This window comes from Sinocyclocheilus grahami, unplaced genomic scaffold (genome assembly GCF_001515645.1).
Source record: "Sinocyclocheilus grahami isolate Dianchi unplaced genomic scaffold, SAMN03320097.WGS_v1.1 scaffold1146.1, whole genome shotgun sequence".
Lineage (NCBI taxonomy): Eukaryota > Metazoa > Chordata > Actinopteri > Cypriniformes > Cyprinidae > Sinocyclocheilus > Sinocyclocheilus grahami.
The window spans coordinates 101,087-170,396 of NW_015506325.1; the positions used below are offsets into that span (position 1 = coordinate 101,087).

A 69,310-nucleotide genomic window follows, 5' to 3' on the forward strand; every position below is an offset into this window, starting at 1 on the left:
TTTTTGTATCCTGCTGTGAACAACTGTGTTAGCAAATGTGTTTAGCACCTATTGTGAAGCTATTGAAATATTAAACCTGTTTACATAAACTCTTCACACACTGTTGACTTCATTTCAATCCCTAGAGGAGTAGAGGTAGAAAACCTGGTATTGCTATTTCAATACTCCTTAAACCTCCTTTGTTTTGTAGACTATACACCGATCCATTCCTCTTTATTCTTTGAAAAGTGAAAAATGGTCTGAATGCAGCAAATGAATGAGTGGAATGAATGTCAAGCAGCTGCTGCGGGTGATGAGGTTTTGGTTACATTGTGGGTTATTTCTTTTGTAAAAGTTGCAATCATCCATGGAAGACAAGATGTTTTGTGGAATGTTCTTTGCAGTTTGTGGCATTAAATCTATAGTGTTTGTCTCTTGCACTGGCTATTTAGATGAAGATACGGGCCTGTAACAACAAGTTTACAAAGGAAAAATGTACGTCAGAGCCTCAGTAGATGTTCTCAGAAATAAAGGAACTACCTGAAGCTAGAAGTGGTTCCCAACCCTGTTCCTGGATACCCCCCAAGCAGGACATGCTTTGGGTGTTTCCTTTATCTGACACGCATATTTAAGGTCTCAAAGTACTAATGAGCAGATGACTTGAATCAAGTGTATTTGATTAGTGATTCATCCAATATGTGCTATTGGAAGGCCTCCAGAAATATGGGAGGGAACCACTGCTATGGAAAAAGGTGGAATACACAAGAGCATAGAATAAATTCATTATTTTTGGATTACCAAATCACATGCTATACCAAATGAATATGTGTTATTTAGCATATCAAGTACAGTATTTCAAAAAAAAAAAAAAAAAAAAATATATTATTTATTATGCTATTAATAAACAGCATAAAGAATGTCAAATAGATATAAAAACATAATTCTTAAGTAAATAAAAGAATGACAAAGAAAATACATAAATAATAAATAGCAGTAAACAAATAAATAAACTAAAATAAAATATTGAAAGGATAAATAAAAGAAAGAAGGAAGGAAGGAAGGGAAGTCAACTGAATTTAAAAATCAAATGATAAACCAATAGATTTACTGTTTAAAATGAAAGTAGAAATAATATTGTTTATTGTTAAAACTTTTTTTGTCAAATGATAATTTGATACATCCACTAATAATCTTTTTATTTCTAATGGTTAATTATTAATATGTTGTATTATATTGCATTTATTATATTTTCTATATATAATACAGAATATGGATAGATAGCAATTAATATATTACATGAAGTATATATATATATATATATGTGTGTGTGTGTGTTTGTGTGTACATGTGTAAATAAATTAATACATTATGAAGAAATAAATAACAAAATAAATATATTAATGCCTCATAATGTTAATGTGGCCCTACAAAGATGCAACATGGTTTGGTACTTTAATGCAATATGTTTTTACCCTCTAGTTGTTTCCATTGACAGCTTCTTCTGTTGTTACTTCTGTTGTTATTTTATTCAAAACATTAAGTTCATATGAAACAGATAAGTATTTTTAAAGTATATTATAGTCGCTAGCCATGTCAAGTCAGGTTTATTTGTACAGTGCTTTTCACGATACAAATCATTGCAAAGCAACTTTACAGCAAATTAAGTTTTAAATAGCAGAGGATGTCTCTGTCTCTCCACCAAGCTCTGCTGTTGAGCAAGTGGCCCAAAGTAATAACAGGGCATGTACATGCTGAACATGCTGTTCTTGTTTGCTGAACATGGAGCTTTAGGCCCCGTCCACACGGAGACACGTTTAGCTGTATATGCATACATTTTGTATTGTATAGGCGTTTCGTCCACACGGATCCGGCATTTTGGGAGAGTGAAACCGATAGTTTTTGAAATTGGGTCCCAGAGTGGATAAATCTGAAAACGCCGCCCTTGTGTTTTCATGTGGACAGCGAATCCGTATATTTTCTGAAACTATAACGTCATCAGCCCACGTCTCGCCCCTAGTGAGACACCGCTATGTCACGTAACAGCAACAAAAACATGAACAAACACTGAACCATTGTCTTTTTATTAACTAACATTAACACAGATTAATAAATGTATTGTTCCATGTTCGTTTGTATACCGTGCGCAAGGTTTATGCGCATAGTCCAAGCCTTCTTCTCCGTTTTTAGTGTATCTCTGTGGCAGAATTACAGCGCCACATACTGGTCTGGCATGTATACTACATAGTTTTGTGTCAGTTTTGTGTTTTCGTGTGGACGCAGATATTTCTTGAGACGAGGGGGGAAAAAAGATCAGATAGGGAAAGCTCTGGCTTCGTGTGGACGTAGCCTTAGACTGAAGGTGAAGTATGTAATTATAGCGGCAAATAGAATTGCAAAAATGACTATTTGTTTTATGTTTTTATCTGCGCTTGTGCAGAGAACAAGTCAGTCCTGCCCCAAACTCATGTTACTTTTTTATATATTTTTATTTTAAATCCAATTTACTATTCCCAGCGACTAACTGCGATTACTTAATCTTTGATTTGAGACTAACTTTAGACTATTCTAACTGTACACTGAAAAGGTTGTTGTGGTTGATTTAATAGTTTACATTAGACGCTAATATAAGACTAGACTAACTTTATACTCATAAATATAATTGTTGTGGTTGGTTTTAAATGTAACTTCAACATTATCTTGAGACTAAACTAACTTCAGAGTAGCATAACTTTACATTTAGGAAAAAAAGTGTTGTGGTTGATTTTACTAGTTTACATTAGATTTGACTTTGAGACTAGACTAACTTTAGACTAATTTAATATTTCACTCATGGAATGATTTGTTGTGGTTTGTTTAAAAAAAATCTAATTTCAACATTATCTTGAGATTAGACCAACTTTAGACTAACTCATAACTTTACACATAAGGGAAATTGTTGTGGTTGATTTTAAAAATTTAACCTCTACATTATCTTAAGGCTAGACTCATTTTAGAGTAGCGTAACTTTACATGGAGAGTTGTGCTTGATTTTACTAGTTTACATTAGATGCTACTTTGAAACTAGTCTAACTTTAGACTAGCTTAATATTTCACTCATTAGGAGAGCTGTTGTGGTTGTTTAAAATATACGTTTAAACATTATCTTAAGACTAGACTAACTTTAGACTACACTATATTTAGACTAGCTTAACTTTTCACCCATAAAGAGAACTGTGGGTCATTTAAAAATTGAGTGTCTACATTATCTTGTGACTAGACTAACTTTAGAGTAGCATAACATTACACTGAAAGAGAAAGTTGTAGTTGATTTTATAGTTTACAATAAATGCTAATTTGAGACTAGATTTTAGACTAACTTTAGACTAGATTAACATGTCACTCAGAGAATTGTGATTGATTTAAAAAGTTTAATTTCTACATTATCTTGAGACTGGACTAACTAGATTAAACTAGCAACATTTTTCACTCATAAAGATCATTTTTGTGGTTGATTTTAAGTTCACCTTCGACATAGTTATCTTAAGACTAGACTAACCTAAGAGTAGTGTAATTTTACATTAAAATATATATTTGTGGTTGATTTTACTAGTTTATATTAGATGGTACTTTGAAACTAGACTAACTATAGACTAGCTTAATATTTCACTCTCATTAGGAGAGCAGTTGTGGTTGATTAAAATACTTTTAAACATTATCTTGAGACGGTTACGTAATTATCAGCACACATTACCTTATTGTCATGAATCAAGAATGAACTGAACAAGCACATGTGAACTTGTGTCCACGATTTAACATGCTCCGGTTTGTTTTGACACCCACTACAAATGGGCTTAGCTTTTTTTGCTTTGTTTGTGTGGCAACAGGCATGCTGAGGGTAAATTTCCACAGCTGATAAGGCACATTACACGTGTTGACCATGCCTCTGCCGGGTGTCGGCGGTGCGACCTTGTCTTACCTAATGAGGAGATCCTCTCAGGGAGATTACAGGACGCTAGACATGATTCACCACTCCTGTCACCACCAATACTCTAATTCACCTTTGAAATAGGTTTACTAACAGTCACAAGCATAGTGTGAGCATGTTTCTGTGAGAAGAGCTTAAATGAATCATGTGAACCAACAAACATCAATGCAAAAGTAATTACATTCACATGACTCCAAACTATCAATTTTATTTACAGCTACATACCACACTTTTCTCATACTAGCATGTCTTCCTGAATTACAATCTAAGATTTTCAGCTGTAAAATATGTTTTTTTATTTTATCTCTGCTTCTGTTGATAACCTAATAGTGTGTACAGACTTTGACCACCTCCTCCCTATACTGGCCCACTGACACATAAATGTCAGCTTAGCAGATATGATCCATGAAGACTCTTTGAACCTTATGAATGACAGGCTGAGACGCTAAGGTGGAGGCAGGGTAAGGGTGAAGGCTCTGGCCTGCTAACACAAAGGTTGCAGGTCCAATTCCAAGGGAGATAGCAATCCTGCCTTCATCTATGTGCCCTTGAGGAAGGTTACTCGAAACCAGGTTGGTCTAGGTTTCTGTATGTACTGTTCTCAATGGTCAGCATACAAGACAACAAGCTTTATTATTTTACATGTTTTTTATTTAATATAAATTTAAACTACAATGCATAAACTATAATACTATACTATAATATAGCTATACTTTAATCCCCATTGACTTTCATTATGTGGGAAAGAGCAGCATGAACATTCTGCTAAACATCTCATTTTGTGTTCCACAGAAAAAAGTGAGTCATGTGGATTTGGAACAGCTTGAGAGTTAATGCGGACATTTTTTTGTATCTTTTAGTATAATTTTAATCAAATTCAAAGCAGTGTTTACACTTTTACTGAACCCAGTGATGATAGTATTTGCGTTAATGGTGATAAAACAATTTATGCCCTGGTTTCATAATGGTCAGCATACAAGACAACAAGCTTTATTATTTTACATGTTTTTTATTTAATATAAATTTAAACTATAATGCATAAACTATAATACTATACTATAATATAGCTATACTATACTATACTACACTATAACTATAATACAGAGAGAGAGAGAGAGAGCGATAATGATATCAGAGAGAAGACACCTGCAGACCTTCATGACTGTTTGTGAAGGTCAATAAGCCTATTAAATCTTTATATTGACAGCAAAATTAGTTCAGGACAGGTTACACAGTGTCACATGGTGCAACTCTCTAAATGATTAATTAATAATTTATGATATTTGTAAACACAGTAAAAACATTTTGAAATTCATTAAAATGTTATACTCACTTTTTCAGGGTGTAAAGAAAATGTGCTATTACTTATTATTCGATGGTTACACCAGATGGCATTTTTAATTGAAGTTAACTGAAGTTTTCATGAAAGTGTTATAAATGCTTTTTTTTTCAAAACCATATGAAACAGTTTAAACTGTTTTTATTGTTTGATTTATCGTGGACACTCTTATTACTTCTTTGATCACCTTTAATCCCCACTGACTTTCATTATGTGGGAAAGAGCAGCATGAACATTCTGCTAAACATCTCATTTTGTGTTCCACAGAAAAAAGTGAGTCATGTGGATTTGGAACAGCTTGAGAGTTAATGCGGACATTTTTTTGTATCTTTTAGTATAATTTTAATCAAATTCAAAGCAGTGTTTAGACTTTTACTGAACCCAGTGATGATAGTATTTGCGTTAATGGTGATAAAACAATTTATGCCCTGGTTTCAAGGCCTCTGCATCCAACACCCAGTTCTGGAATCTGAAACTAACATTCCTTCCTGTTTTGGCCGCAGCCACTGCCTAAACTCTTTTCTTTCTATTAGAGGTTTTGACTTTAGGCCCAGCACTTGCCTGCTCTTGCACAATACAAAACCAAAACGCTGCCTGCCAAAACCAATAGCTTGCCTCCCGCTGATAAGACAATTAGCACGTCTCTCGCTGCAGACTCCACAAAGGTTTTTCTAGGAAACCTGAAGGAGATATTGAAGAGCTCTCATGCTGAAATGTGCCGGGCTCTTTTACTTCTATTATTCATGGCATGGCAAGATCACTTTGAATTACAAGGAAAAATAGTCCAATATATGGTGCCTGGAATTATAACTGTTATTTTTTTTTTTAAACTCTGCTTCAATAACAACCATGTCTTTCTGTTCTGTATAAAGTGAATGAGACGGATCAAATGACCCATCCAAACCTCTGGGGAGTAATGAGGGTTTTCTTCGTTTCCCAGGATTCAGAGCAGACAGGCCCGAAGCGTCCAGCCTGTTTGAAGTGCTCATACCTAAACTGTCCCCTTTAATAAGTCAGAGGACAACCTGGGAAAAACAGTATCCTATTAACCGCAATCTTGCACACATTCAGAGAAACGGTGGTAAACTGTTGCAGTCATTATGTCCGAGAGACTGAACAAGAACAGCAAAACACCATCAAAGAGCCTTAATGAAGAGCAGGAAATTCCACAGGCACACACTTGCTAAACGCAAGCAAATTTGTTCTTAATCTCAGCTGGAAATAAAGATATGGTTCAATTGTTTAATTGATAAATTATTTGCATTTTATGTTCATAAACAATGCATAATGTTTCTGATTATTAGCTAAGGAAATGTACAACTTTTATTGTTGATGAAGAATCTTTCATAAAAAGTCTTCATAAAAGTCTTCTAACGAGTCTAATCTTAAAATGATTAAAAGTTTGGGCTTTCAGACAATTCAAATCCTTTAATGACATGATATGCCAATTAATTTATCACAGTTAACTGATTGTGTTCAGTGAAAAATAACTAAACGTTAAGATATGTTGTCATTATTACTATCAATTATTTTTTAAATGATTAAAATTTTTAACTCTGCTTCAATAACAACCATGTCTTTCTGTTCTGTATAAAGTTAATGAGATGGATCAAATGACCCATCCAAACCTCTGGGGAGTAATGAGGGTTTTCTTCGTTTCCCAGGATTCAGAGCAGACAGGCCCGAAGCGTCCAGCCTGTTTGAAGTGCTCATACCTAAACTGTCCCCTTTAATAAGTCAGAGGACAACCTGGGAAAAACAGTATCCTATTAACCGCAATCTTGCACACATTCAGAGAACGGAGCCGATAAGAACACACTTAAATAACTCAGCAAGGGCCCTTATCTGAGGGAAGTGCAAACAAAATAGGTCACATGATAGCGGCGATATGAAAAGGGAAAGGTTTTTACAGATTCTGCTTTTGCTAATGAAGCGAAAGACCAATTTTTGTGCTTGTGATTTAAAAAAAATCTAAAACTCAAAGTATATTGTGGCCTAAACTTTAAGTTGTCCATTGGTTTGGCTCAGGTTTAACAACAGAAGGGGGTCAATAAGGAAATTACAGACGCTAGTTAATAACATTTATCAGTACAGATTACAGATGTGGGTTAGTGGTGCTTTGACTTGAACATGTAATCTTGAGGTAATTGTGGGATTTATTTTTTTTTAAAGCAAACAAGCCATTTTTGACTTACTGCTGATTGCCAGTCTGAAACTTGGACTGGCTTTGAATTGTGCAGTGAAGTGCAGACATCTTTGAGTGTCTGTGTTTCAGGCTTCTTGCACGGTTTATTTGAATTGTTTGCCTTTCGTCCCAACTCTTATTTGGGTCCTACCAAACCACAGACTATAGATTTTGTTCACTTAAAAAAATTTAAATTCTGCCATCATTTTCTCACCCTCATGTTGTTACAAACCTGTATGACCTTCGAGGAACGCAAAGAGAGAAACAAAAAAAATCAAGAAGGTCCAATTATTAAATATCATCACTGTAATGTAATTTCCTGTTTGATTTTATTGTTGTTGTTGTTTTTTGTTTTTGTTTTTTTGTATGTTGGTTGCACCACATGACTTCGATTTGGCCCACAAAAATCTATAAGAAAAATGTATAAGTGCATCATTTTTGTTTAGTGCTTAATATTTATGAATGTATGTTGTTTGTTTGTTTGTACCACATGACTGATTTGGCCCACAAAAATCTCTAGAAGGAAACTTGATGCATTAAGAGCCTGGAGGTGAAAACGTTTTGAATTTGAAGATCAAGGTAAATTGAACCTATTCTAGGCAAAATAAGAAAAATGTACACATCTTTGTTTTGTTCAAACATTTTCACCTCCAGGCTCTTAATGCATCAAGTTTCCTTCTGGAGCATCAGTGAGCGTTTGAACCTTTTGTAATAGTTGTGTTTGAGTCTCTCAGTTGTCCTCAGTGTGAAAAGATGGATCGCCAACATCATACAGTCATTGTGGGAAAGGGTTCAAATCAGTTAATCAGTTTAGTCAGTACTAAAAAAAACAACAAAAAAAGATTCATTTTGTATGATCCCTCTTATTTTGGTAGAATAATTACAATTTTGCAAATACTTCAAAGTGTAAAATTTTGACCACAGCTGTATGTATGTATGTATGTATTTAGCTGCACAACATGAGTTTGATTTGGCCAACAAAAATCTTTGAAATATTAATAATTACTGAATACATTTTGTCAGTGGTGTTTGTTTGTTTGTTTGTTTGTACACTGCATGACTTTGGTTTGGCTCTTAAAACATTAATAAGTTAATACAATGTGTTAATGTATTCTGTTTATTAATATGTAGTTAAATATTTATTTATTTGTTTGCTTGTTTATTATTTATTTATTTATTTTGCACCACAAGATTTTGATTTGGCCAACAAAAATCTTTGAAATCTTAATAAGTGAATCAAATATACTGCTTATTAATATTTATTTGTTTGTTTGTTTGAAATAATTATAAAACATTATGCCAATCTACTTTGGTTTCAGAATTTCATATTGCTATAGGACATTTGCATCACCTTGACATTTGTGAGATTTTGCCCCTCAAAAATGATTTTAAAACGGTGTGTGTGTGTGTGTGTGTGTGTGTGTGTGTTCACTACTCACTACTGTGTGTGCACTTGGATGGGTGAAATGCAGAGCACAAATTCAGAGTATGGGACACCATACATGTCACGTCACTAACACTAAGAAAATGTTTTTTTTTTTTTTTTTTTATTAAATAAATAATTAAATAAATAATACGCAAATTTCAATGGTTACTTTATGGGAGTTTTTGGCTTCAGATGATGCAGAAAAATGCATTGAGACATAAATTTAATAAGAATTGTAATAAATAGACTCAAGGAAACCTTTACTTGACAGAAATGTAAGAAGGCCATGATTGGTCCTACAAAAACAGGCCTCCAGATCCCGTTCTACAGAGCAGAGAAGAACAAGAGCATGTTTTATTTCTCAAATACTCTCCCACAGGGAAGAGAAGCTGCGCCAAGTCTAATAATTTCATTTTATGGTAGGCATGCATGCAAAGTTTAATTTCATGCTGACGAGAAATAAAGGCACTATTTTGGGCCCTTGCATTTATTGGCCCTAAAATATTGCCTGTCCACAAGGTAGTTTTACCAAGAAGAACATTTAAATTTAGCATCAAAGGAAAACCAACAACCTGGAAATTCCATTCAGCTATCAACAGGTTCTGAATGTGAGGCCGCTTGCCAAGCGAGTTGGACTGCGGTACGAGGCTGCGGAGCCAGCATCTGTCAGCAGAAGTGTTAGCCTTCTCCAGTTCATATGCTCCGTCCACAATAATGCCTGGAATGTATTATGCGAAAACCACTGGCAGTGCTGTTCCAAAAAACAACTATTTGATTGTACAAATGTTGACTCTAGGCAAAAGTCCGTCTAGAATAATGGACGCTCCAAGAGGAATTGATGCAAATTGTTCAAGTTTTGTATGAAAGATCAGGCCCTTACACGAAAGAAAAGCCTGCAATTAGCAGCAAATGAAAACAGGCTTATGAATACACTGCTGTCGAAATAACTTTTAAATGCGATCTTTTGTTCTTTTATAGTGTTGTTGGACTAAAAATAACACACTAAAAATAACAATTTGTGTCTTAAGAGCGGTGTAAACCGAACCCATGAAAATGTCTTGGTTCCTACATATTTTTTTTTTGTATTGCATTGTTATGTATGTATGTGTGTATGTATTATTGTTATTATTATTATTATTAAATTAGAAAATACCAAAAAAAAAAAAAAAAACATTTTCATTAGTGGTCTCCAACTTTTGGACCCTACTGTATAATTATATAAATTTATTATTTCCAAGCATTAGTTCCTGATGTTCCTTGGTAATTTGCCCAATTGAGTAATAGTTAAAATCCTTATCCATTAATCAAGAAAAACTACATGAAATTAACTGGCCAACATGTGCAAGAGTCAAAACAGTCAAAACAGGCCGCAGGTCGTACATGCATGAATGCTCTATGCTTTCAGTTGGAGAAAACCATCATTACAGTTGCATTTGATTATATGTGCAGTAATTTACTCAATTATAAGGACTAGTGCAGTATTATATTACTGTATGTAGTGCTATCTGACCAACAGCTTAGGATGTCTTTATTTTTAACACCATTTTCAGTCTTTTAAATGATGTCATATAAATTCTTTAATCCTGATTGGGAAGACAATTTTGCATCCTTTTATTTTTAAATGAGAATAATCTACAATAAAAACAAGTGTTGCTGCAGAATTGTTAGGAAAACAGGATGAACGCATCCCATTATAAAGCAAATTATCTGTCTCTGAGATACAAATTCATTTGAGGTGAGCTTGTAAACTGTGGTAGAACATTTTCATATGGGTTAAAATTCAATTGTCAATGCAAACTCTGTCGTTTGTAAACCTCACTCCAGTACTGACTTCATAGAGGCTTTGATTTGGTCCCTTTAGTACATTTTCTGTTTCTAGGTTCTTCTAAGGTCACAATCCTATTTTAGAAAGCTCAAACATACCTTTTCAAAGGACTTTCAAACCCTAAACATACCATGGTGATCCATAGGTGTTTATACACGTTTCATTTGGCCATTCTACTGTGATTTTAGGAGAAAACAATACGTCAAAAGACAAACATATGCTCATTTTAAGAGTTTAAAACCATAATGCATCATGCAGTGAAACACATGCTTGTTATTGCACTGGTTTACCTGCCTCTTGGAGAAGTACTAGATTGGCAAATGGATTTGGCCACAGGGAGTTGGGCTGCTATAGTAACCATGATAGATTGGCGCCTCAAGTGCATCATTACGCAGTAGGCAGTGATGGGTACATGTCCTAACAGAATCCTTCAGTTCACACCTACAACACACTCACTTCTGCAGATTGATTTCCACAAAAAAAAAATCTATAGGACTTTATTGGAGGAGTGATTCAATGCATATTTAGAGACCAAAATATCATAGCCCTGTTGAATAAAAAACAAAACAAAACAAAACAAAAAAAACCGCTAAACCGAGCCTAGCTGGTTTTAGCTGGTCTTCCAGCCTGGTCATATATGCAGACTGGTTTTAGAGGGGTTTTGATCACTTTTTAGCTGGTCAGGCTGGGAGACCAGCTGATCAACCAGCAAAACCAACTTGACCAGCTCAGCCAAGCTGGAAGACCAGCTAAAACCAGCCAGGGGGACTTGGTGGTGGTCTTATTTTTGACTTGGCTGCTAGATAATTGTTTACTAGCCCCATCCAGAACATGCTAGAAACATCCAGAACACATTAGCAACCACATAGCAACTCGCGTGCAATATCTTAGCATCATAGCATTGAGTTTTGCACAGGCAAGCACTACTTACATTGGAAAATGTAAATAAAAAAAAGTTTAAATTGTCCAGAAACCTAATTGAAATGTGTAAGAACACATAAAGTCTCCTTGCAATGTAATGTGTTGCTGTAAATTATGAGGCAATATAAAGATGCTATAAGCCATTTCAGCCATTTTGCTAACATCTGCCATTTTGTCAACAACGCCCAAAAGTCTGTCAACAAGCAAAGAGTTTAAGATTTAGCTGGTTATCACAGTAGATCCATCTACACATTATGGACATAAAACACCTTTTTGTTCAGTGGCATGAATGCTAATGCTAACGGCTTAGCTTTCAATTGATATTATAGACCTTTCAATTAACTTTCAATTAACAGAGAGTGTTTCTAGTTGGCTACACAATTTGTTTTGTCGGTTACGACAGTCACTGTGTCAGATTATGCGATTTTGACTCATAAAATCTTGTCGTGAACAAGAAACATGTCAGACTATATGATGCTACCCGACCATTCATCGCATGCCATCATTAACAACGTGCGTGCTGTCATCAATAACGTGAGACAAGACAGAATGTGCTATGAGCGTAAACAAACAATGGCTAGCAAACAAGCGTGTCTTGTCAGAAAAGCCCAAAAAAGAAAGAAAACCTGACAATGGACACAAATCTGGATGGCATGAAGAGGATGGTATGGACTGTCAAAGAGAACTGAAGTAAAATAGTTTTTATTTGACCTTTTTTCACCATGTCGCGGTAGTCCCTCATCATAAATGCAGGAGTATTGTTGCCGTAGCTCCACGAACATTTTCCTCCATTGTAAAATTTCACCTAGCAGGACCGATACACATCTCCCTTTCTTTTCGGCATGTTTAAAAGCTTGTACAAAGGCGCTTCTGTGCTCCTATTGGCCAGTGTCATAGCTGTGATGGAACTTGTCGTGTACGACGGGAAAAAAATTAAACATGCTAGTCTTTCTGTGTTGACGTCGTGAAGCATCGCAGAGGTGTCGTGCACTATGACACACTACACGAGATGAAACGATGGAATCTTGCGTCCCGACGCCCATTGTCGTGCCCCACGACACCCCACGTCAAGCAGATCGTGGCAAAATCGGGCTAAAATCGTGTAGTCTGAACGGGGCTTACCAAAGTTTTATGAGTGGTATTAACACAAAATCACTTAATCTTTAAATTCACTGAAACAAGTTTTAGCATGCTAATCTCCCTCTGCTTAGGTGTAAGAAGACAAATATATGATTAGGGGAAAGTGGGCTTAGCTTAGCAAGCTAATACTTCGAAGAGGGGATGTTAACAGACCTTGCAATGCAGGTCTAATACATTCTTTAACCCCTTATTCTGTAAAATATGCCTAAAAAAAGCCATACCCGAAGTAAATTTCATGCTGTTCTTGAACCATTTGGAGCATATGCATGTTTTGGTCTCTTTTGAAAGGTGACACTCTTGAGTTTTATTTTTATTTTTTGTAAACAGATACCTGCAGATGACTATAGCTGGGAGCTATTAGCTGGAAAACACAATGGGATCACAGCATGACGCCTTGTTGGCGTTCTGACAAAGACACTGATTGTACCTGCTGTGCTGATTGTATCTTGAAATGGTTTGCATCACTTGAATCACAAGAGTTTTAGCTTTCCAAGGATATGTGACGTGTTTAGTAGAGTGGAACCCTAAGAGAACCCTACAACCATTGTAATCGGAAACTAAATAGGGATCTATGTTTGGCAATATTGGTAACATGAAAACAGTGTATTTAGTAATTCTCTTGGAATCGCCAACAGTCTAAAGCTACATGTTTGAAACTGTCATAAATATCATTCATTTTCCACATAGATATTGACACTGGGTACTGCTAAAACCATTTTTCTTAGTGACAGAAATTAGTTTAATGGGGACTCTGAGGTGTAATTTAGCAGACCGTAATAATACAGTACACTAATTATAGAGACTCCTGGGTTGTTCTTAAAGTGACAGGCTTTGATCAAGGGCACCATTGTGATACAACAGGACATTGATGTGTTAGTTCCCTTCCAAGACAAAACCTTCAAACTTTAAGGCAATATAAAGATGCTATAAGCCATTTCAGCCATTTTGCTAACATCTGCCATTTTGTCAACAACGCCCAAAAGTCTGTCAACAAGCAAAGAGTTTAAGATTTAGCTGGTTATCACAGTAGATCCATCTACACATTATGGACATAAAACACCTTTTTGTTCAGTGGCATGAATGCTAATGCTAACGGCTTAGCTTTCAATTGATATTATAGACCTTTCAATTAACTTTCAATTAACAGAGAGTGTTTCTAGTTGGCTACACAATTTGTTTTGTCGGTTACGACAGTCACTGTGTCAGATTATGCGATTTTGACTCATAAAATCTTGTCGTGAACAAGAAACATGTCAGACTATACGATGCTACCCGACCATTCATCGCATGCCATCATTAACAACGTGCGTGCTGTCATCAATAACGCGAGACAAGACAGAATGTGCTATGAGCGTAAACAAACAATGGCTAGCAAACAAGCGTGTCTTGTCAGAAAAGCCCAAAAAAGAAAGAAAACCTGACAATGGACACAAATCTGGATGGCATGAAGAGGATGGTATGGACTGTCAAAGAGAACTGAAGTAAAATAGTTTTTATTTGACCTTTTTTCACCATGTCGCGGTAGTCCCTCATCATAAATGCAGGAGTATTGTTGCCGTAGCTCCACGAACATTTTCCTCCATTGTAAAATTTCACCTAGCAGGACCGATACACATCTCCCTTTCTTTTCGGCATGTTTAAAAGCTTGTACAAAGGCGCTTCTGTGCTCCTATTGGCCAGTGTCATAGCTGTGATGGAACTTGTCGTGTACGACGGGAAAAAAATTAAACATGCTAGTCTTTCTGTGTTGACGTCGTGAAGCATCGCAGAGGTGTCGTGCACTATGACACACTACACGAGATGAAACGATGGAATCTTGCGTCCCGACGCCCATTGTCGTGCCCCACGACACCCCACGTCAAGCAGATCGTGGCAAAATCGGGCTAAAATCGTGTAGTCTGAACGGGGCTTACCAAAGTTTTATGAGTGGTATTAACACAAAATCACTTAATCTTTAAATTCACTGAAACAAGTTTTAGCATGCTAATCTCCCTCTGCTTAGGTGTAAGAAGACAAATATATGATTAGGGGAAAGTGGGCTTAGCTTAGCAAGCTAATACTTCGAAGAGGGGATGTTAACAGACCTTGCAATGCAGGTCTAATACATTCTTTAACCCCTTATTCTGTAAAATATGCCTAAAAAAAGCCATACCCGAAGTAAATTTCATGCTGTTCTTGAACCATTTGGAGCATATGCATGTTTTGGTCTCTTTTGAAAGGTGACACTCTTGAGTTTTATTTTTATTTTTTGTAAACAGATACCTGCAGATGACTATAGCTGGGAGCTATTAGCTGGAAAACACAATGGGATCACAGCATGACGCCTTGTTGGCGTTCTGACAAAGACACTGATTGTACCTGCTGTGCTGATTTAGCTGTGATGGAACTTGTCGTGTACGACGGGAAAAAAATTAAACATGCTAGTCTTTCTGTGTTGACGTCGTGAAGCATCGCAGAGGTGTCGTGCACTATGACACACTACACGAGATGAAACGATGGAATCTTGCGTCCCGACGCCCATTGTCGTGCCCCACGACACCCCACGTCAAGCAGATCGTGGCAAAATCGGGCTAAAATCGTGTAGTCTGAACGGGGCTTACCAAAGTTTTATGAGTGGTATTAACACAAAATCACTTAATCTTTAAATTCACTGAAACAAGTTTTAGCATGCTAATCTCCCTCTGCTTAGGTGTAAGAAGACAAATATATGATTAGGGGAAAGTGGGCTTAGCTTAGCAAGCTAATACTTCGAAGAGGGGATGTTAACAGACCTTGCAATGCAGGTCTAATACATTCTTTAACCCCTTATTCTGTAAAATATGCCTAAAAAAAGCCATACCCGAAGTAAATTTCATGCTGTTCTTGAACCATTTGGAGCATATGCATGTTTTGGTCTCTTTTGAAAGGTGACACTCTTGAGTTTTATTTTTATTTTTTGTAAACAGATACCTGCAGATGACTATAGCTGGGAGCTATTAGCTGGAAAACACAATGGGATCACAGCATGACGCCTTGTTGGCGTTCTGACAAAGACACTGATTGTACCTGCTGTGCTGATTGTATCTTGAAATGGTTTGCATCACTTGAATCACAAGAGTTTTAGCTTTCCAAGGATATGTGACGTGTTTAGTAGAGTGGAACCCTAAGAGAACCCTACAACCATTGTAATCGGAAACTAAATAGGGATCTATGTTTGGCAATATTGGTAACATGAAAACAGTGTATTTAGTAATTCTCTTGGAATCGCCAACAGTCTAAAGCTACATGTTTGAAACTGTCATAAATATCATTCATTTTCCACATAGATATTGACACTGGGTACTGCTAAAACCATTTTTCTTAGTGACAGAAATTAGTTTAATGGGGACTCTGAGGTGTAATTTAGCAGACCGTAATAATACAGTACACTAATTATAGAGACTCCTGGGTTGTTCTTAAAGTGACAGGCTTTGATCAAGGGCACCATTGTGATACAACAGGTTAAACTACAACCATTGTAATCGGAAACTAAATAGGGATCTATGTTTGGCAATATTGGTAACATGAAAACAGTGTATTAGTAATTCTCTTGGAATCGCCAACAGTCTAAAGCTACATGTTTGAAACTGTCATAAATATCATTCATTTTCCACATAGATATTGACACTGGGTACTGCTAAAACCATTTTTCTTAGTGACAGAAATTAGTTTAATGGGGACTCTGAGGTGTAATTTAGCAGACCGTAATAATACAGTACACTAATTATAGAGACTCCTGGGTTGTTCTTAAAGTGACAGGCTTTGATCAAGGGCACCATTGTGATACAACAGGACATTGATGTGTTAGTTCCCTTCCAAGACAAAACCTTCAAACTTTACAGTAACAGCTCTCTCATTACAATGCCACAACCATTTTGTTACATATAGGTTAGCATAGATTGTTGACTATTGCTAAAAATAGTGCATCAATCTCTCTATTTTTAAAATATGTATTTATTTATTTAGATTTGCAGTTGTAGTTAAATGCTTTTCCTGTTGTACTGACATTCAATAAGCCTTGTAGTGAGTAAAATTTTATTAATAAAAAATAAATTAAAAAAATTCTGCATTTATTTTTACAGTTACTCACTGTTCCAAACATATTTACTGTTATTTATTATAATTTTTTTTTGTGAAATTTACAACTGCTTTAAACTTTCAGGCTAGGCTTTCTCTAGCTAACCTAAAGTTTGTCTTGACAAACTTTTTATCTAGTTATTATTATTATTATTTTAATTTTGGTCATGATTAGACAACATTTTGTTAAGTGTGTTTTTGCAATGGTACATTAATTTTATTTACATTAAATAAATTTTAAAAGACTCAACTTATTTGAGATAATTTTACCATGCAAACAGCTAAAAGACAGTACACTGCCAGCATAATAATTACATTTTAAAAATGTAATAATTTAAATGCATTAACAGTTATAATTTAAATTGAGTAATAATTCATTAATTATAATAAAATAAATATATTAAATAATAATAATAATTATTATTATTATAATATTTCTACTAATAATAATAATGTTATAACAATAAGATTAAAATAATTATTTAAAAAGTAAGTAATTTACTATTCAACTAGTTATCCATCGCGTCCCATCCCTAGAGATAAGTTTATGTGAAATATCTTTTTTTTTTGCATTGCACAATGCCCACTTTTCACCTTACTATTTAGTAATAACAGTGCTCAGTATATAGTGCAAACAAAGCATTCTACTGTAGCATTTTGTAAGTTGTAGACTAGTATTCATGTCAACGTAGTAGACAGTATCTGAAATGTCCTCCTATAGCTTCACTATTTCCTACATTAATCCACAAATATAATAACGATGAGCGAATTTGGACACTGATTGCGACAGAAGTGCTGTGGTCAACATCTGAGTGTACATTCGTTGTTAAAGTGCATTATATGAGACCAAAAAAGTGCCATGGTTTCGTACACTAATACAAATGGATGTTCCTCAAATAGTGCAGTATGGGGAGCGATTTCAGACACAGCTCCAGACAAAAGTGGTCTAATCAGCTAATTTGACAAAACCACAGTTCGCTAACAAGCGTGTCACACCTGTGCTCACACTTTTCAGCAGAATGCTAATCATGTATTGTTTTCAAAGCCAGTCCCTTACTGGGAAGTTTTCCTTCTGTTTGAATTTGCTATAGTCTGCACAGAGTATGAGCCAGATGCTTAGAACTCACATTACAGACTTTGCCTCGGTTATATAGGATTGAACTGAGCACTTTCAAACACACTTGTGTCAGTAGAGCAAGCAAATAACAAACAAGTCCATTTCTCAAGTCATAAAGAAACATTATTGAGCAGTCAAATGAGGCAAGTGACATTAGCAAGCATGCTAACTCCAGCTGAAGGTGTTTAGGTGCTACATCACCAAATTAGGCCTTTTTAATGTTCACCAATCTCTGCTGTGGTATTAACTGACCTTGGAAACAGGGAAAATCCTTAAGGATTTGGTTGGCTGCCATTTCTGTCCTTTTCTGTTTATGAAGGATTGCCTTAGGTAACTGGAGACATTTCATATGTGCACATGTTGTTTTGGAACGTGACGGTTCATTATCAGCTGAGCTGTTTGTTTAACTGTGAAACAACACATTTAACTTTGATTATTTTACTTATTATTATTATTTATTATTATTTTTTTAGTTGGGGGTGCTTTTGGTCCTTAACAGTTTATTTACCAGCTCTCTGGTGCTTACGTCACCCTGCTCGTGACGTCTCACTGCTCCATTGGACGGATTTGACACGTGCTTCAGAACGCGGTCACGCAAGGGCGTTCCCAAAGCGAATCTCGATGCAGCTCGAGTTCCTGAAGGGGGAACGCGGTTGTCTTATATTCAGGGTCTAGACTTTGACATGTCAATAATACACCCACAACAATAGGTGGCGCCAAATACCCATAAAACCAGTGGGCCATGAAATACGTAATGTAATGCGTGTTGTAAAGATCGCGAGTAAAATCCCAAACAAAAGAAAAAGAAAACCTTACAGCTGCATGAGTCGTGACTGTCATGTTAGCCTGATGGGACCAAACTCCCTTTGTGATTTTAAAACGTAAGACAGTACCCAGATTTGAAGACTACAGTAAGATTTAGCTTCTACTGTTAATACGATTTTGGTAGGCTACTATTAGATGGGCTACCTGTTTTTTTTATGGTATTATATCAAAAAGTGTATATTTTTAAAATGTGATTGTTGGTACATTTTACCAGTTTTTACCATACTTTCAAAACAAAACTTAAAATAGGAAAAATATGCGATATGAAAATAATTGAAGACAAAATGTGTTTTACTGAGAAAAAAACAAGATTTGGTTTTTAAAAAGCCTTTTTCCAAAAGGTACATCTGGAAAAAGGGGGGTCGTCTTATAATCAGGGTCATCTTATATTCGGGCCAATACGGTAATATGTCTGCTAACTGTGTCCAAAGGTGAATGTACAAACATCAAAGGAGAATTGTAGAATTTGTAATTTTTCTGCTAAGGCTAATTTCATAGCTAGCATGTCATGTAACTTAAATATACAGTTTTGCACTTTCATAGCGCTTTGACAGTTTTAAAGAGACCTAAATGTAACAGAAAGCTAACAAGCTGGCATGTAACAGCCGACTCTCTTATCTTGCTAAGGCTAATTTCATAGCTAGCATGTTATGTACAGTAGCTAAACACACAATTAAATGATATTTTCACACCTTTGCTGTATTTTGACAGTTTTAAGTTTAACTTCATGCAAAGTTGGTATTTAATGGCCAACTGCTTTGTCTTGCTAGGGCTAATTTAATAGCTAGCATTTTATGTAGCCTAAATAGACTCAATTATATTTTCACACTTTGCAGTGGTCTTTGATGGTTTAAGCTGGTCCTTTGCTGGTTTATGCTGGTCCTTTGCTGGTTTATGCTGGTCATGTGCTGGCAAAGGACCAGCATAAACCAGCAAAGGACCAGCTTAAACCAGCAAAGGACCAGTTTAAACCAGCACATGACCAGCTTAAACCAGCAAAGGACCAGCTTAAACCAGCATCCCAGCGTCAAAACCAATACCTAACCAGCATATGCTGCATATATATTTTTTTCAACAGGGAGCAAAAAGTTAAAAAGTTGGTAATGGTGGACTCTTGCTAAAGCTAATTTCATAGCTAGCATGTCATGTAGCTTAAATTAACATTTTCACACTTTCATAGTGCTTTGACAGTTTTAAAGAGACCTATATGTAACAAAAAGCTAACAAGCTGGCATGTAACAGCCGACTCTCTTGTCTTGTTAAGGATAATTTTATAGCTAGCATGTTATGTACAGTTGCCTAAATACACATAATTATATTTTCACATTTTGCAGTATTTTGACAACAAAAAGTTGTTAATGGTGGACACTTGCTAAGGCTAATTTCATAGCTAGCATGCTAAATACTTGATTGCATCATATTTTCATACTTTTTGTAGGATTTTGTCAGTTTTAAAGATAACTTTATATAAAATGTTAAGCCGCTTTGACAGTTTTAAAGAGACCTATATGTAACAAAAAGCTAACAAGCTGGCATGTAACAGCCGACTCTCTTGTCTTGTTAAGGATAATTTTATAGCTAGCATGTTATGTACAGTTGCCTAAATACACATAATTATATTTTCACACTTTTGCAGTATTTTGACAACAAAAAGTTGTTAATGGTGGACACTTGCTAAGGCTAATTTCATAGCTAGCATGCTAAATACTTGATTGTATCATATTTTCATACTTTTTGTAGGATTTTGTCAGTTTTAAAGATAACTTTATATAAAATGTTAAGCTGGTTTGTTGGCTAAGACTAATTTCCTAGCTAGCATGTTATATAGCCTAAATACACAATTAAATTATTTATATATATATATATATATATATATATATAAATAAACAAAAAGCTAAATACACACTTTTAAATTATATTTTGACGCTTTTTGCAGTATGTTTTTATTCATATTTTTTCCCATACTATATTAATGCAATGATCAAATGTGTCAAATAAATGATTAGCATATCAGGTTTATCATTTATGTTCTTCAGTTTGAAGCAGGACACTGGGATGTTGTGGGAATGCGGTTTGGATTGACATTGGTAGAGTTGTTCTGTAGAGGGACACACCTCAGCATAGAGGAGACAGTCTGACAATGTTTGCATGTGAGCAGCAAAGCGGATTACATCCAAAAGCCTGAGTGCCTTTTCAGGCCTGATGTAGGGCTCAAGGTCAAGGACGCTGTGATCATTTGCGTGAGGGACTGGGAGCATTGAATGGTGCGCTCCATTGTATTAAAAAGAAACTCAAGCCGCTGCAGGTTTACCTCTATCATTTTGTATTTTCCCTAAACAGCGTTCTGTTGTATCAACGAAAGCTATAGGGTTAGTTCACCCCAAAATAAACATTTGGTCATCATTCACTCACCTTTATGTCATTTCAAACCAATATGACTTTATTTTTAATTTTTTCCTGTAGAACACAAAATGAGATGTTTCACAGAATGTTCAAGCTGCTTTTTGTAGTCCATGTTTTATTTTTGGTTGAACTACTCCTTTAAACAGTCGTCTGTCTTTGGTGAATCATTGAAAATAACAGACAAAAGCCTGGTCATGATCAGTATAAACAATTTAGTCATTCAAGGTTAATGTAGGTCATTGATGCAACATACTGTACGAAACAAAGCGTAATAAGCCATCGTTGTGGACACTCACACAAGTCAAGCATCTCTGAGGTAAATAAAAGGTTTTTCCGATGGCTGTTGCGCTCAGGTCAAGGATTGAGTTGTCGACAAGTCAAAAAGTGTTACTTAATAGTTTATGGTCATCAGAAAAACAGAACAAACTGACTTAAGTGTGCTTTAAACAGCACTGTTGTATTGTAGTTCTTCTCCAACTTCCTTATTTTAAGAGTTATGTCAGTTCATGTTGACTTCCTCTCTTGTGTCCTATCTTAGCCTATGACATCCATAAATTACGCTGTAAAACATTAATTTGTTAGTCATAACATAAAATATCAGGACCGCCTATATCCTGTTTTTCTGCTGACAGTTCGTTTTCTCCAGTGGAATGTTTAAATGTATGTTTAACGTGGTTTACATTAAATTTATGAAATGCTACTATAGTTGGTATAGCATGGCACCAGCAACGTTGAAGTTATGATTTTGATGCAACCTTGGGTGTACATTTTGGATAATGGTGTTATCCAAAATGCATAATGAGATAGAGTTGCTTGTTAAAAACATAAATTGTTGCATTGAATTGCATTACAATATAATGTAACATGATTATTATTATTATTATTATTTTGTATAAATCATGCCTTTTTAAATTGTCACATGGAATTCTTCATAAAACAATTTTTTTGAAGAATTTCTGAAATTTCCATGAAACCATTGTAATGCAAAATTATTATTGTTTATTTATTTATTTTATTATTTAAATTTTTTTGGAAAAAAAATGCTTGCATGAATTGCATTGAATCCCTCTTAAAACCATTTTGTGTAAATAGTTGCATTGCATTTTTCATAAAATCAGTATTATGTAACTTATTAATTATGGAATTGTTCTTAAAAAACATTCAAGTACTGAATAATTCATAAAACCATTTTAATTACATTGTAATTGCTTTTTTTTTGGCAAAAATCATGCTTATGTAAAGTATTGCACTGAATCCTTCATAAAAAACATTCTTAAGTATGTTGTTAGTATTAATTATTCATAAAACCATTGTAAAGCAAAATAAGTTTTTTAATAAAAATCATTCTTGCATAAATTTTTGCATTGATTTCTTCATAAAACCATTCTTCCACAAAACTATTTTTTGTGTAAATAGCTGCATTGACTTTCTTGAAATCAATCTTATGTAAATTATTGATTATAAAATTGTTCGATAAATCATTATTACATACATTATTGCATCGAATCGATTATAAAACCATTCATTCATAATTGTTGTACTGAATCATTCACAAAACCATTGTAACTAAAATTGTGCATTTTTTTTTGTAAAAATCATTGCATTGAATATTTTGTAAAAAACATTTTTTGTTTAAGGACTTGCATCACATTTTTCTTCAAATCAATCTTATGTGAATTATTGATTATAGAATCATTCTTAAAATCATTGTGATTTGTTACATTGAATTGATTGTAAAACCATTCTTTCTAAAGTTGTCGTATTGAACCATTCATAAAACCATTGTAATGCAAAATTAAGTTTTTTTATAATGCTTGTGTAAATAGTTGCATTGAATTTTTTGTATGAACAGTTGCACTTAATTCTTGTAAATAAAAGATCTTATATAAATGATCAATTATATACAATTTTAGCCAAATAAAACAATCACACTGAAATGTCTTTGAAACCAAATTTTGTACCATCACATGCATCTTTGTGGCAATTTTCATAAGAATGGTTTTATGAAAGATGGCCAAATGAGATGTTACCATGTAAGGACAAAAACTTTAGATGTGAGACACATGAATCTTGTCAAATGACGGTTCAGCTGTGTTGTGATTTCTAAAGTTGTCGTATTGAACCATTCATAAAACCATTGTAATGCAAAATTAAGTTTTTTTTATAATGCTTGTGTAAATAGTTGCATTGAATTTTTTGTATGAACAGTTGCACTTAATTCTTGTAAATAAAAGATCTTATATAAATGATCAATTATATACAATTTTAGCCAAATAAAACAATCACACTGAAATGTCTTTGAAACCAAATTTTGTACCATCACATGCATCTTTGTGGCAATTTTCATAAGAATGGTTTTATGAAAGATGGCCAAATGAGATGTTACCATGTAAGGACAAAAACTTTAGATGTGAGACACATGAATCTTGTCAAATGACGGTTCAGCTGTGTTGTGGTTAGTGTTAACACTGTTCATCGCTCTAAACAAGACCAAATTTTTCACTTGTAGTTTCTGAAGATGGGGAAACCATCATCAGTGATATTGTGGTCAGATTTTGCTTCTAAATGATGCAGCATCCTGTGTGAGACATACCTGCATTTTTCTCAGTATCGAGTTATTATCAGGCCTTGAAAACACTGATGGTTTTACTGTTGCAGCAACTTGTAAGGAAACCGTGGGCGTGACTGTTTTTCACTTTCTGCTATCATATAACACGTTCATCTTTCTACAACGCAGTCAGAGAGGAAATGAACTTTTTTTTGGGAAAAGGAAATGTTTTCTTTGTTGTCATTGTTTGTCTTTTCTTTGGCTGCGAACGTGAGGAATTGTTTCACGTTCTGCTGAAAAGCCGTCAAAACGCTAAAAGGTTATGTTCGGAGTGTGAACGTGTGAAAGCCCACTTCGATATAAAAAAAAAAAAAAAAAAAAAAAGCGAAACTGCTAAAGGACTATCATGTAAACATGTTCGATGACAAGCGTTTGACTTCCTCTTTTCAACTTCCTCTGCAGACAGTGGAAAACTACTGAGCAGTTTAGCCAAACAGACAAGCGTTCACATGTTTCAGACGCCGTCGCTCTGTGGAGATCCTCTTTCCACATGACTGCTGCAGGACGTTTCACTTCATTCAAGTCTTACGGCACAAGAAGTCTGTTCGATTTTCACTGTAAAAGTTTGGAATTGAATGAGAAAAGAATGTAAAACTGCTACAGGTTGCTAAGTAGGCCAATTTGATTTAATCTGCCATGCCATTGTGAGAAATTATATTAGATTTAATGGTTACATTCTATTGATACATTTTCTGGTGTAAAGCCAATTTTAGTAGGTCAGGTAGGGTGGTATATTAACATTATGTATCAATTATAGAAGTTATGAAGTATACAGTATATGGGCCATTCTATAATTTAGGGTACGTTTCATGTCCATTGATGATAATTTTCTCCAGAAATACCATAATTTACCCATTAAGAGAATACATACTATAATTTCACATGTATATTTTGAGCACCCTGTTTTTCATTTGACTTGAAATAGCCTTTATGTTCCTTAAATTTCAGTTTTTACAATGTCTGCTTTTCGAATGGAGTCTTGGGTTCAATATAATGCCATTTGTCAGTAAGTATATTAATTGCCTGTCAACTATATTTGGGTACATTGTTACGGATAATTTGAATATAATGGTTAAATTGTCAACTATGTTACCTGTCATCCCATAAAGTTTACCCATAACATAGTTGACAAACTCACCACCATATATATATATATATGTTGTTGTTTTTTATGCATTATTTTAGCAAAAAAAAAGCAACATTTGTGATACAATTGCTGTCAGAATTTGTTTTGTAATGTCTGGTTTTGTAGATTATGATTTTTATTTCCTATTACCTAACGGCGTCAAAACATCGGAGTGAACTGACTTAAAGGGATTCTGACTTGATCGACTGCAGTGCACTAAAATCATGCAAAAACATTCAGACAGCATGTTTGCATTGCAAGCAGATGCACTAGAGGTGACTGACAGCTGATGCATAATTTTGATCACCTGAGGCAATGGGCTGCGCAAGACTGCTGTTGTGACACTGTTGTGAAAGGAAAGAAGTGATCAAATAAGAGAAGTGAAGTGCAAGCGAGGAGTGGTGGAAAATTACAGAAACTTTAGTCATGATAATTTTCTCCAGAAATACCATAATTTACCCATTAAGAGAATACATACTATAATTTCACATGTATATTTTGAGCACCCTGTTTTTCATTTGACTTGAAATAGCCTTTATGTTCCTTAAATTTCAGTTTTTACAATGTCTGCTTTTCGAATGGAGTCTTGGGTTCAATATAATGAATACAAAATGTTCTATATTCAGTTTATTTCTAGATTCTAAATGCCTTAGAAAACTTGAGATTGAGTTTAATTTAATTTTCTTTCAAATAAGATAATGTTTCATTTTATCATGTTAACTTATGGCCACACAATTCTGTCAACAATGTTATTAACCAAACACCCCTCTGAAAACTAAAAAAATGGGTTATCATGAAACCATGTGACCAGCATCATGTGATGTCATTTTCTTCTGTGGTGGATATATATATATATATATATATATATATATATATATATATATACAAAAAAAAAACTAAATAAAATATGTATTTAAATACTGAATACATGTTAATTTATAAACAAAATTAATTGTGTATATATTATTGTAAAATATAATCTGTTACTATGTTGAATATGCAGTTATGCTCATTTATATGTAATATATTTGTTATTAAAATATATATATATATAATTTAAGCATAATGAAATAATTATATTTCAATACATTGATTAATATTATAATTTAAATTATTAATTTAAATGTATTATTATTATTATTGCATAATAAAATAGCTATATAGGCTGTATGATTAAAATTATAATTTAAATAATTGTTTAACTTAATTTAAATATTGGATTAAATGTATTATTTTATTTAAAATAAATCTATTTTTAAATTTATTTTAATTTTAATCTATCTATTATGTAATTATTCTATTATATATATATATATATATGTAATTAAATACGTATTATAATTAAATATAAATTATTATTATTTAAATGTTGAATCAATTCATTCATTTGTGTAATTATCTAATTTTGTAAATATTATTGTTATTTTTGTAGATGGAAACAATTATTTAGGCTACATTATGATTAATATTATAATTTAAATAATTGTTTAAATATATATATATATTTCATTCTCATGCATTAGTACAGAATTGTTGGGGACAAACTCACCACCATATATATATATATATGTTGTTGTTTTTTATGCATTATTTTAGCAAAAAAAAAGCAACATTTGTGATACAATTGCTGTCAGAATTTGTTTTGTAATGTCTGGTTTTGTAGATTATGATTTTTATTTCCTATTACCTAACGGCGTCAAAACATCGGAGTGAACTGACTTAAAGGGATTCTGACTTGATCGACTGCAGTGCACTAAAATCATGCAAAAACATTCAGACAGCATGTTTGCATTGCAAGCAGATGCACTAGAGGTGACTGACAGCTGATGCATAATTTTGATCACCTGAGGCAATGGGCTGCGCAAGACTGCTGTTGTGACACTGTTGTGAAAGGAAAGAAGTGATCAAATAAGAGAAGTGAAGTGCAAGCGAGGAGTGGTGGAAAATTACAGAAACTTTAGTCAGAGGCTAGACGCTCATCAGAAAATGTAATGCTTCGTATCGGGGTGGGTAGCATCTTAATTCAGTCATGCTGAGGTAAACATGGGCCAGAACACGGGCCATAATCACAACAACCGCAGCAGGACTCGCTGCACATGCAGAGGCAGAACACCAAGTCAACCACTGAGTTGTTTACTGTCAATTTGGGGTTGTATTAATTGTGTTTTTCCCCCTGAAAATGTACACAAACAATATTAAAAGCACTTGGCATATCTGTGCATTTCAGCTAAATTGCGATTTATCATGTGAAATTTTAGATGTACAAGTTTTATAGACTGTAAAACTGTATTTCAGTGCAATCCTCAATCATCTCAGATAATGAGAAATGAATGGTTCTCAAATGGCTTTTCTTCAGGGTCCAGATTTTACTTTGCACAACAAGTGGTGATCCAGCATGCCATAGTATGAGAAACTGGTTAGTTCAAGTTTTTCTTTTTTCTTTTCTGTTCTTTGCGTTTTTGAACTTGACTGTAAAACTCCTTTGGAATGATATTTATAGTGAAAACTGCTATACAAATAATAAATTATTTTCTTTTATTTCAGATTTATATTTTTAATGTCATTCTAACTGTGGGTCGAAAAATATGAGACGGTTCACCCCAAAATTAAAAGTTGCTAACAGTTTACTCACCCCCAGTTCATCCAAGATGTACATGAGGAAAAGAGTCATCAGAAAAGATTTGGAGAAATTTCACATTATAGCCTATCACTTGCTCACCAATGGATCATTTGGAGTGAATGGGTGTCGTCAGAATGAGAGTCCAAACATCTGATAAAAACATCACAATAATCCACAAATAATCTACACCACTCCAGTCCATAATCTATAATAATGTTTCCTCCAGTGGAAAAAGTCTATCCCGTTATTGTCTTACATCAAAAAAATCCACCAACACATTTGTTTAGAATTGATTTTGCTTGTAAACGGTGCTTGATGTGTATGTATTTCTCTCCTGATTCAGGCGAGATTATTATTATTTTTTAGTCTGAAGCCTTTTTAAAGTTAAAAATATCTTAGTGATGTTTGTGTTTCTTACAAAAATGCACATTCTTACTTCATAAAATGTTCACTGATTAACTGGAGTTGTGTGGATTACTTGTGGATTATCGTGAAGTTTTTATCAGCTTGTTTGGACTCTCATTCTGACGGCACCCATTCACTGCAGATCAAGTGATGTAATGCTACATTTCTCCAAATCTCCTCCAATGAAGGACTCAACTCATCTACATCTTGGATGACCTGAGGGTGAGTACATTTTCAGCAGATTTTCATTTTAGGGTGAACAGTTCCTTCGCCCAAAAGACTCTCTGGAGGTACAGTTACCAATGGGCCACTTATTCAAACAGCTGATATTAAAGTAGAGATGTTCTCGTCTGAGGTTCAGGTAAAGGCTGTCCAGCTCAAAGGGCCTGAGGTGCTGTGATGGTTCCTATTACCTATCAACGTCACTCGTGTATTTGGCAGAACTCGCACTGCAAAAGTTGCTACTGAAGTGATCTACCAGATGAGCTACAGGAATCGCTCTGTAGGCATAAATCACATTTCATCGAACGGTTGTTTGGTTCTTTTCTATTCAGACTAAGACTGTTGTTCCGAAGCAGAAGTATTGACCCAGCAGTGCTGACAGACATTGGCCAGTGGCGGCGCAGTTGAGGAGCTGCAGCAAGTGATGCGCGTTGGAGGCGCGCTTTTCTGAACCCAGGAAGCGGGCGCTTTAAGAAGACGCGCTGCTGTCGCGGACGGGAGGCAGGCCGGTGTTTTTCCACAACTGATGTCTAATGGTCACCCATGTTTAGAGACAAAGGTCAGGAAAAAAGCTCATAAACTAAATTTACCGCTGCCGCTGTTATTCAGCACCGAGCCGCCGCACAATACAGAAGGGACACCAGCGTTTCAAAGCAATTAAAGGAGATAAACAATAAAGGTAACGTTATTTCGCATGTTTGTTCTTTGGATTTAGTATCATGCACTGATGCTATACCACTTATGTTTCATTTAATTTTTTACTTAATTGCAGTGTCAGTCTTTTTAAGTCTTCCTCCCCATCTTTACTTCAAATTCAATAGCTTGTCTTAGTTGCCGAAAATAGTTTGTTAAGGGATCCAGGAAGTGCTTTGACCGTTTATTTAGAAGATTTTGTTTAATGTTATTATTTTAAAGCTTATTTTATATATTAGCCTATAATAGTAATATAGCCATATTATATAATCGTTTAATTCGTTTTTATGATTTATGATTTCATAGCCTTTTAAACTGGCGTTCCGCTGTTTGTGTTGATGCTGTCACTTGTCACTGAAGTTCTTACACTCCCACTCTAGACAGATATAACTTGAGTGCTGACTGCATAGAGTTAAGAATAGACAGCTTGATGGCCGTCGATGAAAGCCTGCATCATTGAGGGTTTTAAACCCCCCCCTGAGACATTCACCTCAGCAGTGGCAAGCGGACAAACTAAAGCACATACTGATTATTATTTTATTATTAATAATTTATTTATTTTTGCACACAAAGATGCGATTGTAGATGCAGCGTCGACAACCTGTCAGATGCATTCTGAAGAAAAAAAGGTAACATCCTGCGAAAGTTAGTGATACGGACTCGCCTCCTCAAAGTAATAGGTTTGGTGTTGTTTGTCTTGGACGCGTCTTTGGCGACGGTTCACACGAGGACGCGTTCTTGCCTTCAACAGCGAAACGAAACGGAACTGAATGCAGCGTGAAGGGCGTTTAAAACGCTTATATAGAACGCGTTCATGCGTCCGTCTCTGATGAGTTTTTTTCCATGTAAACACGCGCTAGATACACTGTTGTCAGCGTCTTGCTAGAAGTTCCTCGTTTCTAAAAACGCCGTTCCCAGTTAAAAAACCCCGTCTCGAGACACCTGCTCCCAACAAGATTCTTTCCGTATTAAATACGCGATGCTAAGCAACGAGATGCCACGAACCGGCCAAATAGAATACAGCTTTTCGTTTGGACCAGCATCCTCGGCTCATACAAATGAACTGACAGTGCAACTTTGAAGTCGTCTCTCGCAGGTTCACCTCATCTAGCAGTCCCTGCTCAAACAAACACAATACACAGGATACAGAGTTTAGGTTTCTGTGCACATGCCAGCTTGGCATACCTAGCACACTGATAAGGGACACAGCCACAATGCATTTGGGACAGGTGCCATTTCTTTTAGTGAGGACGAAAACAGCTAAACAGTTATTCAGTGTGTTGTCTATATCATAGCGTCATAAAAGAGAACTGCAAATATGAGCTACTTTTTAATTGATGTCAATAAAAAACGTAAGACGTGTTAACAAAGGCGATACTGTGTCATGACTGCCAACAAACAGCTCTGGCCAAAATTGAGTTTACCACTTTAGACTTTGGACTCTTCCAGCATGTTTTTCTTCTTATTTGATCGAGTTGTTTCTCTTTAATATAACATTCAAGGCAAATTTCACATTGAGCAGACAGAATAATGCAAAATTTGTATTCAGTATCGTTTCCTAAAAAGTCAACAATTATGAAAAAGAGGACAGATAGCAGAACAGGACACTTTCTGAATGCAGTTCACTGACCCGGTTCACTTTTAAATATCATTTTGACCACTTTATTTATTTTTTTTATTGGCATGCAACAGTCCCCCAGTGTCATCTATAAAAATGCATCTTGCATGCATTGGGATTTTTTTTTTTTTTCGGTGACATAGTGTCTTCACCTTTCCACTTCTTGTTTTGGTCAGGCAACAAATATTGCACTTAAACAAGGAAGACATTTGTGGAGTCGTAAATATTAAGTCAGACCAATTGACTTGATTCATGGCATAAATCTCTAGCTGAAAAAAAATGGGTTTTGTGTTTTGAATAAGGTAGAAATCAAAAGTCATAATGACCACATTAATGATTATGATAATAATAATTCTTTGGGTTGTAACAACATCAATATGTAACAATACAGTTTCTTCAATGCATGGAGTGCTAACAATGAAGAGCCAACAGTGTATAACCTTTAATTATTAAACACTATCTTAGGTGCTTAACTCTAAATTATTCTCCAAGAGTTGACACCATTACTTCGATCCTCTCTCATTTATATTTCATAATCAGCATACTGACCCTGAATACACTGGTTTGGATTTGTTCTTTGCAACATGCACCGAAATGCAAGGGTTTTCAAAATGGGTCAAAGGACCCTCATGGGACCACAAGTTAGTGCTTGGAGATATATAAAAAATGTAATAGGAAAAAAAAAAAAAGATTTAACAAAATATATTTGTAGGGCCGTCAAAGTTAACTTGTCAGCTTACAGTAAGATATACATTTATTGCAACATTTTAAAATATTTACCAAAGGAGATCACATTTATTATATTTACAGTATTAATATTACAATATTAATAGTAATAAAATGTTGTTGAAGGTGTATATCTCTAATGATAGAAAAATTGTTATATATCAAAAAAATGTATCGGCCATTATATTTTTGTAAGGATAATTGCAAGGAGGCCTAGGCAAACTTTTTGAGGACCACAGTGGGGCCACCTCGTCAATCGTCCCACCATGACTTTAGCTCTGCAGCATGATTCAAATGCAAGTGTCTTGACTTCCAGTGATTCAGTTTGGTTCACTAAGGCTAGGCAGTGTGTGATAGCACAATGCATCATGCCATAGATCATGTACAAGTGGATCAAACTCTGCTGTCAACACTTGACTTTAATGCTCATGACTTCAGTTTCATGCATCATTGCTACATTGTGAGGTTTACATAAATGGCTAAGAGTGTGCTTCTAACGCTCCGGACTCCGTTTATGTGGTGGAACGAGTGCGGAAAGGAAGGAATTTAATGTGAGAGCACTCAGGAAATGTATGTGGTTCTAAAAAAGGGATAGTTATGTAATGAGCCAAGTGCCTCACACCGACTCCAGACCTGAAGTCTCCCTCAATAGTCGAGAGTGTGGAGCAATCCTGCCATTCCTGCCGCTCAGCTGAGATGACAAAGTTGATGGCCCAACAAATCCCTTGCGGCCACAGGCTATGTGACCTATAGATGCGGAAGAACAAATCACTTGCAATTAGGAGGCAACTGATTGTGGATTTCGGAGTGAAGCTGCTCCATCTTCCATTGAAGAAAACTTGAGAGTTTTGACCAGCTCGGTGTGATTCAAGTCTATTGTCTCTGCTCGGGAATCAAACAAACCTAGTCAGTGTCCCAAAGTAGGCTGCCATGTGTCTGAGTTTTCACAGCATTCCAACACTGTGCGCTAAAAGGGCAAAAGAAAATGCCAGCAGATCCTTTGTTCTGTATTTTTGAACAAATTGCCTGATCCAAAATTCATAGAAATGGTCCTATGAGCACAAATCGCCATTGTCCCTTTATCATGGCTGTGCTGCCAAATGCAAAAGGCTGAGGGAAACAAGTCGTACAATAGCCTTTTGTTACTCACCACATTTAAATGCGCTGGGCCTTGTCTTTGCTTCGCTACTGACCGGAATCTAAGTCAGACTTGTCAGTCAGTCAAATATTTAGCTCGGTCTTCAAACCACTTAACAAAAAGTATATAATTTTTCTTAGACTACATGTCAAAGTATGTTAAGCTAAGCTACTTGTCTTGAAATGAAAAGCTATTCATGGCAGGAGGCATGACGACAGCCTGGAAACCATCAGCTGTTCAAGTGAAACGCAACAGAGGTGTGGATTGCCATCCACATGCTCTTGTTTGTCGCGTCTGCAGCTCGGGTTGCCACAAGTGGACGCCACCAAGATAAATAGTTTCTGGGAAGTGGAAATTTACCATTGAGCCGACTGACGCTTGGGTTATCCGCTGCTCCGAAGCTGCGACCAATCTACTGATTGCTTTTAATTGTCTTAGTCTGTGGGCGGGACGTGGTGTCACCTCGGCTTACACTGAGCCCTGGAGAGATTGGGGCCATGTGGTCAGAGGTATGGTGTCTGCTGAGAGAACAACACAGACCTATTGGATTCAGCCATGAAGGAAATGTAAGTGAAAGGCAGTGCATTTATTTGAGGGAATGTTTGTGTTTGTGTATAATGGGAAGGGGGCCAAATTTGAGGAATAAAGTTAAAGATGAGACTTTGATGGTGACTTTGTCATGCCGGATATTAGAAACTTAGATCAGAAATGTCTTTAAAACTGAATTTATTTTATTGACGTTTACATTTTTGCCAACTTGTGGGCAAAAATGGCATTTCAATTTGAATACGTTCAACAAGGCACCTACCAGTTGCATTTTTTTCAACCCAGTTGTTTGCTTTTTTTTTTTTGACTCTCAGCCAGTAAAGTTTGTCACCACAGTGTTTTGAATGGAAATGGAAATGGAAATGGAAAGTGTCTGGAGGATTTCACTCTAGTTATGTAACAGAACGTGTTTGAGTTGTAGCGAGCTCCCAAGCCTTTGAAACACACAGATTGCAATTTGAATACGTTCAACAAGGCACCTACCAGTTGCATTTTTTTCAACCCAGTTGTTTGCTTTTTATTTTTTTGACTCTCAGCCAGTAAAGTTTGTCACCACAGTGTTTTGAATGGAAATGGAAATGGAAATGGAAAGTGTCTGGAGGATTTCACTCTAGTTATGTAACAGAACGTGTTTGAGTTGTAGCGAGCTCCCAAGCCTTTGAAACACACAGATTTAACCTACCTAAAGCAGATTAACGTAATTTCCTGAAATTTTTCGAGTCTTATGTTTCCAAGTGAATGATTCTGTGCTAAATTAAAAAATATAACAGAAAATCATCAGTTAAATCGGAACTATTTAGTGTTGTAAATTGTACTTTCAATGTATTAGACTTTTAAGAAACCTCCGGAAGATCCATTTAAATGAACTTAAGATGTACAAACGTCACTGAACTGGTATCCAGAGAACCGCTACAGACTGGAGTCCTGGCATGCTGCCACACTAGTTAGCATGTTGATTAAGTCGTATGTTTAGTAAAGCTACAGAAAGGAGAATATACGTATATTTATTGATTGTCAAACACACCGCAGATTTTTTCCCCCTCTTCTTCCGTCTCCTTGAGAGCAGGGAAAAAAGCAGGCTTGTGTTGAAGAAAGCGGCCTCACAGTGGGGCTATAGTTTGTTCAAGCGTTGCCAAGCTGTAAGGGAGTCTGGAACGGGTAGAGATGTTGGAGTTGACTTTGGTATCTTACTCTCTGGGATTCATCTCAGGGGCTCCATGGCAAGTTTGGCTCAGGCTTTGAAACAGAAGACGCCAAGCCTGACATAATTACTCCATCCTTGAACAGAATCCTGACAGCATAAACACTGTGTTAATTAGGGACTTGGGCAAGATAAACACATACCAGTTCTGCAGCAAAACCACAGTGAATGAATTGAGGAGATTTTAATATATCGGATTAATTTATGTGCATGATTGCATTTGGGTTTCCTTTTGGGCCATAATGTATTTCTGAGTGAAACAGGTATTTTAAGAGCAAAAAATGATTTTCTTAAATGTTTTCCAGTAATATCAAGTACAATTTATAATATAAAAAATGAATTTACTTCGACAAAACAACTGAATATATTGTGTAAATAATAGGTTTATAGTCCACCAATCATTTAAAATAAGACCAGGCCATGAATTAAGAGAGTGTCCATTTTGTTTTTATGCTGACTTTTGGTGTAAAATGCTGATGCGTTTTCTTACTCATTGGCTATGTGGTTATCTCTTAGCATTATTTTGTGTTGACTACAGACACACTTCACAAGCAACAAAAAAAGCTATGAATCTTATCACTTTTTTACGACTAGGTTTCTTGTACTATTGGTCATAGATATATTATTGTACCAAGTCATGATACTTGCTAGCAGTTGTGTCGTACATGAAGATTTCCTGTGTTGAAACCACACAAAGGTGCCATTATTTTAATCACGTTAACCATCACGATATCTTCTCATGTGAACATTTCTCACTCATGGAAAAGCTGCTGTTCTAAATTAACTATTAATGTTTGGACTAATTATAAATGTTTTATAAACTAAATGCAATCTTTTTGACATCTGAACCTAAGGCGGTCGGGGTTCAGTCAAGAGTTCTGACCCTTTGTTTTCTTTATAGCATGGCCCAGAAGGAGAAACTTCAGTGTCTAAAGGACTTCCATAAGGACATTCTGAAACCCTCCCCAGGAAAGAGCCCGGGCACAAGGCCGGAGGATGAAGCCGAGGGAAAACATCCCCAAAGGGAAAAGTGGGCTAGCAAGCTTGACTTTCTTCTGTCAGTCGCCGGGGGCTTTGTTGGTTTAGGCAATGTTTGGCGGTTCCCGTACCTCTGCTACAAGAATGGTGGAGGTGAGCATATTTGTTGATACTTTTGGACTTTGGACACCGATGTGGCAGTCGTAAAAACTTAATTTCTCAACGTCATTTCTTGAATTTGCCCCAGAGGATATCAATTGGATAAATCAACTCAAAAATAAAACTTCTGTCATCATTTACTCACCATCATGTTTTTTCAAACCCAAATGATAATCTTGTTCTGTAGGATACACACAGAGATGTTTAGAAGATGCTCTTTTTCCATAGAGCACAAACGAATGATTAAACTGTCAAATTTCATAAATGTATAAAAAAGCACCATCAAGTTTTTCAAAGACATGTCATACATCATGAGTTTTCTTGTATCCCGATCACAATGCATTTTCAATTAAATGCACGCAAATATGATTTGAGAGCGAATAAATTATTTTGGTCCTATGGACTTCTTTCATGGTGCTTTTTTTAAGTCTGACAGCATGCATCACTATCCACTTTTGTTACATGGAAGAGAGACGATTGTGAATTACGAAAAATCTTTTCTGTTTCACAGAATAATGTAAAACATTTGAAACAACTTTTTTTTGGTGAACTGTCTCTTTAAGGCTAATCAAGGCTAAACAGCAATCATGTGCTAACTTTGGAAATGAGATACACATTAAAGATATTCTATTTACAGTAGGGCCTTTCGCACTGCTTTAGTTCCAGAACTAAATGTACAGTACTAAAGTAGTGGGATGATTTTGCACGAACTATTTCCCAGTACCATTTAAAGGGTTGCATTCGCACCGACAGTGTGTACTAAGAAGTGACGTAAGCCGGTCGACAGCGACATCATTTGTGCGCGGCGTTCAACAACAGAAACAAAGAAGAACAACATTAACAACAGGAGGATGGAGGACGCTGTGATCGGAGCTGTGTTTTTGATGTGTCTTGCGGGTTTCACAATAATGGACATGGAATGTCGACGTATACGTAAAGCGATTGAACTTATTTTGGTCCTATGGACTACTTTCATGGTGCTTTTTTAAGTCTGACAGCATGCATCACTATCCACTTTTGTTACATGGAAGAGAGACGATTGTGAATTACGAAAAATCTTTTCTGTTTCACAGAATAATGTAAAACATTTGAAACAACATTTTTTTTTGGTGAACTGTCTCTTTAAGGCTAATCAAGGCTAAACAGCAATCATGTGCTAACTTTGGAAATGAGATACACATTAAAGATATTCTATTTACAGTAGGGCCTTTCGCACCGCTTTAGTTCCAGAACTAAATGTACAGTACTAAAGTAGTGGGATGATTTTGCGCAAACTATTTCCCAGTACCATTTAAAGGGTTGCATTCGCACCGACAGTGTGTACTAAGAAGTGACGTAAGCCGGTCGACAGCGACATCATTTGTGCGCGGCGTTCAACAACAGAAACAAAGAAGAACAACATTAACAACAGGAGGATGGAGGACGCTGTGATCGGAGCTGTGTTTTTGATGTGTCTTGCGGGTTTCACAATAATGGACATGGAATGTCGACGTATACGTAAAGCGATTGAAAGAACGGAAAGGAGGACTAAGAATCTCCAACGACAACTGGCAATGCTACATTTGCTACAAGTGCCTGCACTTCAGCGTCCATCCATCTATTGCTGTTCTCCATACTTGCAAAATAAGTTGACACAATGTTTACAGTATGTTTACACGGAGTTTTAAATCATGGCGGATGAGGGTGGTTTCGTACGCGTTTGGCCAATCAATGTCTACTTACGTCACGATTAGTACCAGTTGTGCTGGTTAGACCCTGCTCCAGAGTAGGAGCTAATTTAGTTCTCGAAAAAGGCAGTCGGGTACTAAAAATTGCACCCAGTTCCGGCGGTGCGAAAATGCCAAAAAGTGGGTAGTTCCACAATTAGTTCTGGTACTATGAAAAGGTTCCCGCGGTGCGAAAGGCCCTAGTATCTTCTGAAAAAGTACCCTTAGATTTCCCCTTACATTTCCAAATGTGCAACAGTCACCAGCATAAGAAGGTATTGTCATAACACTCACTTTCTTCACAACAACAGAGGTACAAAAAGAGAATGAGAGCAAGTGTCAAAGCCTTAGCCTTACACTAACTAATTTCTCGTGGAGTTCATCCAGTACAAACACTAATCCAGCAGTTAATAGGATCTAATAATTGACAGAATTAAGTGAATCTTCTCTTGGCTCCATTTAGGTGCTTTTCTCATCCCATACTTCATTTTCCTGTTTGGCGGAGGACTGCCTGTATTCTTCCTGGAGGTGGCGCTCGGTCAGTTCACCTCTGAGGGAGGAATCACCTGCTGGGAGAAACTTTGCCCCATTTTTACAGGTCAGTTTCTTGATCAAGTAGCTTGATCTTTCGTCAGTATATTTAAATGGCCGTCAGTTGAGAATGATGCTTTTTGCTGCCAGTTGGTGTAGTTACCATATCTACCAGCAGGGGCAAATGGGGTCATGCCAACCACTCTGACCCCTTGGTAAGGACAGAGTGGGAGCTGTGTCACAGATACCACCAGCTGTATCTGAAGATAGGCTGTGTGAGACATACAGGTTTCATGTCGGGTGTCTGATAGGAAATACATATCCCTTTTAATGCCAGAGAAGAAGAAAATTATGTTTACAAAAATAGCAGTAAGGGTCAGCCCTATCTTCCTCACCTCTCAGAGCAAATGACAAGAACCATTTTTTAAAAATTAGGTTAAGACTAGTAAATCTACCAGCAGTTATGAATAGTGCACATGTTTTAAAAAATCCTTGTATATTTTTATTAAATATCTAAATATAATTTATACATTTCCATTGTCCAATACATTATTCATTATGGGCTCCCATATAAGCATGGCAGCATCTGCTAATTCCTATGGAGATATTCATGTAGACCAAAGCAGATAAACTTGTCTTTGCCACATGTTGAATAGTCCTAAAGCAGTCACTCACCAGTCTGTCAATTGCAGCCTGTCGAATTGTAGTAGTTTCATTTTCATCCTGCCTAGTAGCAGAGACAAAGTCACATCAGCAGCTGTCAATTAATATATTGGCTAAGAAGGGCAGCTGCTCATTACCAGAAGCTTGACATCTCTTCAGCTTGTGTTGTGTAGTGGCTAAATCTGGATTTAACGATCTGAAGGTTGCTGGTTCAAGCCCCACAAAGAGCACCCACTATACCAGGGGTGGCGAACGTCGGTCCTGGAGAGCCGCAGCCCTGCAGAGTTTTGCTTCAACCCTAATCAAACACACCTGAACAAGCTAATCAAGGTCTGAAGGGTTACTAGGAAGCTACTGCATGTGAGATTTTATTAGGGTTGGAGCTGAACTCTGCAGGGCTACGGCTCTCCAGGACGGGAGTTCGCCATCCCTGCACTATACCCTTAAAAAAGGAATCAAAACCCAGACTAAATGACTACTTGCTAGAAAAAAAAACAAAAAAAAAAACAATAGATTTCCACAGAAATATCTCTTATATAACAAAGAGCATATCAAACCTTACAAAAATGTCTTCTGATCACAGATACATTACTTATTTAAACAGAGATTACTAGTGAGCAATCATTACATGCAACTGCTGAATTACTCATATCCCTCTGCCAGCGAATGAGGTGAGAGTTTTGGTCTGATTTGCTTTCCACTCAGCGTGGCCAACATTGATTTACACAGTTCAATCTCTAAACCAATGTCTTGCATCACTTTCCTCCCACTCTGGACAGTTTATTCCATGTTTATACAGCATGCACAAGCTGGTCCCATAGAAGTTTGTCACTTATTTATCCATTCTCATGCTTCACTGGAGCACAACTCCTTTCATTGCATTCATTAAGGTTATAATAACAAATCGCAAACACTTGGCACAACTACCATGTGCTGAGTCAATCCAGTGTGTCATTGGCTTAATGTTACCACTCATTTCTTTGTACAGGTATCGGCTATGCGTCCATAGTGATTGTTTCTCTGCTGAACATCTACTACATCGTGATTCTGGCCTGGGGCTTGTACTACCTGTTCCAGTGCTTTCAGCCAGAGCTTCCCTGGGCAAGCTGCAACAACAAATGGAACACAGAAAATTGTGTGGAGGATACCTTCCGCAAGAACAAGACACTCTGGGTGGCTGCGAACGCCACTAACTTCACTTCCCCCGTTTCAACAACAGAAACAAAGAAGAACAACATTAACAACAGGAGGATGGAGGACGCTGTGATCGGAGCTGTGTTTTTGATGTGTCTTGCGGGTTTCACAATAATGGACATGGAATGTCGACGTATACGTAAAGCGATTGAAAGAACGGAAAGGAGGACTAAGAATCTCCAACGACAACTGGCAATGCTACATTTGCTACAAGTGCCTGCACTTCAGCGTCCATCCATCTATTGCTGTTCTCCATACTTGCAAAATAAGTTGACACAATGTTTACAGTATGTTTACACGGAGTTTTAAATCATGGCGGATGAGGGTGTTTTCGTACGCGTTTGGCCAATCAATGTCTACTTACGTCACGATTAGTACCAGTTGTGCTGGTTAGACCCTGCTCCAGAGTAGGAGCTAATTTAGTTCTCGAAAAAGGCAGTCGGGTACTAAAAATTGCACCCAGTTCCGGCGGTGCGAAAATGCCAAAAAGTGGGTAGTTCCACAATTAGTTCTGGTACTATGAAAAGGTTCCCGCGGTGCGAAAGGCCCTAGTATCTTCTGAAAAAGTACCCTTACATTTCCCCTTACATTTCCAAATGTGCAACAGTCACCAGCATAAGAAGGTATTGTCATAACACTCACTTTCTTCACAACAACAGAGGTACAAAAAGAGAATGAGAGCAAGTGTCAAAGCCTTAGCCTTACACTAACTAATTTCTCGTGGAGTTCATCCAGTACAAACACTAATCCAGCAGTTAATAGGATCTAATAATTGACAGAATTAAGTGAATCTTCTCTTGGCTCCATTTAGGTGCTTTTCTCATCCCATACTTCATTTTCCTGTTTGGCGGAGGACTGCCTGTATTCTTCCTGGAGGTGGCGCTCGGTCAGTTCACCTCTGAGGGAGGAATCACCTGCTGGGAGAAACTTTGCCCCATTTTTACAGGTCAGTTTCTTGATCAAGTAGCTTGATCTTTCGTCAGTATATTTAAATGGCCATCAGTTGAGAATGATGCTTTTTGCTGCCAGTTGGTGTAGTTACCATATCTACCAGCAGGGGCAAATGGGGTCATGCCAACCACTCTGACCCCTTGGTAAGGACAGAGTGGGAGCTGTGTCACAGATACCACCAGCTGTATCTGAAGATAGGCTGTGTGAGACATACAGGTTTCATGTCGGGTGTCTGATAGGAAATACATATCCCTTTTAATGCCAGAGAAGAAGAAAATTATGTTTACAAAAATAGCAGTAAGGGTCAGCCCTATCTTCCTCACCTCTCAGAGCAAATGACAAGAACCATTTTTTTAAAATTAGGTTAAGACTAGTAAATCTACCAGCAGTTATGAATAGTGCACATGTTTTCAAAAATCCTTGTATATTTTTATTAAATATCTAAATATAATTTATACATTTCCATTGTCCAATACATTATTCATTATGGGCTCCCATATAAGCATGGCAGCATCTGCTAATTCCTATGGAGATATTCATGTAGACCAAAGCAGATAAACTTGTCTTTGCCACATGTTGAATAGTCCTAAAGCAGTCACTCACCAGTCTGTCAATTGCAGCCTGTCGAATTGTAGTAGTTTCATTTTCATCCTGCCTAGTAGCAGAGACAAAGTCACATCAGCAGCTGTCAATTAATATATTGGCTAAGAAGGGCAGCTGCTCATTACCAGAAGCTTGACATCTCTTCAGCTTGTGTTGTGTAGTGGCTAAATCTGGATTTAACGATCTGAAGGTTGCTGGTTCAAGCCCCACAAAGAGCACCCACTATACCAGGGGTGGCGAACGTCGGTCCTGGAGAGCCGCAGCCCTGCAGAGTTTTGCTTCAACCCTAATCAAACACACCTTAACAAGCTAATCAAGGTCTGAAGGGTTACTAGGAAGCTACTGCATGTGAGATTTTATTAGGGTTGGAGCTGAACTCTGCAGGGCTACGGCTCTCCAGGACGGGAGTTCGCCATCCCTGCACTATACCCTTAAAAAAGGAATCAAAACCCAGACTAAATGACTACTTGCTAGAAAAAAAAACAAAAAAAAAAACAATAGATTTCCACAGAAATATCTCTTATATAACAAAGAGCATATCAAACCTTACAAAAATGTCTTCTGATCACAGATACATTACTTATTTAAACAGAGATTACTAGTGAGCAATCATTACATGCAACTGCTGAATTACTCATATCCCTCTGCCAGCGAATGAGGTGAGAGTTTTGGTCTGATTTGCTTTCCACTCAGCGTGGCCAACATTGATTTACACAGTTCAATCTCTAAACCAATGTCTTGCATCACTTTCCTCCCACTCTGGACAGTTTATTCCATGTTTATACAGCATGCACAAGCTGGTCCCATAGAAGTTTGTCACTTATTTATCCATTCTCATGCTTCACTGGAGCACAACTCCTTTCATTGCATTCATTAAGGTTATAATAACAAATCGCAAACACTTGGCACAACTACCATGTGCTGAGTCAATCCAGTGTGTCATTGGCTTAATGTTACCACTCATTTCTTTGTACAGGTATCGGCTATGCGTCCATAGTGATTGTTTCTCTGCTGAACATCTACTACATCGTGATTCTGGCCTGGGGCTTGTACTACCTGTTCCAGTGCTTTCAGCCAGAGCTTCCCTGGGCAAGCTGCAACAACAAATGGAACACAGAAAATTGTGTGGAGGATACCTTCCGCAAGAACAAGACACTCTGGGTGGCTGCGAACGCCACTAACTTCACTTCCCCCGTCACTGAGTTCTGGGAGTAAGTACTCATTACTTTAGTACAATATTGTTTTGTGCTTTGAAAGCCATCCATATCCAGCTATCAGCTTTTAGTTGAGAAGAAGTTGTGGGGTTATGAACCAAAGACATTGTCTCATTTATCTGTACAGTTGTCCTAAATCACTCCCAAAGACTCTGGAGCTCCTTTACCCTCTTAGTGATGTTCTCATTGTAAATACCTTATGGACCTTCAACATACTTGCTATAGATGCTATAGATTATGGGTATTCAGGAGATCCACTATCCTGCAGAGTTTAGATACAATACTGCTTCAACACTACTAGCTTAAATCTTAAAACCAAAGTAATCCTGCAGACTTTGGTTAGCAGGTTCAGACCTATTTTAACTAAATCCGGCAGAACAGTGGGTCCCGAGAAGCAGTCCCAATAGTGCTAATGCTTTAAACATATACCGAAGCATCTAGAGCAGGGATGGGCAACTTCGGCCTTGGAAGGCCTGCAGAGTTTAGCTCTATCCACCTGCTGGTAATTTCAACCAATCCCGAAGACTAAGGTTAGATTTTACAGGCGTGTTTGATTAGAGATGAAGCCAAATTCTGCAGGACAGTACCCCTCCAGGACCGGAGTTACCCATCCCTGGTTTAGATCTCCAGACTGCCTTCTATAGACCAATATTTATGGAGTTTAGCTCCACCCCTACTTAAACACACCTTAAGGTCTTCAAGAAGGTGTGATCGAGAAGGTTAAAGCCAAACTCTGCAGGAAGGAGGCCCTCTAGGAGCAGGACTGCACACACCTGCTCTAGCAGAAGACTAGTGGTGGTATTATAACTCTATGGCAGGGGTGAATTCCAGAAAGCAAGGTTAACTTACCATCACACACATCCTGAACTTTCAGATGATTAACCCAAAACTTGCTTACTCGAGGTAAGCCGAAACCGCAACTGTGAGGAAGTTGTCAACCCAGTGTATGTTCATGGTGAACACACAAGATAAGCTGATCTGGAGAAGATTATGTTCAGAGCATAAGTTGCTATGGCTGCTTACATACCCTGAAATTTATATCCGCTTTTAAAACTGAAAATTTTGGTTTTCCATTAACTTATCCATAAACTTACCTGGGTATGTCACAGAACCTTTCTGGAATATCCCCCAGGTGTATCCAACCATGCCCCTAGAGGTATCCTGCAGAGTTTAGCTCCAAACCTAATCAAACACAGCTGAGCTATTGAATCAAGGTGTTCAAGGTTACTTGAAATTACAGGCAGGTGTGGCGCAGAGTTGGAACTGAAGTCTGCAGGAAGGTATCCCTCCAGGAGCAGAGTTGGCTACACCTGCTCTATGATGACTGGCTTCTTGTTCTGATTTGTTCATAAACACTTATTCATCTGTAGTGAACTCATCTGTCATAGCTTAAGAGTGTCTCACCAGTAAACATTCTTTCCACCACAGGCGAAATGTCCTCAGCATCTCAGACGGTATCGAGCAGGTGGGTCATATTAAATGGGACCTGGCTCTGTGTCTGCTCGCTGTGTGGGTCATCTGTTTCTTCTGCATCTGGAAAGGTGTTAAGTCCACTGGGAAGGTGAGCCTGGTTGCATAACACAAATTCTTTCAACTTCAGTCAGTTAATTTAAGAACTACTAATAATAGTTTTTACTATGTCAGTTAGTAGCTAGGGAAATTTGAATGCTACCTTAGCCAGTATTGTCAACATAAACATAGCAGCCGTTCCCAGGTTATTAACAGCAATAGTAACTATAGCAAACCTCCTTCCTAATAGATACTGTAAAGTCAATTACCAGACAGCACCTCTTGACTTGGGCACACATTCCCCTTGAGAATGCATTTGTGAATCTTATCATGACTCCTGCCAAGACACTGTCACAGTAGACTGCTGTATAGCAATTCTAGCAATAGCTACTTTAAGACAGACTTCTTTATGCAATAAAAGCTATTTCATGCTGTTCTAAAAAAAAAAAAAAGTTGGTGTTTGGATTTTAGTATGCCAGGATTTTTTTTTTAAACATTTTTTATGTGACATATTTGTCATGCAATTTTAAATTCACAATGCAATTTTAAATTTACTTGCAGGTAATTAATGTTTTGATGTAGTTTATGGAATTGTGGTCAACATAATATTTCTAGCCAAGCCAAACATTACTTGATGGGAGGAAAACAGCTGGCCAAAAAGTTGATCCACTAAAGACAATATAAAACTGTCAGTGAAGTTAAGCTGTAAATTGCATGTTAGCCTTGGTTTTGACAAAATGTCGGAAAGTGTGACAAGTCTTTTAAAGTCCTGTGAAAAAGCTCTGTTTTAGATTTCTAAATAGTCAAATCACCAACCAAGTTTGTGAGTTTTCATAAAACCATAGCATTACATTTAACCTCAGTGTTCTTGGCTTTTCTGCGTAGGTTGTGTACGTCACAGCAACATTCCCATTTGTCATGTTAATTGTCCTGCTTGTACGGGGTGTCACTCTTCCTGGGGCAGCCGAAGGCATCAAATTTTATCTGTACCCAAACGTGACTCGCCTTGGAGACCCAGAGGTAAGATCTCAGCTATTTACATCAAAAGGCTTTACAATATCACCTACCCACCAAAACTTGATTCCACATCACTTTGGTTTCTATGGCTTTCAACCCTGCTGAAAAGACCAACATAGTTGGTTCCTAGCATATGTTGTGTTTTGGGTGCTGGACCCCATCAAGCTTAACTAGCTTAACCAGCGAGACTAACTTGGTCAACTAGCTGCAACAGAAAGACCAACTCTAGGTCGACCAACTTCCAAAGCTTGGTTTTGCTGGTGAACAACATGACTATGCTAGTCCACCAGCTGTCTAGCTACTAAATCAGCACTAACCAATATAAATCAGCCAACTAAGATGGACTTTTCAGCAGGAAAAGTGCTGTTTACACTTGTCAACTTAATGTACACCAGTGACCCTCTTCAACTTAAAACCAGAATAAACTTCAGATGTACAGTTTACAGAGAAACCCAAACTATGCAAAAGAGTCAACATAAATAAAGCTCATGATGGCCTCAGTCAGAAAGCTACAAATCTAAACATGACATGTAGTTGTTGAAACAATTTAGATTAGTCCTTCATGATGTATCCAGTTCTGGAGGACCTACGAGAGGCTGAACGCATGCAAATATTTGGGTTTGCTGAATTCATGTTGTCAGTCAGCAAATGGTTTGGCGTCTTGTGTCTAGGTGTGGATCGATGCAGGGACACAGATTTTCTTCTCTTATGCCATCTGTCTTGGAGCCATGACGTCACTGGGAAGCTACAACAAGTACAAATACAACTGCTACAGGTGTGTGTCGATGCCCCGGGGGCGGGAGGGGGGCTTAGTCCAGTGAACGGGCAAAGTGGGAACGTAGGGCTCCTTTGTGTTAATTAACAAACTCCATGACATATGTGTGACATAGGGACTGTTTGCTGCTGGGAGGCCTGAACAGCGCTACAAGTTTTGTGTCTGGCTTCGCAATATTTTCCGTCCTGGGCTTCATGGCACAAGAGCAAGGGGTGGACATAGCCGATGTGGCAGAGTCAGGTACGAGGGTCAAGTAGCAGTGATGGTGGGCACTGCTGCTGCAAATAACATCACGAAAAAGTTTGGTCAACCCTGTAGTGAAAACGACGGGAAAAATCGACGACTGTAAACAATTCGGAGCCAATAAAAGTAGTTCCAGGTCCTAGGACTAAAAAGGCCTAAAATTTGGATCAGATAAAAACCTAAATGAATTAGCGAAATGTAGAAGGTCTCTCGGTGGGAAGCGGAATTTGCTTGGAGTCAACTGTAGAACTGTGCGGAGAGCGTGTTCTTGGAGCCACTGGGAACATTAAGGCCTAGTCCACTAATGGCGAAGAATCAACTGTTGTGTGAAACAGCATTGCCTGCTGTTCAAGACCGTTTCCACTGGTGACCCTAATCAAGAAGCATCTTGTGCCAAGTTCAGGATAGAGGCAATTTACAACATGCTTATGGAGAGTTTGGGTTTAAGTCCTCGAGAACTATATGCAATTTGACTAAGGTCGCTAAGTCAGTTCCTAATTGGTTCCTTTTTCTACCCTGGACACACTACATGGCCAAAAGTATGTTGACACCTTCTTCTATTTAATGTGCTTGGCTATTTCAGCTACACCCTTTGCTTACAAGCAGGTGCCTACAATGAAGTTATACAACCATGCAGTCTTAAGACCGAATGGTTTACTGAGATTCTTGTGGAAGAAGCTCAGATCAGAACACCATTGAGCACTTTTTGGATGTACTGAAACATCAACTGTGAGCCAGACCTCAGTCAAACCTCTACTGGAACGCCTTCCCAGAAGGGTGGAATCTCGTTGTTAATGCTCATGGTTTTGAAAGTAAATGTTCAACAAGTGCATATAGGTGGGATGTTCTGGTGTCTATGTACTTTTGACCATCTTCACGAAAAAGTTTGGTCAACCCTGTAGTGAAAACGGCGGGAAAAATCGACGACTGTAAACAATTCGGAGCCAATAAAAGTAGTTCCAGGTCCTAGGACTAAAAAGGCCTAAAATTTGGATTCTTCTTCGTTATTCATCAGATAAAAACCTAAATGAATTAGCGAAATGTAGAAGGTCTCTCGGTGGGAAGCGGAATTTGCTTGGAGTCAACTGTAGAACTGTGCGGAGAGCGTGTTCTTGGAGCCACTGGGAACATTAAGGCCTAGTCCACTAATGGCGAAGAATCAACTGTTGTGTGAAACAGCATTGCCTGCTGTTCAAGACAGTTTCCACTGGTGACCCTAATCAAGAAGCATCTTGTGCCAAGTTCAGGATAGAGGCAATTTACAACATGCTTATGGAGAGTTTGGGTTTAAGTCCTCGAGAACTATATGCAATTTGACTAAGGTCGCTAAGTCAGTTCCTAATTGGTTCCTTTTTCTACCCTGGACACACTACATGGCCAAAAGTATGTTGACACCTTCTTCTATTTAATGTGCTTGGCTATTTCAGCTACACCCTTTGCTTACAAGCAGGTGCCTACAATGAAATATACAACCATGCAGACTTAAAAACAGATTGGTTTACTGAGACTGTTGTGGAAGAAGTTCAGACCTGAACCACTGAGCACCTTTTGCATGAACTGAAAACATTGACTGTGAGCCAGACCTCAGTCACCCATTAATTGTGTGTGAATGGGAGCAAATCCTTTTTCCAATATCTACTGGAACACCTTCCCCAAAAGAGTGGAAGCTCATGGTTTTGAAAGTAAATGTTCAACAAGTGCATATAGGTGGGATGTTCTGGTGTCTATGTACTTTTGACCATCTAGTTCATGTCAGATGTTTCTCAAAATGGCTCTTCATCTTTCACGCTGCTTTAAGACCTGTTGTTCAGGTTCATCTTCAGTAAGTCTCATAGTGAAAGAGATCAGTTGATGTAACGACTGTTTTTTAATCTCAAGTTTTTCCAAATGTCTAGTCTTCTGCGGTTGTTCATGCTTTGGCCCTCCTCTGTGGAGACTTTGGTATGTCTGGCTCAAGTGCGGTGCACAAAACATACATCTTTATCACTTTGTTTATAAGACACAAACCTAAACTTTACTTGAACTTCCGTGCATATCGGCACAGTTTTGGTTGTATTGAGCCACAGGATCCTTATCAGGGAGCCTTTAAGGATGATTTGGTTGGATACATTTCTAAACATTACAAATGTCATGCAGCTAAAATAAGCTTTTTGCAAAAGAGAAGTCAATTTTGGGGTGGTCAATCATAGATGCATCAACCTGACTCTGTGGAAAGTGCATTTTATTGTACTTTGACATTATGCTATGTTGGTCATTGGTTCATTTTCTTCATTGTTTCATGGTTTTATTATATATGCATTGTGCTTGTTTTTGCACTTAACCTCTGTTGAACAGATTGAATTCTACATTTTATGTTGCAGTAGCAAATGGACGTGTTTGTATGTTACCTTTTTAAGTTGTTCTTTGTAGTGTTGAATATGTAACCTGTAGTGTTACACATGGGAAATATCACACTGCTCATGAAACATTTTGTAGATTTCGAAACAGCCGAAGCAAACCTTAAGATGCTAATTTCGCAAGAAGATGCACCGAAACGATAATTGGACTTGCAATGAACCACTGGCAGTAAATTTGCCTGGCTTGATCACATTGTCATGTAGTTACTCGCTCCTTTTTTCTTTCATGTCTCCTTTTGGTCTGTGCTGACAACGAAACACGCCATAGATCAAAGTGTGCAAATTGCTAGCCTTGCTAATTGTACTCTCTCCACTTCCCCACCCCCTCTGTTCTCTTCCCAATAGGTCCTGGCTTGGCCTTCATTGCTTACCCTAAAGCTGTGAGTATGATGCCACTTCCAACGTTTTGGGCAATTCTTTTCTTCATCATGCTTCTGCTGTTGGGCCTAGACAGTCAGGTGAGTATCAAATGAAAAACTGTGATGCTAAACAGCTTGAGTACTGCTAGTTTACAGAGTAGTAGTGACATACAGCCAGATGTTGATATTCAACCCAGTCTGTGGACCTTTTAGAAAACATTTTTGGAATTAAATGGCTGACGGCTAATGCAAATTTCTTAGCTAACGTTTAAAGTGCAATAGGTTAAATACAATTAAATTATATGTTCACAGACTTTAAATGGGGGGAAAAAATATATATATATATATATATAACCACCTATTATTTATAATTTTGTTTTGCTTATTTTATTTTTTCCTCCTAATTTCTAAAGATTTCTGAAAGAATTAAAAAGCTCTGTAAATCCAACAACAGATCAATACAGCAAATTAAGCCACACAAGAAAACAAGCAAGGAAGAAAAAAAATAACTTTGTTGGCAGCTAATTGGCCATACAGCAGTCCTGCACTATCATATTTCTCAGTCCCAGTGAAATTGAACACTCTGCTAAATCAGTGTCCATCCACATCCAGGGGGTACACTAAACCGGGGTGTGGAACTTGAACTGTTAAATTAAGTATCTACAATAATATTCATGCAGCTGTGCTGGATAACATTAAAGGGGGATCTATGTACAGTACTACTTACAGTAATAGATACATTTCACTACAGTATGTCACAACTTTATAAACCAATCAAACTGATGCTGAACTTTTTCTTCACTGACCTTATTGAAACAGGAACATGGGCTGTGATGACAATGATTGGTATTGGGGAAGGGCATGCTCATTCTAGACAGCAATTTTATTGTACAAAATTTTACATTTGCTATGTGTATCTCCTAAAATTGTATTTGTTGTGCACTAGCTTCAAAGCTAACAGTAATGAACTAAAAGCCACAAACTCGTGGTAGGTTTATTATTATAAAACATGGCATTCCATGAGCTTCCTTCTTCCTTTGTCATTTTGTACTGTATAATATCCACTCAAAATATGAAATCTTTGCCCTTTCAGCTTGAGTCAAGAAACCAGTTTGTGCTGACAGTGTTTCTTTTCTTTTCCCAGTTTGTCGAAGTGGAAGGGCAGATCACATCCTTAGTGGATCTGTATCCATCCTTCCTAAGGAAGGGTTATCGGCGTGAAATCTTCATAGCTATAGTCTGTTTTGTGAGCTACCTGTTGGGACTTACCATGGTCACCGAGGTAAGTACGACACTCAAATACTCTTTTATGAAGCATTTCCCTTCCAAATCCATTCTAATTCTGGTCTTTACCAACAAATTGGACCAGCTGGTTTCTCCTGGCTAAATAAAGACCATATCAAATGCAGCTTAGTTGAATGGTCAGGCACCATATGTTTTCCTTTTAGGATTTTTGTGACATTGTCATTTGATAGTATGTGGCCTTCAACCAAACCCTCAGTTCCTGTAATCAAGAACGCCAGACTCATGCCAAATCTCATGCTCTCTCCCATAAGGAAGAGGCCTCCACTCCCTGCAGTGCCTTATCGCTCCCAGTTCCATGTCTTTTTATGGACGTCCTGACCTGCTTTGAGCAGTGAGAATTCCACAGAGGAATCACACTGCTATACTAGGAGATCCAGCCTGGTCCGACAATGCGCATCTAAGATTCTTTTGGGCCCCTTCAAATCTCGGCCCCTGATTGCTAAGCCCTGGAACAGTGATAAACTGGGAATGCTATTCTGTGGTTTGAGCCACACAGTGTCCCATTTGTTCCGTGACATAATGTCACCCCTGAATGCGTTGTGCAACAAATGCCAAAAGAAAACTAGTCAAGTGTTTAGCCAGCCCTTGCTCATAACAGTCCTCCATTGTGTCGGCCTTGCAATTATAGCATGTACCCGTTCCTACTCTTTTTCAATCATTTATTTTATTTTTTTGTGTCTGATTTTCAGGGTGGCATGTATGTGTTTCAACTCTTTGACTACTATGCAGCCAGTGGCGTGTGCCTTTTATGGGTTGCATTCTTTGAATGTATTGCTGTAGCCTGGGTTTATGGTAAGTATAAGTAGTAAACAGAAAATGTGACTTCTATTCATAATGGTGTACTGGAGCAGGCACTTTTCATGAATAGGGTACAAATTGGTGTGCCAGTACTTTAAAAGAATAAACCCTGTTACTGTTATGTTTTCAACTGTAAAAACTTAAGATTTGGAATTGAGTTCAACCCTGTTACTGCATGATTTCCCTGTCATATCAATTATAATCCTTGTAACTGTGATACCCTTGAGCAGATATAGTAACTGTCCTGTAGAATTTAACTCCATCTCTAATCAAACACACCTAAAAAAATCCAATCTTGAAAGGACTGCACTGAAAATTACAAAAAGGTGTGTTTTCTCAGTGTTGACTGCATAAGTTAGCCATTCAACACGGTTACTGAAGTTGGTGTAAGAAAAAAAGAGATCAAAGGACAATGTATATTTTATTTGTTAGAAATATGAGTTTATCCTTAACTACAAAATCAACATTTGGCCTTTAACCAGCGCGCCCCTGCTGAGTAACAGAGTAATTTAGACTAATTAATAAATCTGCAACCCTGTTACTTCATGCTTTTCCGCCTATTACTAATAATAATATTTAAAATTGTTATACCAAAGAAGACATTTGGGCCCATTTGCAGCATGACCTCATTAGTCAAAAAATTAATGTTGACTTTGTGCATTATGCCATTCCACCCTGTTACCAAAATTATTATTGGGGAAAAAGAAAAGATTAAAAATATATGTATATTTTATTTATTGGAAACTTGAGTTTATCCTTTACTACAAAATCAGTATCTCTAATTAGCTTGCCCCTGATGAGTAACAGAGTAATTTAGACTAAATCTGCAACCTTGTTACTACATGCTTTCCCGCCTATTACTAATAATAATATTTAAAATTGTTATACCAAAGTAAAACACATTTGGATCCATTTACAGCATGATCTCATTTGCACTTTCCCAGATTTTTTTTCCCAGAAATTGAATGTCGACTTTGTTTGTTATGCCAATCCACCGTTATCAAAATTATTCTAAGAAAAAAAAAGATCAAGCAAATGTCTCTTTTTACTTATTGTAAACATGGTTTATTTATTAAATATGATTTTAAAATAAAAATCATCATGTAACCCATAAGTAGCTCACCCTGCTGAGTAACAGAGTAATTTAGCCTAAATCTGCAAGCCTGTTACTGCATAATTTTCTGACTTTTACTAATAATAATCTTTAAAATTGTTATACCAAAGTTGTAAAACACATTTGGACCATTCAACCCTGTTACTGCTATTGTAAGAGAAAAGATGAAAATTATTTTTTTCAAAATTTGACCTTTAACTAGCTAGCTAGGTAGGTAGCTAATAAAGGCTAAATCTGCAATTCTGTTACCTATAGTTTATATTAGAACTTTTTACTTAGAATTGTATTTAATTATTATGGTTAAGCACCTCAACTCACTAACAAAAACTTCATAATTTGGACTTTTAAGCACTATTTCTTAACCTATTGATGAAAAGTGCCAGCAAACCAGCAAATGTACAGCACAACGGTTAGTAATGTTTTTCCCAGCCAACCCCAAACAAAAATTGATAAACTGCTAATGTAATTCCCATCTTAAAGCAGTAACTACGTACAAGTCTATGTGGACTCTAGGATCATAATGTGTTTGAATGTGATGCCTGAAAACACTCCTCCTCTTCACAGGTGCTGATAATTTCTATGATGCGATTGAAGAGATGATTGGTTACAGACCAAATCCCTGGATGAAGTGGAGTTGGACTGTAGTCACACCTTTTCTGTGTGTGGTAAGTTCTTTTTAGGTGAAGAAAGAGTTCCCAAAACAGGTTAAATTAGTAGTTTGCTTACTTATAGATGCATTGTTCATAAAAACAGTGAGAAGTGCTTGTCCACAGATCTTGTTAGGCCCACTACACAGTATGTTTCCTAAAATGACACACTGAGGAGGTCCTATGAAAGTATTTTACTCAGAGCAGTTTGAGATTGTGTATTCTTCTACCCTCCCCCTTGGCTACACCTGCAAATACTGCTTTTACGCTTTGGATTTGCTGCAAAAATCCGGCTCCCATCTCACTGTAACAGAGCTCCAGATGGGGTGACCATCTGCCTGGCCAACAGAATGAATGGAAGGAGCTGAGGACGAATGCAGGATTAGTTTCCATGAGAATCATGAGTGTCATTTTTCTGTGAAGATCATAGGACTATAGGGGGAAAAATCCCTTCCTTATGTACAGTACAGCCATATAGCTTTTAAAGACTGAGGAGACTTATATCTTCCTTTAAATTAAATGGCTCTTTTGCAGTGGATTGACCTGTTCAGTCATTCTGGAAACTTGGTTTTAGCTCTATAAAGGATGAATCACACAAAGAGAAGCCTAGATCATAATTCACCCACTTACCTACCAACCAACCTGCCTACCTAGCTGAAAGAAATAATTTATATTTATTTTTTCAATAATAAATACAACAACAATAACTATTATTATTAAATAGCAAATAAATATTTGTATTCATGTATTAAATAACTACATCATTGATTTATTTTTAATCAATAAAAAAGTAACTATATATATATATATATATATATATTTTCACTCTTTAAAAGAGTTTTTCATTTATCTGTCATTTTGATTAATCCGAGAGCAACTTCACAGTAATGGGCGATGGCACTCATGTATTGGAGGTTGGATTGAGTGTGCTGTTGATACCCCTGCTTTGTCTTCTGCCGCAGGGATGCTTTGTCTTCTCATTGGTCAAGTACACACCCTTGAGATACAACAAAGTCTACGAGTACCCGGATTGGTCCATTGGAGTCGGCTGGACCCTCGCCCTCACGTCCATGATCTGCATACCAATGGTGGTTGTGATCAAAATCATTCAATCAGATGGACCCCTCATAGAGGTGAGTCAGTCGTGCCAACGACAAAAAGGTTTTTCACCAATGAACAGGCCTATAACATCGCTATACGTTTCCCTCCAGAGGATCAAAGCGGTGGCGGCACCCGTGAGGGGAGGAGCCAGTTCTTGCCCTCAGGAGTACCAGCCTAAATGCAACGAGCTGGCGCAGCCGCTGGACCCCAACTGGAACGGAAGCTCAATGAAGCCCACCCACACCATCGTAGAAACGATGATGTGAACGCTCTCTGTGAGAGGATTCAATGACCTGCTTTTTCATTTTTATATATATATATATATATATATATATATATATATATATGTGATTCTATATAATACATGTATTAACAATATACTCTGTAACTTTTGACATAGTCGTAGGACCAGGTTTACATTGCTACGCATCTGCACTAGGAGTCCTTGTTTTGTTTTGTTTTGTTTTTCTACAGAGAAAGTAAAATTTTTCTGTCTGTATTTTTATCATACTACTATTATATTACTATTATTGTCGCTGTCATTAGAATGAGAACAGATCGTAAAAAGCAGTATCCTGAACGTAGAACCATGACCATTCTATTTTTATAACTTTTATCTTGTACATATCAAAATAAGAAATTTTGTTTATTTTTTAGCGAATCGAGAATCAAGGGAAAAAACACAAAGGGCTCCGTAAACGTGAATCGCGACAAGTAACGTTGGTGTACAAAGATTAAAAAAAAAAAACACCCTCATCCTTGCCAACATGAAAGGCTCATCTTTTTAGGGATAGAAGTCATTATGCATTATTGTAGAGCTTTAAGGGTGTCCCGACAAACTGTTTAGACTGGAGATTGTGCTGTCTGGAAGAACCGAGCCGTTAGCACTGCTTGTTTTCAATGCACTATACCACTAAGGACACTACATTCTCCATATTGTTGCACCATTTAAATGGATAGTTTACAAAAAAAGTCATCATTTACTCACCCTCAATTCGTTCCAAACCTGTATGACTTTCGTTTTTTCTGTGGAACATAGAATGATTCAACAGTTTTTGTCCATACAATGAAAGTCAATGGGGTGTAAAACATTGACTTTCAGGGGCCGTTTACAACACACTGTTTTCAACTAAAAACAAAACAAAAAATTATGCGTTTTGGCATTCATTGACACGACAATTGCATTTTGGGGACTTAAAAATGCAAACTTTTGAAGACGGGTTTCAAAGTTCAAGTTTTTGATAGCAATAGCATTATCATCTCGATGTAAATTATAAAAAACACGAATTTGTGAAAACAGTGACGTTATGCGCATGCATATTACGTCTTCAGTCTGTAAGAGCATAGTGTTTCTTTACAAAGTGACATCGCCAACTACTGGCCTGGCATGCATAATAACAGCATTTTTACTAGTTTTTTGCAGATCCGTGTGAATGGGGATTGTTTATACAATGTTGTCGTTTGTTCATGAAAAACGCAAAAGAAAAACTCTTCAGTTTTTAATAAATTGTTTTTGTGTAAACGTACCCGCATTGTATTAAAAAAAAAAAATGTTTTTTTAAATGTCTCTCAAACAATCGTCTTACATGTTCTTCAGCAGAAAGAAACATCGTGAGAGTGAGTAAAAAAAACGTTTAGTTTTGCGTGAACTGTCCCTTTAAGTCTAACTGTTTTGTAAACTTTCCAGTGTCGTGAGTTGGAAACGGTGCGTGACTTCGGAATTATGCGTCACACTAATTCTTATCAGTCTCTTCCCTCTTCTAAAAATGCATTCACAGTGAGTGACTTTTGTAGCAAATACAACAGGCATGTCCACTCTATTTGCGAAACCCCACCCCACAAATTTAGAGTTTGAACTTAGTAAATCTGGGCCTGGTTTGAAAGTATATTCACTGTGCTATTTCTTAAGTCGCCCACATTGATTCATAGTCACCAAACACGTTCTTATTTTGGGATGTCGGAATGTGAAGCTACCTGGCAATATTTAAAAACCACATAGATTCAGGGTAGTTTCATACATTTTGTCTCAAATCTGTTTTTTTTTCCAATCACATTTGCCTTTTGTATTCAGAAACATCACTGTATTTGACTATTCTGTTCAGCAGTTACCAATAGATCTCTCCCACAACTTTTAATTGACAAAAAAAAAAAAGAAGCTTGCTGCGAAATGTAATGTGCAATACTTTGTAGAACGATATGCATTGTTCCTGTCTTCACCTGTCTTTCAGAAAGTTGGTGCATGGAAGTGTGGAATTACGTATGATTTTTAAGCTGTTGTAATATGTCAGAAACAATGAACGGGGCCAATTTAAGCTGCCGCATGGTATGCCGAATTAACACCAAAAACTCAATGCAGATCTACTTACTGTGACAATTTATACTTTTTTAATTAGAACGTAAAGCTTAATTCTAAGGATCATGCCAATGTTATGGATTACATTTATTGGATTTAATATGATTTTTTTTTTTTGACTTGGCCAAGTTAAAACTAGCCAATCGCAAAGGGAGATGCTCAGCTGATCTCAACAGCTTCTACCTTGCTACCTTTGGGATGCTTCATTACAGAAATGTAAATGTTGAGAGAGGCACAATTTTTTTTTTAATACAGAGATTAATGTGCATTCTCAGGGTGTGTTTTAATAACAGAGACTGGTTTTTGAAACCCTTCCATTTTTAAAGAACAGCTAAAGGGGGCAGTGTTTATACAAGAGAGAACCTTTTTAAAGTAATGATCAGAAATGTTTAATCTTTTTATTTTGAGGATATCTGTAAGTAAAAAAAGCAAGTGTATCGATAAAGATTTTACTGTATACCCCCCCCCCCCCCCAAAAAAAAAAGAGAGAAAAAAGAAAAATGGAAAAAAGTTTTTATCTCTTAATAAACATTTATCTTTTAAAACCCTTCTGTTTGTGGTGAACATTTAACATTGAACATTCAGAATATGTAAAATATAATTTTACCATTGTACTATTTATTCAGTGTTTGGTTATATAAAATGACTTAATGTTTTATTTGGCTTAAATGTTGAGTACAAACTCTCCATGTGTGTTTTTTTCCTGACCTCAGCATCTTTGACATGGTAAATATTGCATTTTTGGCTGCTTACTATGACCTATAAACAAAAAGAAAAGCACTTACATAGGCATACTGCTGGTGAATGGAAGGATTGATTAATTCTTATGGCACTGTTTGTTCTTAGAGGAACAAATGATCTCAAGATGACAAAAACAGATTCATCTGGGCTTTTCTTGACGGCATCATTTCAGTTATGTTTCACCTCATGACTCATCATTCCTCTAAAATGACTCTTTTTTTATTGTTTTCATCATGTTAAACAGGATTAGCATCCTTTGACAATCCTGTTAAAATGCCAAAAACATCAACACCCACAAAAATGCCTCAAAATCATCTGCCACGATGCTATATTTGGTAAAAACACTGCAGAAAGAATTCAGCTACATTCACATTCCTCAGGATCTGCCTCCAATTAGCAGAAATAGACTATCTATCTATCACTCTCTATGTATCTGTCTGAATATTATCTATCCATTCATCCATCCCTTTATACTGTATATCTACACATCTGACTATCTATCCATTTAAATATCTACTGTATCTATCCATCCATTCAAATATCTATCCATCCATATCTATACATCTGAATATTTATGCATTCATCCATCCATCCAAATATCTATCAATCATCTAAATATTTATCCATACGAACATCTATCTGTGTATCTATTCATCCAAATATCTCTTTTATCAATCTGAATATCTGTCCATCCGAATATCTATCAGTCTGAATATGTATCCATCTGAATATCTATCAATCCATCCATCCATATACAGCGGTGTGAAAAAATGTTGGCCCCCTTCCTGTTTTTTTTATTTTTTTTGCATATTTGTCACACTTAAAAGATTCAGATCATCAAACTAATTTTAATATTACACATTACAAGATAATGCAAGTAAATACAAAAGTGATTTCTTGGTTCAACAGGTCTGGCAGTAATCAGGCCTGGGTGTGGCTAGTGAAATTTAACTCAGCTTTCTAAAATAATGTGGTTAATTGCAGTTCTTTCATGATTTAACAGGAGGGGGCAATTGATTTTTCACGTAGGGCCACGTAGGTTTGGACAGCTTTTTTCCCTTAATAAATGAAATCATCATTTAAAAACTGCATTTTGTATTTACTTGCATTATCTTTGTGTAATATTTAAATTAGTTTGAAGATCTGAAACATTAAAGTGACAAACATGTAAAAAAATAAGAAATCAGGAAGGGGGCCAACACTTTTTCACACCACTGTATATACACATCCAAATATCTATCAATCCATCCAAATATCTGAATATTTATCCATTCATGCATCCATCCAAATATCGATCTATCATCTAAATATTTATCCATCTGAACATCTATCCATCTATATCTATATATATCCATCCATCCGTATATCTACCCCTCTATATCTATGTCTATATCATCCATCTATCCATCCATACATCCCCATCTGTATATCTACCCCTCTATATCTATCTGTCTATATCATCCATCTATCTATCCAAATATCTGTCCATCTATATCTATCTGTCTATATCCATTCATTAATTCAAATATGTATCCATCTGAATATCTATCCATCTATATCCATCCATCCACATATCTATCCATTTATATCCATTCATCCATCCATCTAATCTGTTTAAATCTGAAAATAAAATGACAAATGTAGATCATCCACGAAAGTCAATGCAAAAGTCAGAATGCTTATTTTTACCCGGCATCACAGAGACACTCCTGAACTGGAGTCACGTTGGCCTGAGGACGTAACCATAGCAACAGCATGCTGCTCAAGTACGCTCTGTTCAGTTCACTATCAGGTATAACATCAATATAAGTGCTGTCAGTATTTCTCAAATATGAGCATTTTTCTCATATATTTACATGTACAAATCTGGATACTGGATGTTTGACAATTGGCTAAAGGGGCACTGAAAAACAGTTTTGGTTATGCAACACAAGTGCCACAAAATTAGCTTTAGACCTCATAGAAAGTGGCTGCATAATACATATAGTGAGCAAAAGTGATCCTGTGTGCTTGTGTTGTACAGCTCAACACCCACAATTCACTTTCAAAAATAGCCATCTCCATTTCTCAGGTGTTGAAAAGCACGTTTAGAGAAGAAAAGTATAAAACAGAACAGCATCTCAAAAGCACTAGCTGCTTAACTCACCAGTAGAATAACGTCACCAGACAATGACTCACAGAGACTCAGGGGCTTGAGATCTTATTAGATGTCATTACTACTTCACTAGCAGCCTTTGCTTAAAAATATAAATAAATACTACTACTACTACTAATAATAGAAATCTCTGGATATTAAACTTTATACTTGGAACAAAAGAATAGAGAATCAGAAGAAATTTCTGTCATGCAAGCAGCAATTTCCATAGCAAATAGTTTCATTTAAATGTCTATTAATATACAGGTACATCTAAAAAAAATTGAATATCATGAAAAAGGTCAATATTTTTTGTCACTCATTTCAGAAAGTGAAACCCATATATTATATAGATTCATTACACATAGAGTGAAATATTTCAAGCCTTTATTTCTTGAAATTGTGATGATTATGGCTTACAGATAATGAAAACCCAAAATTCAGTGTCTCAGAAAATTTGAATATTGTGAAAAAGTTCAATATTTGAAAGTCATGGTGTCACACCCTAATCAGCTAATTACCTCAAAACACCTGCAAAGGTTTCCTGAGCCTTTAAATGGTCTCTCAGTCTGGGTCAGTAGGCTACACAATCATGGGGAAGACTGCTGACTTGACAGATGTCCAGAAGACAGTCATTGACAGCCTCCACAAGGAGGGTAAGCCACAAAAGTTCATTGCTAAAGAAGATGGTTGTTCACAGAGTGCTGTATCCAAGCATATTCATAGAAAGTTGATTGGAAGGAAAAAGTGTGGTAGGAAAAGATGCACCAGCAAAAGGGATAACCGCAGCCTTGAGAGGATGACTCCTAATGCGATGGGCCTAAACAGAGACTCTGATTGTTCAACGAAGTTTTGTAGAACAATGAGTGCTTTCTACTTTACTGCAAATAGATTTTGCTTGTGCTTTCCAACATGGTAGTAAAGACTGCAGGGTGAGGAAATAAATTCACCAAATCCACAAATAATTACAGAGTATAAGAGTTTTGGTGCGGACACGACCACATTGAAGGAGAAATAACCACAAGAATCAGACTTTTAAGTGTAGGAAAACTGCTTGAATCACACAAGGGAGGTAGGTGAAACAAGAAACATCTTTCATCAGTGGGTAACTTTTTTAGTGTTTTAAGGAGTACTTTACCCCAAAATGAAAATTCTGACATTATTTACTCACCCTTGTGTTGGTTCAAACCTGTACACTCCTAAAAATAAAGGTTCTTTTTTTAATATCGATGGTTCCATAAGGAAACTTTAACATCCATGGAAATGGTCCATTCCATTAAAGGGGTCATATGATGCTTTTTTAAAGATCATTATTTTATGTATTTGGTGTAACAGAATATGTTGACATGCTTTAATGTTCAAAAAACACATTATTTTTCAAATACTGTACATTATTGTAGGTCCTCTATGCCCCGCCTCTCTCAAACGCTTTGTTTTCTACAAAGTTTCTCCTTCCGACAAGCGCAGTCTGCTCTGATTGGCCAGCTGACCCAGTGCATTGTGATTGGCCGAACACCGCAAGCACTCGTAGGAAATTTAACTTTGATAAAGAATATCTTTTTGGTTTTGAGACTTTAGTCTTTGCAACTTCAGGGATCTTATCTATGCACAATCAGCTTGTAACACTCCAAAGAGAAAGGAAAACTTGAAATCGCATCATGTGACCCCTTTAAAGGTTCTTTACAGAAGAAAAAACGTTCTTTAGATTTTTAAAATGTTCTTCAGACTAAGAAAAAAAATGGTTCAATGGTTGATCACTGAAAGGTTCTTTTGGGGAACCAAAAATCTCTCTTCTATGGCAACCCCCTTATGGAACCTTTATTTTTAAGAATATACAGCGTAATTTATTATGTGTAGGAAAAAAAAAAATAAATAAAAATGTTCATGCAGCTCAATTTTATACAACAACAGTTCATAGTGACCATGTCCATCAAGTTGCAAAAAGCGCATATGATAGATTTGCACTAAAATTTTGGTAATTTTGGTAAAGTAAAACATGACAGATTTTGAATGAACTAGTTCTTCAGTTAATAAGTTGGTTTAGAAAAATGATCAATTTCTTCATCCAGGATAAAAATACTGTGTAGGGTCTGCCCCAACTATGTACAGTATATTGGAATCGTAACCCAATTAAATACTTTTTTTAAGAGTATTTAGAACACAGTGTTCCCTTTGCATATACAAAATAAAAAGGAACCAGTTCCCAGAATAAAACTGGTTCTTACGGTGGTTTTCGAGAAACTTCAAAGACATCAGATTCCATACGTCTCAAACCTACAAACCTACAACAAAGGGATCAGGCACACCCTCAAACAAGTTTTTCATACGGTTTTCATAGCAGCGGAATATTCCATGATCCAAACACACAACTCAACAGAAGACACCAAACGTCCTCAGTTCCCCTTTCACATGTCAAGATATATTCTACCATGGCCCAATGGAGACCATAAATCTCAAATTTGTGAAACATTGGATAAATGTTTAGTGGAGGTTAATAGACTGTGGGGCCGCATGTCCACAGAGATGTGAACTTTGTAAAACCTGGGTGCCCCACAAGAGCAGAACACGAGTTAATGATGTGATGGCTTTACAAACGCTCCTGAACTGATGTGTCTGCAATAGCCTGTGGTGGAAACATTTGTAATATTTGGCCAGTGGTGGCAAATGGCAGCTTGGCGACAGTCTACCGTAAAAGAAGGTGCCCTTGAGGCCAGGATGTTTGTGGGGACTGAAGCGAATGCTACATTGCGGCATCAGTTTGGTGTTAAAGGATAAAGAGAGGTATGTGGAGAGAAAAGGCATGGCTACCACTGTACTATGCTAAGCTTTTCAAGAAGTCAATGACATGTCAATGAAGTCAGGACATGTCAGCCCTCGGTTTTATTGCTGCATGAGAGTACATGTGGCTGTTTGAGGATGTAGGTAATGGAAGTACGTGTGTACATGTGTTAACTAAAAAAGTGTCAACAAATGAAGTGTCTGCATTTCATTATCACACCTTGTTTCTCATGAAAGTAAATGCACACAAATAGGGTAATGGAACTGTTAAAAAAAGTCACTTTCCTGCAGAAAATGTTGATTGTTAATTTCAGTCAAATTATATGTTTTACTTTCTAGCTAATTTATACAGTGTAAGGTTTAAAATTGTTTCAACCCTGTTTTACATTGTTTTTTGTCAAAATTAAGCCACCACTCAGTTGAAACTATCATAACATATTCTTCTGAAACATATACATGCATGTGTGTGTATTTATATATACATAATATACACAGCACACATACATATATTATGTAACAAAATGAAAAAACTTTTATTTTGGATGCGATTAATCGCGATTAATCGTTTGACAGCATTAGTATATATATATATTTCTGCCTCCATATCACGTGCGAGGCTCCATCGTAAAGAAAAGAAAAATTAGTTTTGATGGAGTGAAGTACATGTATGTGTATGCATTGTAGTAGTCCAAAATTATTAATTAAAAACTGTCTCAGATCCTTTCGAATTTTGTACTGAAAACTGGCTCAAATTTTTTGTTGTTTCGTTTCCACGATCACTCCTTATGATCTGAATATTTGAGTTCATTTGAGTTTTGTAATGAACGCAGTGAATCATGGCTCCTTCTGACAGTCTGTTGCAACAAATGGTCTGGTGTGGTCATAGTCTGAGTTACCCAGTGGTCACAGGTCCAGCGTGTTGGTCTGGTGCTCGCGGGAATGGCCTACGGGGCTGAAGTGTGGATGGCAGTCGTGGGGCTGCGCGACACCCGGCTGTGCTAATGGGTTTCGGCTAATCACCAGCTCAAGTCTGTCTCCGGCCTCTGTGATGAGCGGCACAGCTAAGCAGCAGTCGAAATCTCGTGTCCGCACGTGGTTCACCTGGTGGAAAAACATTTAGACATCGAATTCAGTAGAATTCAAGTAAGAAGAATTTAAGGATTGATTACATAATTATAAACGACAACATCTTAATGAAGGGCCTCTTTTGTTTAGTATCTTTTAGAATAAGAGTCTACAAATTAAATTTTTAATTCTCCCATCACTAGCATGTTGTTATTGTTAACTTAAAAAAATTGTTTATTGTAAATTGCAATAAAGTTTAAATAAAATAAAATACAAATATTACATGAAAACCATTAAGTATAAATAAATAAATGAGAAATGTTGGCTACTAACTGAAATAAAATAAGTACCACAATTACTAAAACTAAAAACTAGAATACAAATAAAGCTAAAAAGAATTATATATATTTTTAAATGATAAAAATGACAAAAGCACATTACAAAATGACTAAAATTCAAATTCAAATAAAAACTGAAAATGAGAAAGCTAATTTAAAATATTAATAAATAGTATATAAATAACACTGATGTTAGCATTTCATTAGCATATGCTAATCAGCTGAATTTGGTGATTTTTTTAGACAAAAGATTTTAAATCAAACTTGTTTTCTTAAATAATGCAATAAATAAATAAATAAATAAATAAATAAAATAAATGAATAAGCAAATACATAAACAAGCATTTAATCAAAAAGCAACTCCCAGGATATGTCAGTTTTTGGATCTGGGTATGTCAGAACTTTTTTTTTTTATATATAAAACTTTATGAAGTACATTATCTTAAGGTAAAAACTCTTTTATAAGTTTGAAAAACAAAATTTCACTGCAGAAAAAAAACCCACCTACAATATTAACAAATGAAGATTTTATGACAAAATATTTTTAATCAAACTTTTTTTTTTCTAAAATATTGACTTAATGGTTTAAATGTTCTACAGAATTGTATTTTGTTAGAGTCTGTAAAATAACTTTCATCATACTAACGTTAATGCAACTTCAAGTTAAGTTTGTTCTGAAAATTTCAACCAATTATTAAATATGAAAACAAGCATGCAAAAGCAGACACCATAAAGCAAGCACCTACAACTAAACCATAGCATCTTTTTTCAACCTCCATAAGCAAACAAACTCTGCTTGCTGTGTGTTATCTGTGGTTGACACACCACAGCTGTTAAGTATAATCTTAAAACAGATTTAATCATTTCCACAGCCAGTGAAGTGTGGTAGATTAGCGAGAGTAGGACGTTCTCTAAGATTTGACCACAAGTGCTGTGTATAAATAAAATAAATGAATAAGCAAATACATAAACAAGCATTTAATCAAAAAGCAACTCCCAGGATATGTCAGTTTTTGGATCTGGGTATGTCAGAACTTTTTTTTTTTATATATAAAACTTTATGAAGTACATTATCTTAAGGTAAAAACTCTTTTATAAGTTTGAAAAACAAAATTTCACTGCAGAAAAAAAAACCCACCTACAATATTAACAAATGAAGATTTTATGACAAAATATTTTTAATCAAACTTTTTTTTTTCTAAAATATTGACTTAATGGTTTAAATGTTCTACAGAATTGTATTTTGTTAGAGTCTGTAAAATAACTTTCATCATACTAACGTTAATGCAACTTCAAGTTAAGTTTGTTCTGAAAATTTCAACCAATTATTAAATATGAAAACAAGCATGCAAAAGCAGACACCATAAAGCAAGCACCTACAACTAAACCATAGCATCTTTTTTCAACCTCCATAAGCAAACAAACTCTGCTTGCTGTGTGTTATCTGTGGTTGACACACCACAGCTGTTAAGTATAATCTTAAAACAGATTTAATCATTTCCACAGCCAGTGAAGTGTGGTAGATTAGCGAGAGTAGGACGTTCTCTAAGATTTGACCTGGGTATGTCAGAACTTTTTTTTTTATATATATAAAACTTTATGAAGTACATTATCTTAAGGTAAAAACTCTTTTATAAGTTTGAAAAACAAAATTTCACTGCAGAAAAAAAACCCACCTACAATATTAACAAATGAAGATTTTATGACAAAATATTTTTAATCAAACTTTTTTTTTTCTAAAATATTGACTTAATGGTTTAAATGTTCTACAGAATTGTATTTTGTTAGAGTCTGTAAAATAACTTTCATCATACTAACGTTAATGCAACTTCAAGTTAAGTTTGTTCTGAAAATTTCAACCAATTATTAAATATGAAAACAAGCATGCAAAAGCAGACACCATAAAGCAAGCACCTACAACTAAACCATAGCATCTTTTTTCAACCTCCATAAGCAAACAAACTCTGCTTGCTGTGTGTTATCTGTGGTTGACACACCACAGCTGTTAAGTATAATCTTAAAACAGATTTAATCATTTCCACAGCCAGTGAAGTGTGGTAGATTAGCGAGAGTAGGACGTTCTCTAAGATTTGACCACAAGTGCTGTGTAGCCACGCAAAAGATCCAGTCAAATCACTTTTTAACTCGACATGTCCTCCCAGAGTCAAAGGCCTACTGACGCTCTCATACCTCATTCTGGCCCTCTCAGAGTGAGTTTATATTTAACGGAGCTGGGCAGATCGTATAGCTGGGGAAAGGGAGGGGGTGCTGGGAAACCATGCAGTGTGTGGTGATCTGAGAAGAGGCACCTGAAGGATCCTGTCGTACGGTTTGAGTCCAGAGCGGTCCGCTGGACCCTCAGGTCTGATCATGTTCACATAAACACCCTTTTCCAAGAAACCGTCCGATACGCTGAATCCAAAGTCATCGCTTTCTGGGTCCTTCATCACAGTCACCTGTTGAACACAAAATTATTTTAACAATTTAACCATGTGCGAATTTCTTCTAAACATGTTCAGCAGATGATGTTGAAATCTTAAAGGAATAGGTCACAACAATAAGTCCTTGGGCTGTAAAAAAATAAAAATAAAATAAATAAATACAATTATCTATCTATCTATCTATCTATCTATCTATCTATCTATCTATCTATCTATCTATCTATCTAATTACATCTATTAATAGGTTAGCAAACAATAACTAATAAAAATGACAAAAACTACTGAAAGTTTAACAATTTTAAATTAAAATTGAAACTATAAAAATACAAGCATTTAAAATATAAATAAAAACTACAATGATACTAAATTATTCCAAAACAGCACTAATGCAAATTGTGTCAATGCCATTTCATATCTTTGCTTAAAAAATAAGTGTAGAAACAATTTTCACTCAGAAATTGGTAGTAAATTGGTAGTAATAATTAGTAGTAAATCACAATCAATTAAAAAAGAAATGGCAAGTAACATGCATAATCAATTTAAAAAAAAAAAGAAAAAATATTTTATCCTGTTCATGTCATTCCAAACCTGTATGACTGACTTTATTCTGCACAACACAAAAATTAACATTGTGAAGAATGTGCTGGCTGCTCTTTTCCACAGAAATTCCTTTAATGACTGTTGAGTCAAATACGTTTGATGTCACTGACATGAAATCTGGAACGACTTGCCTAAGCACCGCATATTTGAACAAACGCGAATGCGAATTATATTTCAATTTCAGTATGTTCCACACACAAAGCTACCGTGTGACTTCAGAAGAGTTGACAGCAACCCATTCACTGCTATTACACTGAAAACAGTGCCAGCACAGGACAAAACATCTCCTTTTGTGTTCCATAGAAGACAGAAAGTCAAGTATCGATGAAGAAACATGTCATCCATGGCTGACCTTGCTTGCCAGTGTCATCAAACATCTGATAAAAACACTTCCCCATACTTTCGTAACTCTCCTTGTTTGCTTGTGTAAGAACAGAGCTCATTGTTTTGAACCATCAGGCGTGAAATGAGCCATCAGTCACCATTCAGAGCCAGATGTTGTGGTAGCAGGATTGTAGTGGTTGGTGATTTGGGATTTACAACTTTAAAAAAGGGAATTCACAAGAATGATCTGCGCCTGCTGATGGTGGTGTGCATTTGCATGCACCGTCTGTGGTGTTTTAGCACTCGACTCACTCCAGGAATTATTTAAATAAGGTAACGGTGCAAACACAGGCCAAAAAATGTGCTGAAAGCAACTTTCACGGCACAATTCCTCATCTTGAAGGCCAGATTTAAGTGGAGGACACGGCAGATTACCACAATCTGACATAATTCACTGGGACTGAACAGCATTGCTCAACCACTGAACTCCAAAGAGCTTCTGAGTCTTTCCATGAAACATGTGCCTTTTTAATTATTGTTGTTTTATTTAACACATTAAAAGACAAATAATAGATAATTTGAAGTTAAATTAATAATTAAAAAAATTATAATAATAACAATTATTTACACTTTCTCTTCATTCTCTTCATTTAAAATGACACTAAACTTTTGAGATAAATAAGTCTCAAAAATAATAAAAAAAGAATAATGAATAAAAAAAAGAATAATGTCTGTTTTCTTAATTAAAATATTTTCATTTTAATTTAAGTTTGAGCAATTTTGTTATGTGCTTTGCCATTTTTATTAGTTTTAGTTGAAATATTTCTATTTAGCTTTATTTATTTTTTCTGGAATTTTTTTATGTTTTATGTTTTATAGATTTTCATTTGATATTTATATATTATTTTATTTCAGCTTTATTACTTCATTTTTTTATGGACCCTTCCATTCCAAACTATAGAAGTTTGCCCAACTATGACGACTTCTGCTTCTGAGAACCCTTGAAATGTGAAAAGGGTCCATTCACATATTAACTACATAATATTTAATTAATTTGTGATTGTGTTAAATGCATCAAGTGACTCTTACATAATTGATATTGACATCATTACACCGCAAGTGCAAGCTATCAACTTTTTCTTCAGAGAAACGCCATCATTCCTCTTATTCATTCATTTCTATATAATCCGTGAGATGATTAAATCATCATCGCAGCAGTTTACCTCGATCTCGCGCAGTAGCTCAGACTGGCTGCAGGTCTCCAGGTCTTCCAGGGCCTGGCACCAGAAACTGTCCTCCTGCTCCAACATGAGGCCGTCGGCATGCATCTGGCTGCTGTATCTGCGGCACACACACACACACATTAGAGCCAATAAGGCACGAGGCACTTAAGCTGGCACCCACATCCGGCACTCTGGCAACCAGTCTTGGCACGTTAAGAAGGACCGCAAGGCTGGGTGGAGAGGAGCATCCTGTGAGAGAAACTATAGGCCTGAAGATTTTAGCTTTGGTTATATAGTTATTATGTGATGTTTTTGTGCTTTTGTCATTTTATTAACAGTTCACACACACACACACACACACACACACACACACATATACATACAGTGGAGATCAAAATTAGACAACCTACAATTTCCTAAATTTTAAGTTCACTGCTTAGTCCTATTTGAAGCTATTCTAACAGGAGTTTATTCTATTCTAAAGGGCAGTTTTTTAAGCATATTTCAAAAATGAATTGTATTGTGAAGCACAGTATAAAAAAATTGTAATTTATTATTAAAGTTTTATTATTAAGTTATTGGTGTTAATCTTACACCTGGTGCTAATTTCTTTAATTATACGACAAACTCTATTTAGCTGGCAGGTTTCCACTAATTTTCACTGAGATTGCAAGATGGCGGGCCACTCTTAGGTGACTGAAAGCCTGCGACAACAGGTTGTCCAGATGAAGGCTAAAGAGATGACCCTTTCAGCCACTGCAAGAGAAGTTGGCTGTTCTAAATCTGTGGTTTCTTGAATATTGCAGCTTTACAATAACACTAATTCATTATGCACGAGAGAACAGGATAATGCAGAGACTCTCAATGGGGACTCGGTTCAGCACTGCAGCTGGAATTGCTCGCTAGTTCAGTGCTGAACAGGGTCTGGATATGTCATGGTACGTTTAAGAGAAGTCAGACTGAAAGCATTTATATATTTTTATATATGTATTTTTATATATTTTATTTATTTTCTCGCCTCCTATCATTAAGCAAACAACTCGACTTTTCTATAAAAAGAAGGAAAAATTGAATACAGTTTTTTTTTTCTTGTATGTGACAGATGTGCTACACATATGTTACGAATTACAAATTTGGTGAAGAAATATATATATATATATGTGTGTGTGTGTGTGTGTGTGTGTGTTAAACCAGAGTAAAAGGATGGAAGAGGAATTAAGAAAATCGAACACCAGTAATTGATTCTGTTTTAAATAAAATACATAAAAAGACTGATTTAGAGTGAATGGAAAAAGAAACATTTTTCACAAAAAAAAAAATAAAAATCTGTTTTTTTTTCAATTCCAAAAATTTCATATAGCATTTATATGACTAAATAAAGCTATATAAAAAAGTATTTACTCTAAAATATTTTAAAAATCAAAACTTTTATTTTTATGTTTTTCGTTTTTATTTTTTTTAGTTCTAACAATTAAAATGAACAATTTTAATTTTATGTGTAGTTTTTACAATTTTTTAGTATTTTTGTTTTAAATATTTCAATTCGCTTTCAAAGTTTTAGTTATTTTAGTACAATACTTCGACTAGAAAGGACATTTTAAATTTTGTCTTGGCAAAAAAAAAAAAAAAAAACAAAACGAATAAATAAATATTTTTCATGAATTCATTCATTTTAAAAAAATCTAATATTTATATAGTTTTCAGCTTTATTTCAATAACCAAAAAAGTTAAAAATTTTTTCAAGTTTTCATTAACAATAGCAACACTGAAAAGAATATAGTATGAGACACTATATTTTCTTCCTATTTCAAGCTTGTTTCTGGGTTCCTGTCTTACCCGGCAGCTTTATCCCAGTCGTCCTCACTGAATCCCCCGTCACTGAAGGGGTAGTTTTTGCGGCGGGGTGGAGGGGACGTGCTGTTCCTCTG

General features: G+C 36.4%; 2 protein-coding genes across 2 annotated transcripts in view; one reads left to right on the top strand and one right to left on the bottom strand.

Moving 5' to 3' along the window:
- Nucleotides 1-32,777: 32,777 nt before the first annotated feature.
- On the top strand, nt 32,778-54,120 carry LOC107567309 (sodium- and chloride-dependent taurine transporter-like). Its single transcript, XM_016252971.1, has 15 exons — nt 32,778-32,941; nt 35,024-35,253; nt 37,429-37,563; nt 41,884-42,118; nt 43,550-43,682; nt 44,516-44,650; nt 45,319-45,422; nt 45,538-45,662; nt 48,407-48,519; nt 49,565-49,702; nt 50,415-50,517; nt 52,202-52,302; nt 53,247-53,417; nt 53,496-53,691; nt 53,725-54,120. The coding sequence occupies exons 1-14, from the start codon at nt 32,931-32,933 to the stop codon at nt 53,649-53,651; spliced, it is 1,890 nt and encodes a 629-aa protein (XP_016108457.1). The 5' UTR covers nt 32,778-32,930; the 3' UTR covers nt 53,652-53,691; nt 53,725-54,120.
- A 7,912-nt stretch (nt 54,121-62,032) lies between these two features.
- Nucleotides 62,033-69,310, bottom strand: part of LOC107567307 (glutamate receptor-interacting protein 2-like) — a 50,477-nt gene continuing 43,199 nt past the window's right edge. The window contains exons 17-20 of the mRNA XM_016252969.1: nt 69,219-69,307; nt 67,383-67,500; nt 65,104-65,250; nt 62,033-62,492 (exon numbers count right to left, since the gene is read on the bottom strand). Of these exons, the coding sequence (XP_016108455.1) occupies nt 62,295-62,492; nt 65,104-65,250; nt 67,383-67,500; nt 69,219-69,307 (552 nt within the window). The 3' untranslated portion in view covers nt 62,033-62,294. The remainder of the gene's footprint in view (nt 62,493-65,103; nt 65,251-67,382; nt 67,501-69,218; nt 69,308-69,310) is intronic.

What these genes read in the sequence shown, in the direction of transcription:
- LOC107567309 (XM_016252971.1), top strand. An exon ending in GTGTTAAGTCCACTGGGAAG is followed by an intron (nt 43,683 to 44,515) that starts GTGAGCCTGGTT and finishes TTTTCTGCGTAG; the next exon opens with GTTGTGTACGTCACAGCAAC. An exon ending in TACAAATACAACTGCTACAG is followed by an intron (nt 45,423 to 45,537) that starts GTGTGTGTCGAT and finishes TGTGTGACATAG; the next exon opens with GGACTGTTTGCTGCTGGGAG.